Raw genomic sequence first — 72,089 nt, forward strand, 5'->3', positions numbered from 1 at the left:
TGCCTCTATCCCCCTGCAGTCCCCTGCGCCGCCAAAGACGTTCGACTTGTCAACCACGCTGATGTTGATGAGGTTCTAGAGGAGGAGTGGGCGTGGTGTGGCACAAAGAGGGATGGGTGCATCGGGCGGAGTGGGGTGGGCTCCCGATGCGTTGAAGCCGCGATGAGCTAAATGAGTGGGGATTTCTGTCAGTGGGGGTTATGTTGCTTGGTAGAGATGAAGGAGAGAGGATAGAGGGAAGCAGGCTAATTGCTGTTGAGCCCAATTCACTATGTAGGCTTAGGAAAGGGGCGCGTCCAGATGCACATGCCCGAACGCCCTAATCATAGAGTGAAAAAAACATGTGAATCAAGTGTAGACGTGGAGAAAGCAAACCTGAGTTTTAGAGAACCACAAAATATTCTCTTGGATTCTTTGGATACACCCATTCTCTGAGATTAGAAGGGATTGAGGGGTGGTGGAGGAGATTAGGAGAATGAATGATCCAAAAGAAACCCTTACAGATAGGATAATAATCACAAACGGATCATAAAAATGGAACACGAGTAATAACACAAGTATATGGGTGCACAGATAATCATATCATATCATCATATAAGGATCTTATATCATATACAACATGTTCGCTTATTGGTTTCAGCCAGGGCTTATCAGCTAGCCAACAGTGTTTTCCTTTCACAACAAACCAACACCAGCCAGACTTATCAGCCCAGAAACCAACAAGCTAACTAGCTCATAATAAGGATCTTATTTCTAAGCCAAAGATTCACTGTTTCCCTGTTCATCTGTAGTATTATCATCCTAGCCATCTACATCTCCCTACCTCTTCCCATCATATCCATCCACATCTACCTATGTCTGCCTGACTCCAGAGTCCAGAAACATCTCCGCCCCCACCCAATCGTTATCCTCCTATGGCACATGGATCTCACCTCCCCATCAGCGCCTCTGCTCTACCTTCAACCCCCGCTTGCTCACCTATCTCTTCCTCTTCCCGATCAGCGCCACGCCGCTACGCCTGCGCCCCTCTACCTCATCACCTCTCTTTCTCTCCCAGGCCGACGATGCTCTCTTCCTCTGCCCCGGTGGTAGCACGTGTGGATGAGGGCCTTCATCGGCCTACTCGGCCTCCTCTGTGGCTGGCCACCCGAGCCTCCCTCTCCGCTCCTGCGTGCTATGTCTCTTGGTCGAGGTGAGAATCTTTGTGCCTGCATGCATGCAGAAACTATAGACTGACGATGAAGTGTCAGCGTCGGTGGCCCCATGTGATGAGGACATGACCTCCATACATATGACCATGCTTGGAGAACCATATAGAGACCAAGGAGATCAGCGAGGGTGTCCAGGTCAAGAAGGAGGTCCGAGGCTAATTCGGTTTGAGTCTCCGAGGTGGAGGCCCAAAGCAACTCAAGTTCGAGTCTGTCTTGGCCTCTAGGACTAGTCTGCCTTAAACTGGTCACCTAGGACGCATCTGGACTCCGCTTTTGACGATCCACATTTGGTTGGAAAGCTAATTTGATAAGGAAGCCAATCCAAGTGGTTTCACATCAAAAGACCTTCAGAATCAATGGGAATCATTGAAATAATTCAGCGTCCAGAATCTACCAGGGTGCTGCAACACCGTCTTTTGGTCCGTTGGACGTCCGTTGGACCGTGTATCGTGTTTGGGCCCATTAGAGGCCGCGTCCAGGGGGGTGACGCCCAAGACTCTATAAATAGTAGCCATCGCTCTCCTTAGGGTTTAGGTTTTGTTTAGTTCTTGATTTCCTCGTGAAACAGACATCATTTTGCTGCAACTGTCGTCGCCAAGGCCGCTTGCTATGAACCAGGGCCCTAGTTCTTGATCTTGTTCACCTGTGGTGATTAGTCCTTTTGAATAAAGACTTGAACTCTTTCTCATTATCATAAGCCTCATATTTATTTGCAATTTCAGATTGCGTTTATCTTGTTCTTGCTTGTGTTCTCGATTCATTTGCAGGAAAGCCTTCTCGGCGAGGTCAATCGTGTTTGCATGGTTGATAACCAATGGAGCAGTGGTGTAACGGTTGCAGGGGTCCAAATCAGCCTTGGTTCAAAGCCTAGATCATGAACATCGAGTCTACACCAATCGACACTATCATACCTTTCGGAAGATCGGGCCTAGTCTACATCAAGTGGTATTAGAGCCCTTGTTGCCCGTTAGGTATAACTTTGTTTTCCCCTTTAGATTGTTACTATTTTTGCATTACCTAATTTGATAAGAAAGCCAATCCAAGTGGTTTCACATCAAAAGACCTTCAGAATCAACGGGAATCGTCGAAACAAGTCAACGTCCAAAATCTGCCAGGGTGCTGCGACACCGTCTTTTGGTCCGTTGGACCGTGTATCGTGTTTAGGCCCATTAGGGGGCGCATCCAGGGGGTGACGGCTAAGACTCTATAAATAGCAGCCATCGCTCTCCTTAGGGTTTGGGTTTTGTTTAGTTCTTGATTTCCTCGTGAAACAGACGTTGTTTTGCTGCAACTATTGCCGCCAAGGCCGCTTGCTGTGAACCAGGGCCCCAGCTCTTGATCTTGTTCGCCTGTGGAAATTAGTCCTTTCGAATAAAGACTTGAACTCTTTCTCATTATCATAAGCCTCATATTTATTTGCAATTTCAGATTGCGTTTATCTCATTCTTGCTTGTGTTCTCGATTCGCTTGCAGGAAATCATTCTCGGCGAGGTCAATCGTGTTCGCGTGGTTGATAACTAATGGAGCAGTGGTGTAATCGTTGCGGGGTCCAAATCAGTCTTTGTTCGAAGCCTAGATCATGAACATCAAGGCTCCACCAATCGATGCTATCATACCTTTCAGAAGATTGGGCCTAGTCTAGATCACCATGGCCGCTGGATCCAGCACCACTTCGCCGTTCTACCATCTCGCTCCTCGGTGTCTCTAGCCCATTGCCAACATGGTCCTTGGTGCCCCGGGCTCCAGCAACTATCGTTGGGTTAGTTCTGCTGTCCACCACCAAGTATACAGAGGTTAAATTTCCTTTCCTACTTCCATATACTGTTGTTTGCTTGTATTTGCAGGTGTGCCTGTTAATATGCACCGATTTTGTATCTAGTTTGTACCCTCGCCTTATGTGAAGCTATATATATTAGTGCTCTTGCTACCCATTCAGTTGATTATAGACTACAATAGGAGAAGGTACAGGTCTTCTTCAATCTATATTTTGGCACACTAATTTTCTTTCTATGTTTCGTCATGTAGATATGCTTATTTACTTGGATTTATTTTCACTACGATGTTGGTGTTAGTTATGAATTGGGCCCTTAGATCCGTGGCCTGATCAGGGGCACCCAACCGCTCCATGGTTGGTGGGCCTCTATCGCACAGCACCATAAAAGGGAGGTGGGGGCTGGGGCACACTACATGAGGTACCCTAGAGCCGCCAGGCGCCCCACCGACTATTCCCTAACGTGAACCGATCTAGAGAGAAGGTGCTGCCAGCGATGGGAAGCCACCACTAACCTCACTGTCACCTCTACATCGCCACCACCATGCCTACACTGCTACGACAATAGAGGCTATGTCGTTGTGGCACCATGGCCGCAATTGCCCTAGGGTGAGGTACATCAATAGTTCTCCATCTAAGAGCAGTTTATCCCTTGATCTATGATTCTAGAGGTACAATGATCCTATCAATGGTATCGGAGCTTAGCCATCTAGTGTGTTGATCACGTGTTGGGGTAGAAAAGAAGAATGATTTTAGAAAGAAGATGAATAGTGGGTTCGGATTGGGCTAGTTAGGGTTTGACCAAACCCTAAGACCTAACCCTAGAGAGAGAAGCAAGGATGGATGGGACATGGGCCTACATGAGGCTCACCTGCCGTTGTCACCACTGCCGGCGTTGTTCCGATGTCGTATGAGAAGAACCACCCAAGCCGCCGGCCGGGAGGTCACGCCACCGTGCAGCCTATGCCTTGGGCTTTGGGGTCAAGGGCACCGTAGCACAACCCTTCAACGATGGTGCGCTCACTCTCGAGTGAATGCGCACACCGACGAAGGGACACACGATGACACTGCCATCTCCTTCGGTTGCCGCGGGCAGCTGCTGCTCCACCATCGCTCTGTTGGGGCGCCCTTAGGATAGAAGAGAAGGGGAGCAAGAAAGAAGTAGAGGAGAGCTGCTGGATCTACTCCGGTGGAGCTTCTCCTCACCGGCGCCAACGGCCACCGTGGCTACCGCCGTTGTTGCCGCTCGGCTAGAGAGAGTCGAAAGGGGAATAATGACTAATTCGAGGGTTTAGGGAGGCAGGCCGGGGGTTGTTCTCCCTATCAGCATGCTCGACCATCCGATTGAAATGGACGGGTGATGATGACTGGGCTGGCTTACAGCCCAGGCGAAGCGGTGCGGGGCACGCATGTGTTGGCCGAATTCCTGACCCAGGCCTAGGTTGCGGCCTGGGCGTGGGGACAGCGCGGTGCACATGGCTGCTGGGCTAGGGTTTCGCGCTGGGCCATGACGGCATGCAGAGCCCAAATGCGTTTTTGGCCCAAAAGGCACAGTGACGTTTCTTCGTTTTGTTTTATTATTTTTAGAAGCAAATTTTTGAAGAATTTTAATCAAGTTTTGATGTTAAATCTCTATCAAAATTTGAACCAACGGGATAATTTTTCAGAGAGCAGATGAGTAAAGTGAAATGCTTCTGAAAAGTAGATAAAGAAAATTTTCATGTTTTCACCGCAAAGTTTAATCTTTATTATCTTCCAATTAAATTCGAACCAATGGAAGAATTTAATTTGAAGAGCAGTAATATTTAGTAAATTATGATTATGTTGATCTTCTAATTAAATTGGAACCAACGGGAAAATTTAATTAGAGGAGTAGTCGGTTTTTTTATTTAAGATTATGGTATTGTCATTTTCTAACCAACGTTGATGATGACAATATTATAACGAATTTAAGTTTGAAGTTTAAATCTCTGGAAAATTTTACACCAACATCGTGAATTTTTTAGAGAGTTGATAAGGACCTAGAAATGCTCCTAAACTAAAAGAATGTATTTCATTATTAAGTTTTCGCTGTAATGATGTTGATTATCTTCTAATTAAATTTGAACCAACGGGAGAATTTAATTTTGAAGAGTAGTTATATGGATTTCAAGTTAATTTATGAGTTTTTATGCATTAATTCTATTTTCTGCCCAATGGTGATGTAGAATTGATGTAGAAGCATATTGTATGTTTTATATTAACCGAGATCACTCGGCTACATGCCAACGGGCTGCAATGCTGGGGTATGTGAATGGAAAGGCTTGAGTCAAGTTAGTTCAGGACAGTTTTTTTGTTAGTTTACTAATTTTCTGATTAAATTGGAACCAATGGGAAGATTTAATTAGAAAATGAAGTATAAGTAAAGTTTTAATTGTCATGACTAAGTTTTCATATAGATCTATCCTGCATGGGGAGAAATTTTGATATAGTACTTATGTTAGTAAATCCTGCATGGCGGGAGAAGTTTTTTTGATGATTCACATGCTTTGTATCCCGCATAGCGAGAGAAGTTTGGGTAGCTCTTATGCTGTCCGAGCAATGACCGTGGCACAATAGAAATGCATTGTCATGGTCAATACTAACCAAACGATAAGAAAAGATGCAAGTGTGACTTGCAAAAGTACTGCTAATGAAAGACATCGTTGTGTTTTTAAAGTAAATTAGGAAAAGTGTACTCCTAAACGAATTAAGAAATAACTTTGTTTACATGACACAATTATGTGAATGAAGTAAGTTATAAGTGTCTCCTCATTCACAGGCTTTGTGAATAGTTATCAAAATTATGGTAGTAAAGTTCATGTCATATTTCGAAGGGGAGAATATTAAGATCAATTAAGAAAAAATACTCTTCATTAAGAGGGAGATAAAGATCCATTAAGAAAGATACTCTTCATTAAGAGTGAGATAAAGATTAATTAAGATGTATGCGACCATCGGAGGAGTACAACGGTCATATTAATGATACCCCTAAGTAGAGAAATAGCTAAATTCCTGGACCTTTTAAAGTTCCGACAGGAAGATAGCGTAGTCAGCATCAAAGATATTAAAGAGGTGCTTAAAGCGCCATATAAGGCTTTAACAGATTGAACCCAAATAAGAAATTGGAAGATACACTATCTTTAGAAAAGATGGAAAGATCTATGGGAGCATGGTATGTAGAGGTATGTAGAGACCTAAGACTTGAAGACTCAATACATGTTGATGTTGTATGACTTATGCAACACCTGTTGTTGGTCTTTCAAAAAAGATGAATAATGTAAACAAGGATCTTGTGATACAGGAGCCTGTAGAATCAATTGCCTCTTGGCAATGAAGAGCAACAATTAAAACATCCTCAATTTTCCTTGAAGGGAAAATCCACAAAATGAATTTTAATATGATAAAACCAAGAACCGATTCCATCATATTATCATATTTCAGTCGATGTCACAGTCATACATTATAAGATTACAAGAATACAAGATATTACATCACTGGGGAACACACCTATTATAGAGTTAATCTAGTGGAAGACTATCGAGTGAAGGCTCCTCCTTCACGGGCATCATTAGAGTTGGCGTAGTGTAGCGTAGATTCCATCTCTGAACCAAACTTGAGCGTAGGCATGAGACCTTCTAATCCTTCTAAGTCAGCATCTCTAAGAAGCAGGAAATCTGCACACCGCCAGATGTGTGCAGGCCATGGTCAGCACCGATGAACTTAGTGGAAAAGTTAAACAAGGGATCTGGCGATCCTAATATTTGGCTGTGGTTTGCATCCTTAGCGCATGAGAAGTAAATAATATTAGTAATATAATAGTAATATCCAATTTTTAACACATTCACCACCACACCATCCATATCCACCCATCAACCATCCATCCCAAGCCATCTCCACACCACCACACCACATCTCATCTCACACACTCAGGTTGATAGGCCAACTCCCTCTCAGCCTTGTCTCAACGGCCCATAGCCCCCAAGTCTCATGACCGGAAAATACCCCAACCCTGGAGGGAGGAAAGGACTCATCTCCTATCTAGTTTAAACGAAACCCAGGAAAGGTCCATAGCCGACAAGTCAGCATATGTATCGATCGATCAACCAAACACTATGCAGAGGTTTCACATACCCACAAGATTAGCCATCCTCAGAGCCATGTATCTCCTAGGCAGAATTCTGGTCGCTTGATAGCCTAGAATGATGCCACCCTACCTCTCAGCCCTGGAACATCCCAAGTCTAGTCTAGGATGGCTGATACTGTGAGTCATAGACAGAGCCAGGGCTCTCTGAATGTCAAGAGCCGGGTCCACAAGGCCTCCTAAAGTCTCGGAAGGGTGTGGGGGAACTGCGCACCCCATACCTCCTTGCACACGTTTGCCTAGCAGTAGTGGCATTGTTCTACCAAGTAGTCCAACCGTCCCGCACCATATAGGGCGAGTGGGATGTAAAGGATTCCCGGTGAGTCTGAGTACTAGTAAGTCCTTAGGGATTGACCAAGCCAGAATGTCTTCATTGGGGTTTCCATTTTATGTGCCACCACAACACCTCTATCCCGGGCTCCACCTCTCCGAGGTTCACACCCAAGGCCACCTCTAATTACCATTTACCCGCCATAGGTATTCCATATCCAAGTGCCCAAGTAGCACCACATGGCAAGACTCGCCCCAGGCTCGTCGTTATTCCAGCTCGATCGACACAACCCTCACTCTCCATGCACCCAAGACACACGCAGCACGCTCACACACCACCAAGTCTGGCTCCCATAGCCAAACCCTTCCTAGGGGGTTCACCACCAGCATCACATCCCTGATATAATGCGAAGTGGAGTTAATAATAAGTATAGTGGTGTAATATGCAAGCAAACAGGCAAGTAAGCATATATAAGCGAGCGAATGCGCAAAGCAGGGTGACGTGGTAGAGTGGGTTGCATCAGGGTAATAATGGCTCAGGTAGTAGCATGCATCAAAGTACTAGCAAAGGAATAATTATAAAGCGCTAGCAGTTCTAGATATTATGCAATGTCTAATAGGATTCTCTAAAAGAGGGTGCCGCCATGACACCTGCGATGTAGAGGTAGTAGTGGTACAATTCTCCATTCGTTGGTGTTCCGTTAGCGGGGTCACCTCCTCCTACGTTGACTCCATTTTGTAGTCCTTGTCGTCATCCACGTTCTCTTGGTCCAATCGTCAGCTACTTTGTGAAGCGACATGCAAGGCAAGAGAGCACTCAACACTCAAAAAGATGACGAGACATAGGAAAATCCAATAACCTAGTAAGATAATAAGAGATGCATGACTTTGCCCTCTTGGTAGTTGTCTGATTTCCTTGGGCCAAAGAATCACAAGTGGTGGTTTGCTAAGCACAAGCTTAAGTCATGGCCAAGCCAGTATGGCTTTACGATAAATGGTTTAAGCCAGAGCTTATCTAGAGCAAACACCATGGCTCACGATCTTTTGATCCAGTGTCATTGAATTGATGGGGATTGGAAGTCGGGCCCCAAGAAAGAAGAACGATGGGGTTTGGCTCTTATAGCCTTATCCCGCAAGTCACAATTGGACACGAGTAGCATACAAGAGCGATTAACACTATTGTGACTTGGCTCCAACGTACTTCGGCTCGCCCGCTATGGTAGAATGTGGTAGCGCAAAGAGATTGGACAGCAACAGGTCCTCTCGATCTACACGACATAATAATATCAGGAGCCGAGAAGAGAGTTACTCAACAAAACAAAAGAAGCGGGGGTTAGTAGGAACATCCATGTCATGTTCTCAGACACATCTTTGGGAAAGATGGTTTTAGACGGTTGATCGGGTCGACAAGCATGGGTCTGAGGTACGACATAGACCATAGCTTTGCTAACCCAAAGGGAATAGTCCAGTTTTGATCCAATCATCATGGGCAAGGACGGAATCAAATAGAGCAGGCTAACAATGCAACAAGAGCAAGAACAACAAGGGACAAGGTCTACTTCTTCCAACTTACATGCCACGACAAAAGACCGGGCATCGGAAGGAGCGACTTACTAAAGGATACAAGTGCGCAAACCACTCATAGGGTACCCGACCTAGGTGCACTAGCACTAAGTCATCTCTCAGATTCACAGCGGTGCGGTTGTCACCGCGAGAATCAAAGAAACACGATGGTCGAATGGGGTACAAACACACAAGGGCTTGGGCACGAAGAAGCAAATGAAAGAGAGAGGCATAGCTCCATGGTCATGGCGAGGCGGACTCATGGCCACAAGCTGTACCAACATGTGTTGGCATCCATCGTTCCACAATTGTTATCTCCCAGGTCATCTCCCACAGGCTAGGTCGCGAAAGGCTCGATTATGAGCAGGTGATATCCGCATCGATATCGATATCGAATCCATCACGACCATGTCCTAGGGCCAAAGGTAGGAGTTAACACTCATAGTATTATGAAGTCAACTAAAGAGCGAGGGGTCGAGTTACACTCGGCATCACAGCCATGGCAAGACGGATCCCACAATCATAGCGTCCGAACGAGGTATGATCCCTCAGCCGGCTCAAAAGCTCGGCACACAGGCAACAACACCACGATAACCAAACATGACCGAAAGATGCAACAACTCAACATGACTACGGAGTAGCACATTCCATAGCTGGGGGGAATGGGTAGACCTGCACAAGGGCATGGCGCAGATAGATATAAATAGATCAAGATCACGTATTGTAAGTGTACGAACGAGTATAAGAATGAGCAGGAAGGGGCTTTCATCGGTGTCGGGAAATGGCGTTCGACTAGGATTTGACTTCGCGGCAAAGATGTGGATGGCCAGGGGCGGTTGTAACCTGTCCCGAAGGGTGGTGGCTTCTTCTGGCCAGCTGAGGCCAGCTACGACCTACTGTGGCTAGCTGCGGCTGGCTACAAGTGGCTATGGTTGGCCAAAGGCTGGCTTTAGCTAGCCGGGCATGGCAGTGACTGGCTAAGATGTGCCTACTGCCGTCAAGCACAGCAAGGGTTAGTGAAGAAAGCGTCTGGCAAGACGGTGGGGCCTTCCTGCTGGTCTAAAGGAGAGGCAGGTCTCGGTCTCGTATTGTGCGGCGTAAATTGGGTAGGCAAGAACATGTCCATGGCATAGAGCTTGATTTTAGAAAAATGTGGGAACTAGTTTCCTATTTTTCTGAGGTCGTATGGATTTTCTATGAATTTCTGAAGTTAGATCATCTCTAAAAATGGATAAGGCTGAATTAATCCTAGGCTGACACGTGTCACACTATGACTGGTCCACGCAGCATGCTGACGCCAGCATGATGTCAGCATGACATCATTGTCTCGGTTCTGGTACTGACAGGTGGGGTCCTACTGGCGGTGTCACTGACATGTGGCCCTGGTCAATGGTCAACGTTGACCAGTCAATGGCCAATACAGGCCGGGCCTCGACTAGGCTGGTCGGGCCTAGATTTGGGCCAGGCTTGGCCCGCCACATGGCGTGCGCTGGTGCGGCCATGTTGTCTTACTAGGCCACTAATGGGCCATGATACACGGGTGCAGGTGAGGCACGGTTCATGGTGAACCCGCCTACGTTGGTCCATAGACCGCAGAGCCGGTCTATGATGGACTTGGTCCACTTACTCCTTCCTAGGGTTTGGTTCACATGCACGACGTGGTCGTGGTCGGAGCTCAGTGGAGCTGCTCGGGACATGGTCAGTGAGGTCATGGTCGGTGCTCGGTGGAGCTACTCGAGATGTGGTTGACGAGGTTGTGGTCGGTGCTCGGCGGAGCTACTCGGGATGTGGTTGATGAGGTCATGGTCGGTGCTCGGCAGAGCTACTCAGGACGTGGTTGACGAGGTCATGGTCAGTGCTCGGCAGAGCTACTCGGGACGTGGTCGACGAGGTCATGGTCGGCGAGGGGGAAAATCCCCTATTCTTCCTCGACGGGGCTCCCGCCAGTGGTGAGGTCACCGGCGAGCCTCTCGGGCAGTACTAGCATCTGATTAGGGTAGGCGATAGCTTCCCCAAGCCTCGGTGAGTGCAATGGTGGGGTCAGGGCGATGGCTAGGGCTTCCTAGGGCTCTGGCCATGGTGAACGGCGGTGTGGGTTTGTCGGTGTGCATGGATAGGGCTGCAGTGGTAGCGAGAGCCCAGTTGGAGGAGCGTGTGAGCTCCCCGGTGCTTCTATGAACATGGTGGGCGTGTTGACAGAGCTCCTAGTGCTCCCAGTGGCTCTAGCCACGGTGGTGGGGGCAAAACAAAGGCGGTGGTGCTCCAACGAGGTGTGGTGCGGCAACACAGGGCTCCGGTGGGCTTCTTCTTTGGCTCAGGTGAGCACGGTGTGTCTCTCGTCATGGCGGAACCAGTCGAGTGTCAACATTGCCTTTACCGCGACATTGAAGACACAGTGGTTTTGCCATGGTTGTGCTCTCAGCCATGGTGAGCGTGTCCGTGCATGTGCGCTCCTACTTCTATGTACAACATCATGGCTAGGGTCCTCCTTTTGGCTAATTGGCAGCGGCGCGTCTTGGGTCTCGGCAAGTGTGGCCATGGCGGTCTCCCTAGCTAACCAGTTGGGCTAGGCCGGAGCTCGAAGCTTCAGCAAGGTTTCAATCATGGCGGTGCACGTTCCATTTGGCTAGGGAGGTGGCCTCAGCAAGATGGCTCACCGCAGGGTTCATGGCGGTAGGATGGTGGTGCGGTGGTGAGGCGAGGCCATGACGAGGTGATGTAGTGCCGTGCCGAGTAGCTACGTTGCTGTAGCTGATCGGGGCGGCGCTCCTGGGTCTCGGCGAGGTCCTCCCCGCAGCGGCTTCCTTCTCTACCTTGCTTCTCCCTCCTCTCTCTCTCTCGGCTTGACGCTATGTGGTGCTATGCCACCAGTGGCGGTGGCAAATAGGCTGAGGGTTAGGGCTCATGGACGTTGGCTTTTATAGCCGAGCTCCAAGGGCTCTAATGGCGGACGGCGATCGGGCGGTGGTGATACGTGCGGCGCATCCGATGGCTCTCGTGCGGTAGCGTAAGCGTGGCGCAAGGGGAACAAGGTCATGTGATTTGCGTGACCCTGGGCCTGTGCCTGCCACGCTGGTCAGCCTCTGGTCGCACGGGGAGGATGCATTAGCGAGGGGAAGAAGACGCCATTGTACTAGGCGGCTGATAGAGGGGGCCCGTTTGTTAGCTTGTCCTGTTGCGGCGGCGTGCAGTGCATGATAGCTGACAAGCGGGGTTGGCTTGTCAGCGGCTATGCACGTGTGGGCGGCGATGCTGGGTCGGCTTCGTGGGCTACGTGCGTGAAAGGGTAGGCGAGGCTCAGTTGAGCTAGCTGGGCCGGTTCGGTTACTCGGGCCAGATGCCCCTTTTCTTTTCCTCTGTCTTCTTTTCCTTTTCTATTTCTTATTTCTATCCTACTCTATGCCATGGGTTTCTTACATTGGAATACATGTGTTGCCAACATGTATTCCTCCTAGTGTGGTCCTCTAGGGGTCACTTAAGGCTCTAGGGTCCATGCCAAGGGTTGACAACTCACGTGCATTGATTTGATAAAGATAGTTGGTTGACTATATAAATTAGGTCAAGGGGTTCAAAACTATAGAGAGGAATTGAGAGGGAGAGAGATAGAAGGATTCATGAGAGATTCCGAAAGGAGTCAAAAGGATTTGCTATGGACTTGTGCTCTCCAACAAAAACGAGACTCAAACACAGGACAACTCGAAAACTCTGGCAATCACCTACAAACCATCTACATGTATGCAACGTCTTGTTAGCGAGTTAGACCCGTGTTTGACCTAGCAATTACATGTTTCACTCAATTGCAAGAAATTTTTTGAAAGCTCGTATTTTTGGTTTCTAGAAAAATCTGGGTTGTTACAACAATAGCCTCATATGAAAGTGCCAGTAGCTGAGGCCCTAGAAGGTCTCAAAGAATTAGTAAACCAATTTTTCCAATGACTATGAAGTCTATGTTAGTAAAGAAATTCAAATGGAGGGTGATCCCACCTCATTTGAAGAAGCCATAAGAAGCATTTACTCGTTTAAATGGTAAGAAGCTATGAAAGTTAAAATGAATTTGATGAGTACCAACGATGTTTGGGACTTAAAAGTAATTCCTAATGAAACCAAAACAGTAGGCTGTTAATGGGTCTACAAGAAAAAATGTGACTCCAAAAAGAATGTAGAAAGATATAAAGCATGACTTGTGCTCATTATGCTTTAAGCAAAAGAATGAAAAGATTATAATGAGAGTTTTCTCTCTAGTCTTATGTTAGGATTCTTTTAGAATCATAATGGTGTTTAATGACACATTATGATTTAGAGTTATATCAGATGGATGTAAAGACGGCATTCCTCAACGAGGATTTATATGAAAATGATTACATGGCACAACCCAAAAGGTTTTGTCATGGAAGAAAAGAACATATAGGATGCCACCTGTGGAAATCCATTTATGGGTTAAAAGTAAGTCTCTAGATAATAGTATTTGAAGTTGATGAAACAATGAGAAAGTTTGGGTTTTAAGAAAAATGAGAAGGACAATAGCGTTTATGTGAAGTTCAAGAATGGAAAATTCTTTTTCCACATCCTGTGAATAGATAACATTCTACTCACTAGTAGTGATGTAAATCTATCATTGGAGAATAAGAAGTTTTGTTCTCAAGTTTCAATGTAAATGATCTTGGTGAAGCGTCATTGGTTCTAGGAATCAAAATTCACCAAGATAGAAGAAAATGGGGTATTAGGACTATTGCAAATGCATACTTAGAAAAATTTCTAAAGAGGTAAAGTATGCATACGAATAAACCTACGCCTGCTCCTATAGTCAAGGGTAATAGTTTTGGGAACTTTAAGTGTTCCAGGAACCGATATGAGATCGATCAAAAGAATATGGTTCCATATGCTTCAGCTATTGGAAGCTTGATGTGTGTACAAGTACAAGTAGGAACTTACCCTAACGTAGTTTATGTATCCAGGATATTTTGGTAGAAGTCCAGCTCAGATATAGATCACTGGAATTGAGTTGAGAATGTCTTGCATTTTTGCAAAGTATCATAGGCCTCATGCTGAGTAAGAAAGAATAAGAACTCTCAAATAGTTGAGGGTACAAAAGTTAAGTCTTGGAGAGATGTGTAGTAAAATCTACAGCAGTTGCTAACATTTGTAGTTGGAGTATTATTGTGAAAAAACTCTAAAGAAAGAGTTATGGTGTCATCAGTGATGCATACCATAGTATAGCTTGTCATGAGGCTTAAGGAATAGGCAAAAGGAGGTTAAGTGAATTTGTACCCGGATTTAACAATGGTAGGCAACAACAACAACCATTTAAAGTAAGTTAACTTCTAAGACCACACGTCAAGTGTGCTGCCAAACACATTGACACTAAAGTATTAAAGATACGAAGGCACACCGAATCGGTGGCCTCCCAAGGTGTCCACGTACATTCTGTTTATTTGGTGCGTTAGATAGAAATTTCAAGGCTCAGATGAAGCGTGTCACAACCGGTCTTTCTCCATGCATTCGGTAGAGGATAGATGAAGCAAGTGGATACATTCAATGAAGTAGGACTTCCCTAGTGATCGTATGTGGCACGCAAATGGACGGTGACACATAGCGGGGGACGATGGATTCTCGGCATGCATGGCTGGTGTCTAATTAGTACGGTGATTGGCATGCATGTGAATACACGTGCTAGGGCCTAGAAAGCATGGGTGGTCGGCACCATCCATTCAATGAATTCTTGGCATGCATTCAATGAACTGGGAGCATGCACACTATTTGACAGACTTCACACTTATCATGTTTCTCCCTCTCTCGTGTAAATGGTAGGCGGCAGCAGCTGCTTGCTCCTCTACTCCCTCCCTCACTCTCCCTCACTCAGTAGTGGTGCAGGAGCTGTGGCATGGGCAGGCGGGTCTGACGTAGCAGCCATCGGCACAGGAGGCCCCCAGCACGGGCGAGGCCTCGCTCACGCTGCCGGTGTGCGTCCTCACCTAGGGCGTGCCCCACGCGGAGGTGGCGCGGCGGTGAGGGGGTAGCGCGCAGCGGGTGTGGTGGTGCAGCGGCATGGCCGAGCACGTGGCGTGGCGGCATGGCGTCCTAGCATCATGGCCTCAGTAGTGGCGGGCTCCCACGCGGAGGCGGAGGCGGCGTTGCTGCTGCGGCATGCAGCGAGCAGCAGTTCTAGATGAATGCGACCTCCGTGCAACAATAATGGAAGCCATCCACCTTGCCTATGTGCTCGTCTTCCTCTTGCCCGTCATCTTCCTCCTCCGTCTTCGGCGTCGCGGGCCTCCTCCAACCAAGCGGCCAGCAACAACGATGGCCCACTGCCCGCACCCCCTAGCAGAAGCTAGTGTCGCACGCCTTCTTGTCCCGCTCGCTCCACCGGTTCACTGACGGCGTCCTCGACGTGCACCTACACCACCTCTTCCTACCGCTCCAAGATGACACCACCGCGAGGGATGACGGGGCCGTCAACCTATAGGACACGCTACGCCGGTTTGGGTTCCGCACCATCTGCCACATCATGTTCGGCATAGAGAGCCTAAGCAATGTGAAGCCAAGCAAGCAAGTGGCAGTAATGGCGGTGGCTCTGCAAGCCACGCCGCTCAAAACCCTAGCCATCTCCCACCGACACATCAGTGGTGAGCTTCCAGTGCTCCGCGGTGGCTAGGAGCTACAACATCATGCTCCTCCCTAGGGATGGCATCGGCCTAGAGGTGGTCGCCATCGCCAAGGCCGTGTTCTCCCTCGCCAGTGCCCTCGAAGGTAAACCCCCTCGTCACCCTCCAATGCTTGCCTTAGCTCCCTAAAACTCTGAGGTGCTAGCAGCTACCAGAATCATGACCCCCTTATTTGCTTCCTTCCGTCCACCACAGGCATCGAACTCTGGTTCTAGGAGAAGCTAGTGGGTGGCTCGGCGCTAGACGCCATTGGCATGCCACTCACCAATGAGACGCTCGACGCAGCCAAGGGTTCTGACGCCGTCCTCCTTGGCGCAATTGGAGGGTGAGCGGATTTGTTATTGTCATTTCAGGAGTAGACACAGAGCCCACAGTATTGGCACTGTAGCGAATTGCATCGCTTCAGTTGGAATTGCTCTCCCGCCTCTACGCTATGAGTACTTAGATGACATTTCATGGTTGTAGCTATAAGTGGGATAACAATGAGAAGCACCACAAGCCTAAGATCAAGCTGCTGTAGCTCCATGCCGAACTCACAGTTTTTGCCAATCTGTGACCAGCTGTAGTGTTGCCACAGGTATGAGCACATCAGCTCTTAGTTTTAGTACAAATTCTATAAGCACTACTATGCTCTGGGACTCACAGCTAGGTTACATAGTTACCTTATCAGTTTGAGTTGAATTCCATCTGATTGACTCTGAATGCGTTCAATGAATGGTAACATGTAGGTACTTCTTAATTGTACAGAGAAAAAATAAGGTCATGCAAGCATGAAACCACGATGGATATTCTGAGGCCATTTGTTTAATTGTTCATGGTTGCAATTATGAAACTGCACTACGATGCAAGTTTTAATTGAAACAACTATATTTCTAGCTAATGTTACTTGACTGTCCTTGTTATAGCTACATTTTTTTCTTTGACCTCATGATCTTCGTAGTTGGAAGACGCATTGACTCTAAAGAAAGAGGTAGCTGAAGGTGTTGACATCATGGTTCTCAGAGAGCTAACTAGAGGTAATTCTAACTAAATTATGATAAAACATGGACTGTGGTTTTTGTTTCAAGACCAATATAATATTTGATTGTTCATCCTAATGGAACTCGTGGCAGCAAAGAGTAATTCGTAATTTCACGTGCCAGGCATCTACTTTGGCAAACCTAGGGGTTTTGGAACAAATGATGGGGGGGATATTGGGTTCAACACAGAAGTTTATTCAGCTTCTGAGGTGACTCCGCCCCCCCCCCATTAGCTATTCTACCATCTCTCCCTTGACCAAAAAAAATATTATTTGAGATGCCATCCGATCTGCCATCCAAGCCTTAATCAGAACCAGTTAGTAATGCAGGATGTGGTTCGTAGGAGAATATCTATACTTGTATCCAGAACTCTTTATTTGATATTATTCAAATTAAGAATGCATTCATTTGCAAATTTTTGGTCCTTGATGATTGTGAAATTTTGTGTTTCATCCCCAGATTGATCGTATTGCATGTGTTGCATTTGAAGTTGCTCGCAAGAGAGGAGGGAAACTATGCTCGGTTGACAAAGCAAATGTGCTGGAGGTGCTATTTTTTATACTTGTCTTAAATGTATATCAAAACTTGTTTTGAAGTGATATTCTGTGTGAAATGTTACTTGACCCTGTCTTTGAATTGAAATTCCATCATTTGGTTACAAAATATAAAGAATTAGTGTTCCTATTTTTAGACTTTATTTACAGTTATTGATATGCAAATATTTTTTAGCATTATGCTGACACTAGAAAACCCTTGAAAGGTTAAATGTATATGGTTGTGGACCCTTTCTTCTTGCACATAGTTCATACAACCCTTTTGCTGCAATAATATTGTAGGCTTCCATGCTTTGGAGGAAAAGGGTGACTGCACTAGCTTCTGAATTCCCTGACATTGAGCTCTCACACATGTATGTTGATAATGCTGCTATGCAGCTTGTTAGGAATCCTAAGCAGGTTTGCTTCTCTTATTTCCCCTTTTATCTTGACTTAATTCATTGAACCCTGGCTAAGCATGAAGAAGATGCGTTGATCTTAATTTCCTTTATTGTCGTAGTTTGACACAATTCTCACAGACAATATATTTGGTGACTTATTATCTGACGAAGCATCAATGATTACGGGAAGCATTGGAATGCTTCCATCTGCCAGTGTTGGTGAATCGGTAATTGAATCCCTCCAATGCTTTGAAGTTCTCTCAGTTGTTTATAGATGCCATTATATTCTGCTAAATTTTTTAAAATGTAGCTGAAAGTGCTATTCTGTTTCTATGTAGGGACCTGGTCTTTTTTAACCTATTCATGGTTCTGCCCCTGATATTGCTGGACAGGTTGAGATGACTTCTATTTTGAAAAATTATCTGACACTAGATGGGTTTAAATTATGTTTGTCTGAAATTTGCTTCCCCTCCTGTTATGTGTTGAGTGCAGGACAAGGCCAGCTACAATTTTTAGTGCAATGATGCTATTGCGATATGGCCTAGGAGAAGAAAATGATGTGAAGAGAATTGAAGCTGCAGTTATAGAAACACTGAACCATGGGTTCTGAACTGGGGACATCTATTCTCCTAGAACAGTAAGATATATTTCTTGCAGAACCATTTTATCAATGAATTATGGGGGTGTTTGGTTTGAGGAATCACCTCATCCTTAGTTGAGACGATCCATCATAAGTTCATCCTATGAATTTTGGTGGAATGAATCCAACCTTTATGCTTTTGCATTGCTTAGTTATTTTAATGAAGTTTTATTCCTACCTTCTCTATAAAAAATGGAGAACTTGTTAGCTTTATATTGTAAATGTTTCATGTCAAGTACTTGGTCCTCACCTAGAGAAGGTATGAAGATCCGCATTAAACAAATCATTCAGGTTGTGCAATAGTGTTTTGTTTTGGGTTCATAGTGCTTCAGGCATATTAACTCTTTCGTGTCTCTGTGGAATAAAGTGAGAGCTAGTTTGCAAAGGCATGAATAATTTTGGTTGATCTCATTCTGAGAGGCTTATGTTCTCAATTGGCAGACATTGGTTGGATGCAAGCAAATGGGGGAAGAAGTCTTGAAGACAGCAGAGTCACTAAAGGAAGTGGCTGCTTTAAACTGATGCATGCTGGTACTTAATTTATAACCCTATAGGATGAGATAGTTGAAGGAATTTACATTTTATTAGAAGTTGAGCCTGGTGGAAGGGAGCATTGCGTCTGGTTTATTGTTACTGTTGAATTGGAACTTTAGTGGCAAAACCGATAGCCACTTTTCATTTCTGTTGTTTGTTGGTCTCCCTGTAATTTAATTTTGTATAAGGAAGGATAAGCATATGTTCGTTCAATAAAATGGGATAGTTTATGCCAGTTGAATAAAAGATGGAGTTTTGTTTCAAACTAAATATCTTTGTGGCTATGCTTGCCTTCGATTTGTATGGGATACCCGTACATATACTGATCATTAGACATGACTGACCTCATTAGGCCATGTCATAGATTATCTGAAAAGTGGACCAATAATCTTGTTGGAGCTCATTATCTGTTATGCTGTTTGATACACATAACCAAAATTCTTGATGACTACACCAAAGTGACAACAACAGCAGCAGGGCAGAGCAAACTGAAGTAAACACCAACCAGGGGGAAAATTCTACATCATCTAATGAAGCTGATACAATTGCTGGACTGGCAGTCTGGAAGAGGTGATTCAGGCAGGGCAGGCAACGTCACCAGTAGTCCTTGCAGGAGCACGCGCCATGTTCAAACCTATGGAACCTGTTGGCGTCTCTGACTACCAGCACCCTCCTCACGACGGCCGATAGCCCCTTGAAGAACTCATGGCGGTCCCCGCACACCCGCAGGTTCTTGTACACCCTGATCGGCTCCCCGTGCCCACCATCCACGCCATTGCGCAGCAGCCACAGGCCGACGGCGAGCCTCTCACTATATGTTCTATTTAGTTGTGCGTTAGATAGAAATTTCATGACTCAAATGAAGCGTGTCACAATCAGTCTTCCTCCATGCATTCGGCAGTGGATGGATGAAGTAAGTGGACGCATTCAATGAAGTAGATGAAAAATTGAATAACCATACATGCAAGGACAATATAAACTGTAGGTGTACTTTGTATGCAACAAGTTACTATGGTAGGGGGCTTTACATCACTATGCTTTCACGTGTCCTTTACATAAAAAAAAGTTACTATGACAGGAGGAATTTACATCACATGTGTCTTCTCCCTTTACATTAATGAATTTACTATCAATAGATACTAGGTAGTCAATTTCCATGCATGCACGGGTGCCTTCCTAAGCTATCTAGAAATTCACTCAATAAATATGAAAGCACTAGATATCTTCACCTATGCAGGGTGCGTCGAAAGCAGGTGAACACATTTAATGCCTCACATCCATGCTACCATCAGATAAAAAACAAGTCAGGCAGGTGGGCACATTTAATACCTATCCTCTTTACCATCAGATAAAAACAATTCACCGACCATGCAGGAACATTTGTACTTACACATGCATCCATGCATCTAAAAGACGGCTTGGGTTGTGTGCACGTTGCTACCGAGGTAGTCGGTGGTTGAGGTTGGTCGCCATTAATACGGCTACCATACTTGCATCTGCACCTTGGTGGCCTCTGGCAGTCCCATGATACCCTAAGCAATGCTGAGCATAGGACCAGAAAAGAAGTTAGACATGCATTAATGAGTATATTTATTCCCACATCAGAGGGGCTTCGGTTCCCAGCTTGGCTTTGTAGGTTATACGAGATCTATAGCACCAATTTGGATGTTACTACTGATGATCTAGAGGACAACCCAGAGAAGGGAAGCAGCTGCCATCAAAGTTCAGAAAAACCAACGTAGGCATCAGGCAAGAAGATCCTACAAGCTCCACTATGCTTCTGTTCTTGTAGTGCAAACTGCATTGCGAGCAATGGCAGCACGAAAGGAGTTCAGATTTAAGAAGCAATCTACGGGAGCAGTTATAATTCAGGTGGTTTTGGGCTATTTTGATGAGTACGATGGCACCAGTGTAGAATCTTACGTCTAGTCTTTTTAGGATAAAAAAGAATTTTGCTCTAAAATACCATATATATATGTATACGTGCTAAATTTTTTCTAAAGATGTTGGATATGGTCGAGAGTACCCAATAATAGCTGTATGTATATGCACCCCTAGCTTTGTTAGTCAAACATTTGTATATTTTAAACCATTGATCTCCATCAAAATTATATAGATTCATGCCACTATTTATTTGGTGACTCTAGAAATTAATTTTATTATTATACAGCGGAGGCAATATATTTTTAAATTCACTATGAGAAATGATTTCATAATATATAATTTATAAATTGTGAAATAAAAAAATATTTAATGATGGTAAAGGATCATAATATTTGACTTAGAACAAAGCTAATGTAATGTGTCAAATAAATAATAGAAGTACCCTTGTGTCAGGAGTGAAGGTGTAACACCTCTGGTGTTACGAGCTCACTAAGCACTGAGATTATGACCAGAGAGATAGATCTATTAATATAGTGAGTTAGTTATATAAATGCCTATATGTGTTAATGAAAAAAAACATAACGTGAAGAGTAGAATAAGTAGTTCTAAACATTGGCAAGGAAGCAATTTTTATAAACAAAATAAAATATAACTTGTACTTAGTAATTGAATAAAATTTGGAGCGCAAGTTTAATAGATGAAAATACAACTTTTGTTTTGGTAAATAAAAGTCATTCGATAGTATTTTGATAGATCATGTTTGTCCATTGTAGTGCACGTATTGCTTGCAGATACTCCATCCATAGGTGTCACGTGTGTCGTATGGTGCACGACTGACTCGTTCCTGTTCTAGAGTTAATGCTAAACTGTGGCTTTGTGCTTCGCGTCGCCTGTGGTTCATGCCTACCGTGACCCGCATATCCCCGTACTCTTTTCTATGCTCTTGTCGAAACCTTGTCATGCAGCCGTATTAGCCAATAATGGCCTCGGACATCGCTCGCCTCGAACGCACAAAAATTTAGTCGATTCATTTATAGTGATCTTGTGCTGGAACCTTGGTGGACCGCGCTAGGACTACTGACCGCTCTGCCTTTATAAGCAGGGTCTGGCTTAGCCATTGGTACCACCACTCTATGCACTTTAGCTCGCTTAGCTTTTCCTTTTGAGCTAGCTTTTCGCTCAATCCTTCCTTACAACCATCGCCAGTGATGGCAGGAGCCTTGGTTAGTAGTTACTGTCTGAACACTGAGGGTTTTCCCAAGATCCTGTATGCCACCCTACAAAAGCTTGGAGTCAAAGATTGTCCCAAGTATGAGGGCCATGACTATGAAAAGCATGGCACTGAGCGGTGTGAAGTTACTGTCTACATTGGAAAGAGTGAAGAGTTCCCCGACGTCACTGAAGCCTAGAATGTGACCGCAACCAGGTTTTGCTTTGTCGACACCTACCAGGTTGTGGCTCGCAAAGCCTTGTGTTACCTTTGCCAGATCTATGAAGAGCCCATTGCCCGTACCCCCATGAGGTTCTTTCCACCTTTGGAAAAGAATCGATGGGCATGGAGGGCTCACATGGAGGCTTTGCAAGGGCGGGATGTGCAAGAAGATAGTCCTACCACGGTGCACTTGACCATGTACCTACTTGCTCTGGATGAGTAGTATGACCGGCAAGCCTCGGAGCTGAGGAAGTGCCTTCGGTGGGCCGAGGAAGCCGAGATCTTCTCCAGGATGCTCTAGGTGCAGCTTGCCAAAGCGCATGCTAGTGCAGCAACCGCTGAGAGTTGGGAGACTGCCATGTTGGAAGCTCTGAAGGAGGCTAAAGATCGACATACCTATCAGTTGGGAGAGGCCTACCTTGTCACCAGGGCCAAGGGAGGACACTGTCTGTTGAACAGTAGGATCCCTTGATCGTGGAGGGGATCCCTATCCACCCACCAGAAAAAAAGAAGAACCGGTGTTGCAGTACCGCCAGCACCTCCACCCTCAGAAGTGTTAGAAGTAGAACCCTTGATTTCTCTCACTCAGCCATTATCAAGAGAGGAGGTAGATCCATAGCCAGGGCGGTAGAAGAATCCACCGAGGCTAGGAATGAAGATGCGTGGTCCAAAGTAGATTAGTTGCCTTGGGATGACGTACCCATAGTTAGTAGTGTCTTTCGTCGCTGTCCATCGATATTGTAATCTTTCCATTTGAAAGCTCTAGTTTAGTTTTGGATAATTGATGAAACCTTAAGTGCTAACCTAGTTTATCAAAGTGATCATGAGATAGGTAGCACTACTCCAAGTGATGAAGCAATGATGATGATCATGACAATGGTGATGGCATGGTTATGATCAAAGGCTTGAACCTGGAAAAGAAGAAAGAGAAAAACAAAGGGCTCAAGGTAAAGGTATAAAATGTAGGAGCCATTTTGTTTTAGTGATCAAGACACTTAATGAGTGTGATCACATTTAGGATAGATAGCCATACTATTAAGAGGAGTGAAGCTCATATCAAAATACGGTTATCAAAGTGCCACTAGATGCTCTAATTCATTGCATATGCATTTAGGATCTAGTGGAGTGCTAACACCCTTGAAAATATTTGTGAAAATATTCTAACACATGTGCACAAGGTGATACACTTGGTGGCTGGCACATTTGAGCAAGGGTGAAGGAGATAGAGATGATAGAGGGTTAGTCTTGCTGTTTTACAACTGACCGGACGCTGGTCTCAGGGGGACCGACGCGTCCGATCAGGCGTGGCAGTGATACACTAGTGTCGGTCATGTGACTAGATGTTGGGCCTCTGACTGACCAAACGCTGGAAGGCAGTGTCCAGTCAGAGGTGATGTAGCTGCACAGTAATCAGGGTGACTGACTGGACACTGGCTGAGTCCGGTCAAGTGCCACCAGATGAGTCCGGTCGAAGAAAACTGGTTTTGGAACCTTACTGTAAACGACCGTACGCTGGGGGTTCAGCGTCCGGTCACTTGTGCTAGAGCGTCTGGTCAACAATCAACCATTGAGATCAGATGACTCCTGTTGAATGAAGGATGATACGTGGCTGCCATCAGGTGACCGAACGCTGAGCCCAATGTCCGGTCAGTAGAACCAGAGCGTCCGGTCTCCCCGATCAGTACCTAGTGAATGGGGTACAATGACTCTATTTCGTGGGGGCTTCTATTTAAGCCCCATGACTGGCTCAAGCTCACTCTCTTGCACATTTTCATTGATATAACAACCTTGTGAGCTTAGCCAAAGCCCTCCCACTCATCTCCATCATTGACCCATCATCTTTGTGAGATTGGGAGAGAATCCAAGTGCATTGCTTGAGTGATTGCATCTAGAGGCACTTGGTATTCATGTTTTGCTACGGATTTTGCTTGTTGCTCTTGGTGGTTGCCACCACCTAGATGGCTTAGTGCAGCGGTGGAGGATTGGCATGAGTTGGTGATAGTTCGTGGCCATCTCCGATGATTGTGAGGGGATTTGTACCTTCCCCGGTGGAGCGCTGAAAGGTAACTCTAGTGGATTGCTCATGTCATTGAGTTACCTCACTTGTGTGTAGGTTCTTGTGGTGTCCAATCGTGTGGACGAGGTTTGTGCAACACCTCTTAGCCGCCGAACCACCAAGTGTTGGTCGATACAACGGGGATGTAGCATGTTGGCAAGCACGTGAACCTCAGGAGAAAATCAGTTGTCTTTTGCCATTTGGCACTCTCTCGGTGATTGATTTCATCTTCATCTTATGATTGGTTCATCCCTCTACATGGCAGTATAATCACCCTACTCACCCTTTTATATTCTTGCAAACTAGTTGTGGCAAGCTCTTTAGTGTAATTAGATTTGAGAGCTTGATTTGTTATTTAAGTTCATCTAGTGGAGCTCTTTAGTGTAGTAAGTTTGAGAGCTCTTAGTGAGTAGTTCCATACCAAGTTGTGTGTCTAGTAATCATTACAACTAGAATTGTTGGATAGGTGGCTTGCAATCCTTGTAGAGCTAGAGCAAGTTTGCATTTCGCTATTTGTCATACTAATCAAATTGCTCTAGTTGATTTGTAGAATTTTAAATAGGCTATTCACCCCCCTCTAGCCATATTAGAACCTTTCAAGTGGTATCGGAGCCATGGTCACCGTTTGATTGAAGGCTTAACAACCTCAGTGTCAAATTATGGCTCAAGTTGTGTTCAACCATGTGGGGGGCAAACCACCATTCTTTGATGGCACATGCTATGATTATTGGAAGAGAAAAATAAGGATGTATCTTGGTTCAATCAATGATCAAGTATGGGAAGTGACCGAGAATGACTATGCTATCATCGATCCTGATGATCCCACCAACCAAGATAAGATCAACAAGCAATGCAATACAATGGCTCTCAACACCATATACAATGCCATTGATTCCAAGGTGTTTGAGCAAATCAAGGATTGTGAAAGAGCAAATGAGGTGTGGAAAAGATTGGAAGAAACATATGAGGGCACACCAGTGGTGAAGAGTGCCAAATTGTATATCCTCAAGGACAAGTTGACAAGTTTCAAGATGAAGGATGATGAGAGCATTCTAGAGATGTTCCATCATTTGCAAGTGATTGTCAATGATTTGAAGGCATTGGGAGAGAAGATCAAGGACGATGATGTCTCTCATCGGTTCTTGATGTGCCTACCTCCAAGATTTGAGATGTTGAGATTGCTCATCATAAGAGGAGGATTGAAGGAGGTTACCCCCAACCAAGTACTAGGTGATGTCATGACACAAGAGACATACCATGTGGAAAGGGAGGGGGATGACAAGGATGAGAAGAAGGAAGAAGAGGACAAGAAGAAGAAGAGTATAGCATTCAAGGTTAGCTCATCATCATCCAAGAACAAGGGCAAGTCCAAGAAAGAATCAAGTGATGATGATGATCTTAGTGACATTGATGATGAAGCCATGGCCCTATTTGTGCGCAAGATGGGTAAATTCATGAAGAAGAAGGGCTATGGTGCAAGAAAGAGAAGAGATCACACAAAGAGCAAAGAGTATGTGAGAAGATGCTACAATTGCAAGAGCCCCGATCATGTTATAGCAAATTGTCCCTACAATAGTGATAATGATGAAGATGAGAAGAAGAAGCACAAGAAAGATAAAAATGAAAAGAAGGAGAAGAAGGAGAAGAGAATGACCTTTCAAAAGAAGAAGAAAGGTGGAGGCTATGTAGTCACTTGGGATAGCGATGGTTCCTTGGATGGTGATAGCTCTAGTGATGATGACAAGAAATCCATCAAGAGAGCACTAGCAAGTATCACCATCAACAAGAAGCTCTCCATCTTCGACACTCCATGGACATGCCTCATGGCAAAGCCTTCCAAGGTAAAATATGATGAGAGTGATGATGATGAATGTGAAAGTGACTCTTGTAGGAATGAAAATGATGATGATGAAGATGAAGAGTACACCAAGGAGGAGCTCTTGGACATGTGTGAGCAAGTGCACGCTTGCAATGAGATAAAGAGAAAGGAGTGCAAAGAATTGCACAAGAAAGTAAAACTTCTTGAGCAATCCTTTGATGAGCTCAATGCTACTCGTGAGAGGCTAATGGAAGCCCATGAGAAGCTTGGCAAGGCTCACTCTAAGCTTGAAAAGGCTCACTCCTCTCTCATTGAGCAATGCAAAGTGGAGGAAGCCAAGAAGGAGCAAGTGATCATATCATGTGATGTGGGACTAACATGTGATCTTATTGATGAATCTATTTTTGTTGCTCCCACTAGCACGTCTTGTAGCACTACCACTTCTACTTCACCTTTGAGTGATGGTCTCACTTGTGAAACCTCACTAATGGTGGAAAATAAGACCCTCAAGAAAGAGGTGAATGAGCTCACTCATGCCTTAGGCAATGCCTATGGTGGAGAAGCCCGCTTGCTAAAGTGTTTGGGTAGCCAAAGGTTCTCTCTCAACAAAGAGGGATTAGGCTATACCCCAAGAAAGGCAAGGCGGCCTTTGTCACTCCCAAAGCTAGCTTTGTAAAGGGCAATGGTCGGTTTTGTAATAGATGCAAGCAAGTTGGGCATATAGAGCAAAATTGCAAACTAACAAGAACAAGCTACCTAATGTATCCTCAATCAAGTTTGATTCTTGTTACATGCTTTATAAGGGTGCCAACGGTGTGAATGCTAAGTTCATTGGTACACCAATTGTGGGCCCAAAGAAGAAGGTCATTTAGGTACCAAAGACCTTGGTAACTAACCTTCAAGGACCCAAGCAAGTTTGGGTACCTAAAAAAGAATTGATCTTCTTTTGTAGGTCAATTATAAAGCTAGAGGAAGGCAATGGGTGCTTGATAGTGGGTGTACTCAACACATGACCGGTGATCCAAGAATGTTCAATTCAATCAATGAAAACAAGAGCAATGGGATTGATAGTATCACATTTGGTGACAATGGCAAAGGCAAGGTCAAAGGGCTTGGTAAGATTGCAATATCCAATGACTTGAGCATTTCCAATGTGCTACTAGTAGAGAGCTTGAACTTCAACCTATTGTCGGTAGCTCAATTGTGTGATCTTGGTTTCAAGTGCAAATTTGGTGTGGATGATGTAGAGATCATAAGTGTAGATGGCTCTAACTTGATATTCAAAGGATTTAGATATGAGAATCTATACTTAGTTGATTTCAATGCTAGAGAAGCTCAATTTACAACATGTTTGATCACTAAGTCTAGCATGGGTTGGTTATGGCATAGAAGGCTTGGTCATGTTGGAATAAAACAATTGAACAAGTTGATTAAGCATGACTTAGTTAGAGGCTTAAAAGATGTCACATTTGAGAAGGATAAGCTATGTAGTGCATGTCAAGCCAGAAAGCAAGTTGGTAACACACATCCTAAGAAGAGCATGATGAGCACATCTAAGGCATTTGAGTTAATGCACATGGACTTGTTTGGACCAACCACATACACAAGCATTGGTGGAAACAAATATGGATTTGTGATTGTGGATGATTTCACTAGATACACATGGGTCTTCTTTTTTGTTGACAAGAGTGATGTGTTTGCAACATTCAAATCTTTTGTCAAAGGCATTCACAATGAGTTTGAAACAACCATCAAGAAAGTAAGAAGTGACAATGGTAGTGAGTTCAAGAACACAAGAATTGATGAATTATGCGATGAATTTGGAATTAGACATCAATTCTCAGCCAAGTATACTCCTCAATCAAATGGCTTAGTTGAAAGGAAGAATAGAACCTTGATTGACATGGCAAGATCAATGTTGAGTGAGTACAATGTGAGTCATTCATTTTGGGCCAAAGCAATCAACACGGCTTGTTACTATAGCAACCGACTCTATTGTCACCCCATGATGGAGAAGACACCTTATGAGCTATTGAATGGAAGAAAGCCAAACATAGCATACTTTCGGGTATTTGGTTGTAAATGCTACATATTGAAGAAAGGCACTAGATTGAGTAAGTTTGAAAAGAAATGTGATGAAGGTTTCTTGCTTGGTTACTCCACTACTAGCAAGGCTTATATAGTTTGGAATTTGGCTAGTGGTACTCTTGAGGAGGTTCATGATGTGGAGTTTGATGAAACAAATGGTTCCCAAGAGGAAGATGAGAATCTAGATGGTGTAAGAGGCACTCAATTGGTCAATGCAATGAAGAACATGGACATTGGTGATATAAGGCCTAGAGAGGTGATTGATGTTGAAGATGACAAGAATCAAGTGCTCTCTAACTCAAATGTGCAAGCTAGTGGTTCTCATGATCAAATCCAAGCAAGCACTAGTGATGGCAATGTGCAAGATCAATAAATGGCTAGTGCATGGTATCAATCAAATGCAAACAATCAAGTGCAAGTGCTTCAACCAATCAATGTTGCAAGAGATCATCCATTGGACACTATTATTGGTGATATTTCAAGAGGTGTGCAAACTAGATCAAGATTGGCTTCATTTTGTGAGCACTTCTCATTTGTGTCATCCATTGAACCTAAGAAGATAGATGAAGCTTTGAAGGATGTTGATTAGGTCAATGCTATGCATGAAGAGCTAAACAACTTCATAAGAAACCAAGTATAGGAGTTAGTTGAGAGGCCAAAGGATCATAATGTGATTGGAACCAAGTGGGTCTTTTAGAACAAGCAAGATCAAGATGGGATAGTAATAAGGAACAAAGCAAGATTAGTGGCTCAAGGTTACACTCAAGTTGAAGGTCTTGATTTTGGAGAAACATATGCCCCGGTTGCAAGATTGGAAGCAATTAGGATCTTGTTAGCCTATGCTTGTGCCCACAACATCAAGTTGTACCAAATGGATGTGAAGAGTGTATTTCTCAATGGGTACATCAATGAGCTAGTGTATGTTGAGCAACCTCCCAGTTTTGAAGATGAAAGGAAACCCAACCATGTTTACAAGTTAAGAAAGGCTTTGTATGGATTGAAACAAGCACCAAGAGCATGGTATGAGAGGTTGAGGGATTTCCTACTCTCTAGGGGATTCAAGATGGGAAAGGTTGACACCACTCTCTTCACCAAGAAGCTTGGAAATGACTTGTTTGTAATACAAATCTATGTTGATGATATCATATTTAGGTCAACAAATCAAGATTTTTGTGAGGAGTTTGGCAAGATGATGGCAAGTGAATTTGAGATGTCCATGATTGGAGAACTTAGCTACTTCCTTGGTCTTCAAATCAAGCAAATGAAGAATGGCACATTTGTGAGTCAAGGCAAGTATATCAAGGACATGCTCAAGAAGTTTAGAATGGATGATAGTAAAGCTATTAGTACACCAATGGGGACAAGTGGAAGCTTGGATAGTGATGCAAGTGGCAACATGGTGGATCAAAAGATGTATTGGTCTATGATTGGAAGCCTACTCTATGTGACCGCATTAAGGCCGGATGTGATGTTTAGTGTATGCATGTGTGCTAGATTTTAAGCCTCACCAAGAGAAAGTCATTTGAAGGCAACTAAGAGGATATTGAGATACTTGAAGCATACACAACATGTTGGATTATGGTATCCCAAAGGAGCGAGATTTGAGTTGATTGGATATTCGGACTCCGATTATGCGGGATGCAAGGTTGAGAGAAAAAGCACATCGGGTACATGTCAACTATTGGGAAGATCACTTGTATCTTGGTTATCAAAGAAGCAAAATAGTGTATCACTTTCAACCACCGAAGCAGAGTACATTTCGGCTGGTAGTTGTTGTGCTCAATTACTTTGGATGAAGGCTACTTTAAGTGATTTTGGAATTAGGATCAAGCAAGTGCCATTACTATGTGACAATGAGAGTGCCATTAAACTCACAAACAACCTGGTTCAATACACAAGAACAAAGCATATAGATGTCCATCATCACTTTATAAGAGATCACCAACAAAAAGGGGACATTTGCATAGAGAGTGTGGGAACTAAAGATCAACTTACCGACATATTCACCAAGCCACTTGATGAAAAGAGATTTTGCAAGCTAAGGAATGAATTGAACATACTTGACTTCTCCAATATGTGATTGATGCACCCCCAAATTTATATGACATGCCTCTCCTTCGAGCAATACAAGGTATAAATTGATTGGCATGACATTCATCCTTGCTAAGGACATGATTAGTGCATCTAGACATATTTCACATTTGAATAGGTTCATTCTTGAAAATCAAATGAATTTGATGCTTGTATGGTACCACTATTGCTTGTATGCTTGAAATGATCTAGTGGTAGCATATGACATGTTTGTGGGCTTATAAACCTAGTGTTTGATCTATAAAATGAGCTATAAGTGTTTAACTCAACATGGTACAAGATAACCCTTATTTGGAGGTGTGAAGAAGCTTGTCCTTGGATCAAACCGAGTTAAATATCTTTTGCAAGTAATCTAGATTGAACCAAATTGAAAAATGATCCTCATTTCACATGGTTTCACCCCAACCTATCTATACTTTAAGCCTTTGTGGTCATTGATGACAAAGGGGGAGAGAAACAAAGATAAGTGATAGGGGGAGAAATAGTGTAGAGAGATAAGATATGACAAAGGAAGGGGATCAGTTATAATTATAAAATCTTGAGCACACAAATAGGGGGAGCAAGCTTATGAACTTGTATGGTGCATTTGAATGTGCATCTCATATGTTTTGCTTGCATGGCACAAGTTTTAAATTTCAATATCCATGCTTGTGTGGTGTATGCTGGTTATAGGTTTGAATGATAAAATGAAAGACTAGCATGCATAGGATATCTAATGATTTCATTTCCAAGTATTTACAAGTGGTATCTAGCTATCAAGTGGTATCTAGCTAAAGTAACTAGACTTCTGTTCATCATACGGAAACTAGACCCTTACTTGTAATATTGATCTCATGGGGTATTCTAGTTTTTATGTATGTCTAGTTACTAATGGTGCTAAGGATGGTATAATGGCGCACTCCGATTGGTATCATGCTTCAAAGGTCCATCTCTTATACCTTAGCATCATTTGGTAAAAATTGTCTCCTATATTTCCTATCTAAGCATATGTGCAAAGCTACAATCCAAACTCTTAGTACATATGTAGGGGGAGCAATTGCTACCATATGGAGTTCATGAAACTTGTCCATATCCTTTACACATGGTAAATATGCTTGGGCAAGCAACATAAACTCAATTGAATCTTATTTCATATCTTTGTATAAGGGTTGTCATCAACTACCAAAAATGGGGAGATTGAAAACTCTAGTTTGGTTTTGGATAATTGATGAAACCTTAAGTGCTAACCTAGTTTATCAAAGTGATCATGAGATAGGTAGCACTACTCCAAGTGATGAAGCAATGACGATGATCATGACAATGGTGATGGCATGGTTATGATCAAAGGCTTGAACCTGGAAAAGAAGAAAGAGAAAAACAAAAGGCTCAAGACAAAGGTATAAAATGTAGGAGCCATTTTGTTTTAGTGATCAAGACACTTAATGAGTGTGATCACATTTAGGATAGATAGCCGTACTATTAAGAGGAGTGAAGCTCGTATCAAAATACGGTTATCAAAGTGCCACTAGATGCTCTAATTCATTGCATATGCATTTATGATCTAGTGGAGTGCTAACACCCTTGAAAATATTTGTGAAAATATTCTAACACATGTGCACAAGGTGATACACTTGGTGGCTGGCACATTTGAGCAAGGGTGAAGGAGATAGAGATGATAGAGGGTCAGTCTTGCTGTTTTACAACTGACCAGACGTTGGTCTCAGGGGGACCGACGCGTCCGGTCAGGCGTGGCAGTGATACACTAGCGTCGGTCATGTGACCAGACGCTGGGCCTCTGACTGATCGGACGCTAGAAGACAGTGTCTGGTCAGAGGTGACGTAGCTACACAGTAATTAGGGTGACTGACCGGACGCTGGCTGAGTCCAATCAAGTGCCACCGAACGAGTCTGGTCGAAGAAAACTGGTTTTGGAACCTTACTGTAAACGACCGGACGCTAGGGGTTCAGCATTCGGTCACTTGTGCTGGAGTGTTCAGTCAACTATCAACCGTTGAGATCAGACGAGTCCTATTGAACACAGGATGACACGTGGCTGCCATCGGGCGACCAGACACTAAGCCCTGCGTCCGATCAGTAGAACCGGAGCGTCCGGTCTCCTCGATCAGTACCCAGTGAAGGGGTACAACGACTCTATTTCATGGGGGCTTCTATTTAAGCCCCATGACCAGCTCAAGCTCACTCTCTTGCACATTTTCATTGACATAACAACCTTGTGAGCTTAGCCAAAGCCCTCCCACTCATCTCCATCATTGATCCATCATCTTTGTGAGATTGGGAGAGAATCCAAGTGCATTGCTTGAGTGATTGCATCTAGAGGCACTTGGTATTCATGTTTTGCTACGGATTTCGCTTGTTGCTCTTGGTGGTTGCCACCACCTAGATAGCTTGGTGCAGCGGTGGAGGATTGGCATGAGTTGGTGATTGTTCGTGGCCATCTCCGGTGATTGTGAGGGGATTTGTACCTTCCCCGGCGGAGCGCCAAAAGGTAACTCTAGTGGATTGCTCGTGTCATTGAGTTACCTCACTTATGTGTAGGTTCTTGCAGGGTCCAATCATGTGGATGAGGTTTGTGCAACACCTCTTAGCCGCTGAACCACCAAGTGTTGGTCGACACAATGGGGACGTAGCGTGTTGGCAAGCACGTGAACCTCGGGAGAAAATCGGTTGTCTCTTGCCATTTGGCACTCTCTCGGTGATTGATTTCATCTTCATCTTGTGATTGGTTCATCCCTCTACATGGCGATATAATCATCCTACTCACTCTTTTATATTCTTGCAGACTAGTTGTGGCAAGCTCTTTAGTGTAATTAGATTTGAGAGCTTGATTTGTTATTTAAGTTCATCTAGTGGAGCTCTTTAGTGTAGTAAGTTTGAGAGCTCTTAGTGAGTAGTTCCATACCAAGTTGTGTGTCTAGTAATCATTGCAACTAAAATTGTTGGATAGGTGGCTTGCAATCCTCGTAGAGCTAGAGCAAGTTTGCATTTCGCTATTTGTCTTACTAATCAAATTGCTCTAGTTGATTTATAGAATTTTAAATAGGCTATTCACCCCCCTCTAGCCATATTAGGACCTTTCACCGTTGTATTTTGTCCGTAGTTGTTGAGGTAGTCCGATCTTAGGAAAAGTGAATGATGTGTCGAGAATGGGAGAGTAAGTGCCTATATGTTGTACCAGCACAAGGACGTTCAGAATATGCATTTTATTTATTTCGTTGTGTTATTACATCCATCTACCTTAAGTCTCGTTAGATGTGCTTACGTTTTTCGTGGGTGATGTTAAGTGGGTTATAAGAGAAATTACCATTCAAATGCCAGCAGATCAGCCATGATTGGATAACATAGGACACTGTATCAACTAATTATAGATGTCCCAGCAGAACACTTGAATCTCTTTAAATTAGATCTGTTGTTGGATTTGAAGTTTGTGTCCCTTGTTACGAAAGGAACCCTTGTTGTTTCAATCTTCCCTTGCAATACTCCTCTGATTCTGTGGTCTATGACCCCACCGTCTTCATTGCATGTAAGTTGGTAGTAGTTGCCTGGTTAATAGCTTATGAAGCCACGACGAAATCGAGGGCCCCTATGGAACAGCTACCACATGGTGACGTTGCTCGATACGCACTGGTATCGAGATTGTTGACCAAATACCTTTACCAAGTTATACCGCCATACCACTTTTGATACAAATATTCAGGTGCTTGAACGGGAAATCCACAACAGGTTGATGAAATAGTGTTCTCTCAAAGTAAACAAGAGGAGGTGGTTTCGGAGAAAGCATGTATGTTGCGATCTCACTTCATACAAAAATTGGCACATATTGTGGACAAGGAAGGGAACAAAAGAAGAACACCTAGGAAAAGTTAGCCTTAGGTAGTAGGGAGTGCTTAGAAAAGCCTGAGTGGATGTCAAGTCCCAAGCACTATGCCCAGTTCGACCACGCTACGCACACCGGGTCGCTATCACCGCGTGCCCCACGGACACCGTCGGTGTCGGACCCATTAGCACCCTATCCTCGCATGGTCGCGACATCGTGCCACACTCATCGTCCTCATGCACTGTGTGCTTCTCCTTTTCTCGGCCTCTGGTCCGCTCTTGATCCTCGCCCTTGTCCCTGTACCGGACCCCCTCCCTTCTTTCTTCTTTTAGGGACACAGCCACCTGCACACGTCCCTCGTTGAGCGAACCCTCTCTCTCCTCTCCTTTATTCCCCTCCTCCACTCGCTTGCGCAGGGAGAGCGCCATGGCTGACTTTATCCCCATGGCGTGAACCGGTAGTGTATACCATCCATGCCATCTCCACTTCCGGTGCGGTGTGCCCCATCTCCGTTCGCCACTATAAGATGCCCTTGGTCCTTGCTCTTCTTCTTCATCCCCATCTCTCTCAAATCCAAAGCAGAGCTATGAGATCCAGTCGTCATTGTGAAACCAGGTTCGTCTCATAGAGGTGATGGTGTAATATGAGAAGAAGGGATTTGGTTTTCGAAGAAGTTCAAGTCTATCGTTGGTTAGTTTGGTCTTAGGGTTCACGATGTTTGACTTCTCAGTCTCCTGTTTCTGGATCTGTTGGTCATACGCCATGTTTTGGATAATCATTATTTTGTTGTTTCTCCATTGCCCTCGTCTATCCTGACTTCTGGAGTAAGCCTTGGTTGTACTAGGTTGCTCTTAACCATGTAACTTTAAATTCCGGTGTAAAATAGTGTTCGACATCGTGTAATTCTAGATTTACGAAATGTGTTGTAGTTTCGCCTAAGAGGAGTGGATCCTAATTCACTCTTTTGTAAACCCTCGCGTTAGGAGACGTACTTGTGTTGTAGTTTTTGCTCTTTCCACCTATAATATAATCCTAGCCAATGTTGTGCTTTGAATCTAAGTGTGTTAGTTGCCTGAGCCCAACTCCATCAAATACTTCTTTCCACTAACATGTCATTGATTTGCTAGCCTAGAATAGGCACCATGTAATGACAACCAACCTCCATGTAATGACAACCAACCTCTATTGTAATGAAAAAAGCCATGTTATCTTTTCTTCCCATATTTTTCTCATTTAATATACCAAATAGACCAACCTTTCGTAGCAACGCGATGATAAAACATATTAGACATATGAGCCATATTTTCTAAGATTTTTTCTATACCAAGCACATTACCCGTAGTGAAGCGTGGGCAGCAATGGCTAGTATGTTGTAAAGGAGAAAATTCAGAATCATTTTGAAAGCATTGAGCACATAAGTACCGAATAAGTACTTGCGGATCCGCTTACCAAAGGCTAACCACCCAGTGCGTTCAGAGAACACACAATCGACAAGGGTTTATGGGAAAGCCTATGATTTTTGGATACTAAGGGCCTAGTTGAGTATCTATTTCGAAACAGAGAGGTGCGTTGTAGCTGCTTAATCTAATGGCAACAGACCGTGATGATGAGGCACGCTCTATGCACTGATCTATGATGGAATCGAAACAAGATAAAGTAAGTAAGTTAAGTTTAAGGAATAAGGTGAGATAAGGGGGAGAATGTTAGTTATGATCTCCACCAATTGGCCCTGGGCCCTTGGATCCGCGCCCTGATCGGGGGCGCCCAACCGCTCCATGGTTGGTGGCCCCCCATCGCACAACACCATAAAAGGGAGGTGGGGGCCGGGGCACACTACACGAGGTTCCCCTGAGCTGCCAGGCGCCCCACCAACTATTCCCTAACGCGAACCGATCCAGAGAGAAGGTGCTGCCAGCGACGGGAAGCCGCCACTGACCTCACCGTCGCCTCTGCATCGCCACTACCGCGCCTACGCTGCTACGACAACAGAGGCTACATCGTTGCGGCACCACGTCCACAATTACCCTAGGGCGAGGTACATCAACAATTCCCCATCTAAGAGCAGTTTATCCTCTGATCTACGATTCTATAGGTACAATGATCCTATCAGTTGGATCCATGCTTTAGGTTATGAGCAAGTTTATTTACCATTTTATACTGAAGTGTTCAGAGGACGAACTGAGCAAAATAGATAGTCCACAATGGTCGAGTCTCAAGGACTTGCTGTTTATGCCAACAAGGTACATCATTTCGTTTGGATTCTATACGTAGGCCCACATTTAAGCAATGGTGTCTTCTTGTCTGATGGAACCTTTGTCATTTCTATCAGTCATTGTAATTATTGTTTGCAAAATTGCATACTGGGGTTCTCTAGCTTGATATCTTCGCAGTTCGGTGCATTTGTATGATAGCCAACCTCCCTAAATTTATATGATCGATTTCACGAAAGAAAATAGTGACAACAGTAAAATGTGAGTTATTCTATTTGTCGTTCCTAACTGTAAACCTAGAACTTAAAGAACCACGTTATATCCTGCTGAGTGAAATTATTAATTTGCAGTAGCCTCAATTTGTTTGTGACTCCAGGTTACTCTACCTTACTGCACAACCTCAATGAACTTATTAATCGGCGTAGGCGCTTCAACGGAGTAGTGATTTACATCATGTGGAATCTGTGGAAGGAGAGAAATAGGAAAATCTTCGAAAACACGTTCAAGCCGGCGCAGCAAGTCACCTCCTTGACTAAAGAAGACATGGTGCAACGACAAAGGGCTATGAATTTTTCTGTGTAGCCAAACTAGCAGTGGGGTGGGTGCTTTATCTGTTTGGTCCTATGACCAGTGCGTTTGGCACCTAGGGTGCTGATGTACATAAACCTATTTTTCCTACTTTTCCTTCAAAAAAAATTCCAGGTTACTCAACTTTTTTCTAAAACCTGCACTACATATACGTACCTTCAGATTACTCCACCTCCAGTGGTCTTAGCGTTCATAATGAACTTTTTGTTGCCCACTTATCTGTAGCGATTCACTATGTGTAATGACCGATTTTTCATCCATATATCCATCTTCTGTATGTTATTATTTGAATCATGGTATTTTCGGCCAATTTTTACATGAATCCTTCAGCAGTTGTACCACATGGCTTGCTTCTTTCAGACTTTGCTCTACTGCACCTGCTGCTTCACCGTGACCTCATAAACGTACATTCCACCGTACTTTGTTTTATCATATATCTGAATGTTTCATTATTAACACAAAGATAGTTGCTTCATGGCCAGGATTCTAAGATGTGAGTTGCCTTACAAGCATTGCAGGGGTGAGGAGAGCAAAGGAGCATTGCAAGCAATCATTCAATGACGGTTTTGCTTCCAAATTTATGGTTACCGGACTTTAATTGTATTGGATAGAGGCCATGTTCAATAGCTATTCAACGTGCTGACTTATATAAATGCTTCGTTCCTTTTCACCAATGACACTTTGTAACCTTCAAAGGCTTTCAATACTGAATTGTATGATAATTGTACACAATTGTTGAGAGAACCGGCATCCCGCAGCGAAGTGTGGGGCACCATCTAGTATTTGTGAATTTCCATACATTCACTGTTTCATAGTAAATAAATAAATCATATATGTAGAGTGCTGATAGTCAGGTCACTATTTCTCAAACACTTGCTATACATTCCTTTTGCCCTAGTCTCTTTCTGAATTTCATAAAAAACTGTTTGCACAGTGTACGTAGCTCTGATGCTAGTCACTTGGTTGCACGCCGTTTATATATGTTTCATATGCTACAGAGTTTGCAAAATGGACAGTCGTAGACTTCAGGAATCGATGATATCGCACTCAGTTCTCGACCAGAGACGTCAAGAACGCCAGCCCTGCGATTAGGATCATGATGTTGAGGAAGTAGTTGGACTGCATGGGCTTGTCCGGGCTGCCTCCGAACCCCTCGTACTCTGCACTGATCTTTTGCTTCATCGACTCTGACAGCTCCCTCTGTGAGTTCACCCGCAACATGCTCCATCAGTTTACCATCGAGCTGCCCTCTAGTAGATTGTAAGAGTAAGCCATCCTTTTCAAACTGCTGCTCCATCCCAGTCACCATTCATGTACTGTTGCATGCCTCTAGCTTGCTTACATGTTTGGCTTCTGAAGGTCATTGTGAATTTGTCCAGTTTTCCCTTGCCAATTTAGTCTGCGCATTTTCTGCAGAAACATATTCTTTTATGCTACAGCATCATGATTCTTCAGGTATACTACGTTTCCAAATTCTTTTATGCTACAACATCTTGATTCTATAGGTATAATCGGTTTCACGAAAGAAAATAAATAGTGACAACAGTACAATGTGAGTTATTCTATTTGTCGTTCCTAACTGTAAACCTAGAACTTAATGAACCACATTATATCCTGCTGAGTGAAATTATTAATTTGCAGTAGCCTCAATTTGTTTGTGACTCCAGGTTACTCTACCTTACTGCACAACCTCAATGAACTTATTAATCGGCGCAGGCGCTTCAACGGAGTAGTGATTTACATCATGTGGAATCTATGGAAGGAGAGAAATAGGAGAATCTTCAAAAACACGTTCAAGCCAGCGCAGCAAGTCACCTCCTTGACCAAAGAAGACATAGTGCAAAGACAAAGGGCTATGAATTTTTCTGTGTAGCCAAACTAGCAGTGGGGTGGGTGCTTTATCTGTTTGGTCCTATGACCAGTGCGTTTGGCACCTTGGGTGCCGTTGTACATAAACCGCTTTTTCCTACTTTTCCTTCTAACAAAAATTCTAGGTTACTCAACTTTTTCCTAAAACCTGCACTACATATACGTACCTTCAGATTACTCCACCTCTAGTGGTCTTAGCGTTCATAATGAACTTTTTGTTGCCCACTTATCTGTAGCGATTCACTGTGTGTAATGACCGATTTTTCATCCATATATCCATCTTCTGTATGTTATTATTTCAATCATTGTATTTTTAGCCAATTTTTACGTGAATCCTTCAGCAGTTGTACCACATGGCTTGCATCTTTTAGACTTTGCTCTACTGCACCTGCTTCTTCACCGTGACCTCATAAACGTACATTCCACCGTACTGTGTTTTATCATATATCTGAATGTTTCATTATTAACACAAAGATAGTTGCTTAATGGCCAGGATTCTAAGATGTGAGTTGCCTTACAAGCATTGCAGGGGTGAGGAGAGCAAAGGAGCATTGCAAGCAATCATTCAATGACGGTTTTGCTTCCAAATTTATGGTTACCGGACTTTAATTATATTGGATAGAGGCCATGTTCAATAGCTATTCAACGTGCTGACTTATATAAATGCTTTGTTCCTTTTCACCAATGCCACTTTGTAACCTTCAAAGGCTTTCAATACTGAATTGTATGATAATTGTACACAATTGTTGAGAGAACCGGCATCCCCCAGCGAAGCGTGGGGCACCATCTAGTATTTGTGAATATCCATACATTCACTGTTTCATAGTAAATAAATAAATCTTAAATGTAGAGTGCTGATAGTCATGTCACTATTTCTCGAACACTTGCTATACATTCCTTTTGGCCTAGTCTCTTTCCGAATTTCGTGAAAAACTGTTTACACAGTGTACGTAGCTCTGATGCTAGTCACTTGGTTGCACGCCGTTTATATATGTTTCATATGCTACAGAGTTTGCAAAATGGACAGTCGTAGACTTCAGGAATCGATGATATCACACTCAATTCTCGACCAGAGACTTCAAGAACGCCAGCCCTGCGATTAGGATCTTGATGTTGAGGAAGTAGTTGGACTGCATGGGCTTGTCCGGGCTGCCTCCAAACCCCTCGTACTCTGCCCTGATCTTTTGCTTCATCGACTCTGACAGCTCCCTCTGTGAGTTCACCCGCAACATGCTCCATCAGTTTACCATCGAGCTGCCCTCTAGTAGATTGTAAGAGTAAGCCATCCTTTTGAAACTGCTGCTCCATCCCAGTCACCATTCATGTACTGTTGCATGCCTCTAGCTTGCTTACATGTTTGGCTTCTGAAGGTCATTGTGAATTTGTCCAGTTTTCCCTTGCCAATTTATTCTGTGCATTTTCTGCAGAAACAGATTCTTTTATGCTACAGCATCATGATTCTGCAGGTATACTACGTTTCCAAATTCTTTTATGCTACAACATCTTAATTCTGAAGGTATAATCGGTTTCACGAAAGAAAATAAATAGTGACAACAGTACAATGTGAGTTATTCTATTTGTCGTTCCTAACTGTAAACCTAGAACTTAATGAACCACGTTATATCCTGCTGAGTGAAATTATTAATTTGCAGTAGCCTCAATTTGTTTGTGACTCCAGGTTACTCTACCTTACGGCACAACCTCAATGAACTTATTAATCGGCGCAGGCGTTTCAACGGAGTAGTGATTTACATCATGTGGAATCTGTGGAAGGAGAGAAATAGGAGAATCTTCGAAAACACGTTCAAGCCGGCGCAGCAGGTCACCTCCTTGACAAAAGAAGACATAGTGCAAAGACAAAGGGCTATGAATTTTTCTGTGTAGCCAAACTAGCAGTGGCGCGGGTGCTTTATCTGTTTGGTCCTATGACCAGTGCGTTTGGCACCTTGGGTGCCGTTGTACATAAACCATTTTTTCCTACTTTTCCTTCAAAAAAAATTCCAGGTTACTCAACTTTTTTTCTAAAACCTGCACTACATATACGTACCTTCAGATTACCCCACCTCCAGTGGTCTTAGCGTTCATAGTGAACTTTTTGTTGCCCACTTATCTGTAGCGATTCACTATGGGTAATGACCGATTTTTCATCCATATATCCATCTTCTGTATGTTATTATTTGAATCATGGTATTTTTAGCCAATTTTTACGTGAATCCTTCAGCAGTTGTACCACATGGCTTGCTTCTTTCAGACTTTGCTCTACTGCACCTGCTGCTTCACCGTGACCTCATAAACGTACATTCCACCGTACTGTGTTTTATCATATATCTGAATGTTTCATTATTAACACAAAGATAGTTGCTTAATGGCCAGGATTCTAAGATGTGAGTTGCCTTACAAGCATTGCAGGGGTGAGGAGAGCAAAGGAGCATTGCAAGCAATCATTCAATGACGGTTTTGCTTCCAAATTTATGGTTACGGGACTTTAATTGTATTGGATAGAGGCCATGTTCAATAGCTATTCAACGTGCTGACTTATATAAATGCTTCGTTCCTTTTCACCAATGACACTTTGTAACCTTCAATGGCTTTCAATACTGAATTGTATGATAATTGTACACAATTGTTGAGAGAACCGGCATCCCGCAGCGAAGCGCGGGGCACCATCTAGTATTTGTGAATATCCATACATTCACTGTTTCATTGTAAATAAATAAATCATATATGTAGAGTGATGATAGTGAGGTCCCTATTTCTCGAATACTTGCTATACATTCCTTTTGCTCTAGTGTCTTTCCGAATTTCGTGAAAACTGTTTACACAGTGTACGTAGCTCTGATGCTAGTCACTTGGTTGCACGCCGTTTATATATGTTTCATATGCTACAGAGTTTGCAAAATGGACAGTCGTAGACTTCAGGAATCGATGATATCGCACTCAGTTCCCGACCAGAGACGTCAAGAACGCCAAACCTGCGATCAGGATCATGATGTTGAGGAAGTAGTTGGACTGCATGGGCTTGTCCGGGCTACCTCCGAACCCCTCGTACTCTGCCCTGATCTTTTGCTTCATCGACTCTGACAGCTCCCTCTGTGAGTTCACCCGCAACATGCTCCATCAGTTTACCGTCGACCTGCCCTCTAGTAGATTGTAAGAGTTTAATGGAGGGAGCAAGTAAGTGCTTTTACCTTCCCATACGAGTATTTGGCAGCGACGAAGGGCTCCGGCTGTGGAGCTGCGCCGTTGTTGTCATCGGATGTCGCTGTTGCTACTGCCACTGCTACCGGTTCTGGTGTAGGTTCTGCTGCTGGTTCTGGTTCTGGTTCTGGAGCCTCTGGTGGTGGTGCTGCTGTTACTGATGGTTCCAGTGTTAGTGCAGTACCCCATGGTTCCAGTGTTAGTGCAGTACCCCATTTCCATGGGGTACCGGTTGAAATTCGTTTCAACAAATCCGTCCATAACTTTTTAAGAAAAAATAAAAAGTTTTGAACTTGAAAGTTTTTCCAAGAGATGCCTGCTAAAAATTGTTTCAATCTCTCACCAAAAGAGATAGCTTCTTCCGTCTTTTCGTCTGCAGGTGCAGCGCTAATGTCATCATCCAGTGAGAATCCCTGCATGGCAATCACATCACATGCATGAAGTTAGACTGTAACCACATACACATAAAGTTTCTGCAAGAACTGGGAACAAAAAGGAAAAGTTGACCCAAGCAGCTTTAACAAAAATCAATCATACGTTTCTATGGAATGGTTCAAGATCAAGACAGACTAATAATTTACTGCCAGTTACCACTTGTCCTATACATCTCAAACTCCCAATATCAGACTAAATTCTGGTCTTTCTGTACCGGTACATTAATGTTTCTTTCATCTCATATGACCGAACATGATCTAGTGAATGCGACAAGGAAGCAAAGAGCATGCACATTACAGGAAATAAATAAGTCATTCAGATGGAAGACCTCAAGAATAGATATTGACATATTGTCCTAGTGTGTTTACTCATTTACTAAAGTTGTGACTGGCTGTAGAAGGTCAAAATGGAAGGATTGTAACACACTAACACTAACCTCAGGAGGATCAAACTTTGCACCAAGATCGCTCAGCTTAGCATGAGCTTCAGCATAGTCTTTAAAAAACGCTTCCTGGTCCTCTGCGTACTTTTCCGCGTATACCTGAATGTGCCATAGATTCTCAGTGAATGCAAGAACGATCTTCAAAAAGATCAGAAGTCGCAAGCTGAGCTCAAGCACTACCTTGAATGATGGGTCCTCAAATAATGCAGCATCTGTGGGCAAAACTAGAAGATCCTGTTCCTTCTGCTCTTCCGAGGGAAGCTGGCTCAAAAACTTCATGTCCTGAAGCGTTGTTAACAGCTTAAATCATCAGAGATTCTCGTCAATAATATGATCTATAAACACGACAAAAAGAAAGCACACCTTGAAGTAACTGTTATCAAACTTCAACCACTCAACTGTCCATGATTGCCCTCCAGGCTCACCAGGCCCATCCTTCTGCAAAATGCAATGACAGGAACACCTCAGTACTGGTTAGTTGAAACTAACCATTTTCACAACCTGCCTGGTAATGAAATTTGCAAAGAAGATAGTCTGGGTATGAGAAGTGAGAAGAACAGAAGTTTCATTTGTCAATTAAAAAAACATCAAGAGGTGGAGAATAGTACAATACCAAGAATACTGGCTATCAGGTAAGTTTTTGCATCTTGATTATGTTCTGTCACTAAACATAGCAAAAGGAGACAGACTATAGAAGTTATCAAGTCTTATCAAGTAACTCCACTGTAAGGCAAAGAACCCCAGGAATTCTAAGTCACAACATGATAGCAAAGTGTGTATTCTGTACTCAAAATACAGAATAATGGATAGCGTATGGTTCGAGCATGCCCAAAAACTCCATATTATTGAAAATAGCCTATTGTTTCTTATTTAAACTGAAGCAAATAGAACATAAAAACATACGGTATATTTTGTTTCTGGTTTTCCCCAGCCACTCCGGTCAGGCCTTGCTCTTCCAAGTGTATGTGCTCCAGATAGTGCAACAATTTCCTGCACAAATGCCCCGGAAGTTCAATGACATAGCTCAAGAAAATACAGATAGACAGTTAAGTAAGTTTCAAAACCCGCCACACCTTGTCATCAAGGCCCATTCTATAGAATACCTCCCTAAGGTGTTCAGCCGGATCACGTGGGCCAGCGTCTGCAGAACATGTGCATTAGCAACAATTTAGTTTGATACCTCTCATAAGTCACATTTCAAGCATTGAACAAAACCAAAAATGATACATTGGTGTGGAATGAAGAACCCATTGGAAACACTGACCAGGAAGCCTCCCTTCAGGTGGACACTGCTCAGCTGCTGTGACATCAACCCGCCCATATTTCATTGGAATTTTCGGGCCACCAGCTTCCTGTATTATGCGATTGACCAAACATATTACTACATAGACTTGACTGATCAAATGACCAAGTGAGATACTTAAGCAGAGAAAGGACAATGACCTCAATTGCCGTAGCACTTGCTAACTGGAACAAATCTGCGTAAGTGATACCTGGGTATTTGTCCTTGATAGGTTGGATAAGCTTCAATGCATTAATCAGACCTGTGAAAATCAAGTCAAAATCAGCAAGTTACTACTGACCTAGAACGTATAAGAAATTTAGACTGTCAAGAAAATAGAAAATACCAGCATTGGCTCCATGACTCAACTCAGCATCGAACCTTAAGCTTCCATCAGCTCCACCTCGCTGTGGCCACTCCTCAATATTCTTGTCATAGGTACCAGAATCATGCCACCCCAGACGGACCTGAACAGAGTTGAAAGCATTCACTTATTGACACAACACAATATGACTACACGGACATGGTAAACTTGCTTCTGCGTATAATTGCAGAAGCACTGGTACATATAGTGACTAAACAATTCCGTGCAATGCTGCACGGAACTAATTTCCACTAATCAGCCCAGTAAAATGCAAGGGAAACAAACACAATGTCATATAGTAGCGCTGATTTGGATACATCAAGAAAAGCAAGTCACTACGTAGAACAGAGGCAGAAAAATGTGGAAATTGGGTAGCTCCTTCAATGTACATGTTTGCCGTAGCAACCGTATCCAACCAATTAAAGCTTGTGCTGACGTCCAACTTTGTGCCTTTATTGCAGATTTGTGTTGGATGTTTTCTTAAGCAGAGACTTGTGGGTACCATGTAATATATCATAGGAACATCGGTCAGTGTCCTCCCTTGGCGCATTTCATCATTGCTTCATTCAAGTTTTGGTACTAGATATCTAGATCCCATTCCCATGTGGTCTGACGGTATTCTGCAGTTACAGCATTGTTTGTCATCAACCCTCTTTGCCCCCTGATCATCAGAAACCATAAGGGAATGTTCCTTTATTTTCCTTGCGAACAACCTAACCATCAACTACCGAGATGGACATCTCTGATGTAATCAAAACCCATGCTACATCAAATGGCATGTGCAATAACCACACTGCCCATCACAAGCAGGAGTGCAGGACAAGCGGATTGAAACAAAAGCGACATCGCCACTCATTCTATCTAAACTCAAGGACACCCAAGTAAAGTTGAACAAATCTAGCGAAGTTCAAATATACAGGTTCGCTCTTCGCTGTGATTGTCCGGAACGATTGGAAGCCGTAGAAGGATGTCGTATTAAAAAAAAATATAGCCTCGAGACTCGAAAGCAAGGAGGACGCTATGTTGTTGTGTACCAGGATGGGATGGCAGTATGTGGTCTTAAGGAGCTCCTTGATGTCCTCCCGCGCGCCCTTGAGCTGCGCCGCGTCCGACGCCGCCATGCACCGGACCACCCGCACGCCACGCCCGCGCCCGGCCGCCTTCTGCACGCAAGCAACCCCACCACCACTACAGGGTGAGTCAGAGGCAGAGCAGCTCGATTCGATCTGATGTAAGCGAGAATGTAGGCGACAAACTCATGTCGACCGGCGCGCGCGCGCAAATTAAAAGCGAACCTGCGAGAGGAGGGGCTGGCGGGAGCGTAGGCGCAGCCCCGTGCGGGAGGAGCATGGGGAGGGGAAAGAGGCGGCGGCCGCGGCAGCGACCGTTGCGCGGCGGGCGGACGGGGATGGGGACGGCGAGGCGGCGGGGAGGAGGGAGGCGGCGAGGCGCTCCGCCATGGCGCCGCGCGCGAGAGCTTTGGAAATTTGGAAGGAACCGAGGGAGGAAGAGGGAGATGATTGCTGCGCGCCTACGTGGCTGGTCCACGGGGAGTCTGAGCGCGCCTTCGCCTCGCCATCGAGGGGCTTCTCGGCGGCGGCTGGTCGGTGACAGGGTGAGGCCGTGCGCGTGTGTGGCGCGGCGAGGCTGGAGTCTAATCTTGCGCGGCCAATGGCCGGACGACGCGTGTTCTGGTGGACCGCGACCGCGACGGAAGACAACGGTCTCTGCTGTCCTGAAAGAGAGACTGTCCTTTCGAGTGGCATTTCAGTAAAATTTTGTGGATGTTAAGCCTAACTTTTTAAGGAATTCTGGAGAACTAAAAGCAGCATTGCTTTTGTTGGCTGCATTTCTAAGGTACAGTGACCATGCTCCAGGTGCGTTTGGTTTAGTGGCCTAAGCCTGAGCAGTTTTAGCCTGCTTTAGTTGTCGTTTGGTTTAGTGGTATATTTAGCCCGACTATAATTTAAGCCTGAGCAGCCTTAGCCTGCTTTAGTTGTTTGGTTGTTTGTGTTATCTAAGCCTAACTAGCAAACGGTGTGTTTGGTTGCCTGTTTTGCTTTACATAGAATTGCCTCTTCTTCAAGTCGGTAAATATACCTTCTTCGAGGAATTTTGTCGAACAGGTGATGGGCGAGCAACACCTCGGCAAGCACCCATAGCATATGGAGCTCTTCCAGGCCACACCCGCCTCCTCTGGCACCGTGCGAGCTCACTGCAGTTGACGCGAAGAGCACGGTAGCAGACGATGAGCTCATCTACTTGCAGTTGACGTCGTCCGTCCGTATTTCATCTGCTTGCAGTTGACGCAACCTAACTGCAGTCACAGCGCTGTCCTTGGCAAGCACGGCAGCAGATGGAGTGTTGTCGGCTCGTCCTCTGCGGTGGAGGGTGCCTCGTCATTAGGAGTGGCGGCCGCGGGCGACCCTGCCGCTGCGAGCGAGGAGGAGCGGCGGCGCGCGAGCGAGGAGTGGCAGTGCGTGAGCGAGCGAGGAGGTCGAGGAGTGGCGTGTCAGCGTGGACGAATAGCAGGAGTGGTGGCCCCGCTCCCTGCGCCGGTGACCGGTTGGGCGAGCGAGAACAAGCGGCGCTAGCGACCAGGAGGTGAAGCGAATCCATTTCCAACGCTGGCCAAGCCTGGCCCCAGAAAAACAGCCGCTGCTGGCGTTTTTTGTGAGCCAGGCCCATGGCGTACGGTGGCCTCCTAGAGCCAGGGCAAAGCCCACCTATAGCCAACCAAACAAGTCCATCTTGACTTCAGGGAACCAGGCCAGGGGTTAGACACCCAACTAAACACACCCTACAAAGGCAAGCATACACTGACCTCTCGTCTACATCTACCCTAGACTTACAAAATCGAGCTTTCGAGGCTACACCAAATGGAAGCTCAAGCTTTTTAGGTTTAGGGCAACTCTAAGAAAGAGCTATTTCTGGCTTTGAATTTAATTTAAACTTTTGGAGTCCTAGCAAACAAAAAAGGATTTTTGGAGTCCTAGCAAACAAAAAAGGACTTTTGGAGTCCTAGCAAACAAAAAAGGACTTTTGGAGGTACAAAATAGCTAATGGTTCATCCGGTCGAATTTGGTCAATAAAGAAAGTTAGTGGACGCCGCTCGCCAACAGGCCTCCCACATCAATTCCCAATTGAAAGCATCTAGGCCCTAGTTGGGTTTCGGTGATTAATGACAATACGAGATTACTATGACTAACGTGTGCTTTATAGAGACAATTAAGTTAGGTCATGGTAATGGCAATTGATTGGGCAATCATGGTTGTCATGCCCCTACGATGGAAATCATTTTAGTTTTCAAAGGATGGACGACAAGGTTAAGGATGGACTAGTTCTAAGTGTTGTTTGGTGTTGAAGAGACACTTAGAGTAGTTTAGGACTTTGTTTTTCCTTTAGCCATACTATTAAGGGGGGTATGAACTAGTAGCTTGACCTAGGTGAGTCTAGTGGGTTAGGTGTGGTGCACACTTGTCAAATCTAGCACTAGGTAGCTCAGGAGTAGCCCTAAGATCAATTGGAGCAAACTTCATTCACATATGATTTCAAGTTGGAAGTGAATGGAGGGTCAAATGATTGATAGGACGCTGGTCTGGTTGTGATCGAACGCTGAAAGTCGAGTTCGGTCAGTTCATTTGATCAACTAGAGCCATCTGGTTACGACCGAACACTGAGTGAAAAGTGACCGGACGTTGGGTGCCAGAGTCTGGTCAACTCCAGAGAGGTTCCAGAGAGGGAGTTTCTTGATCAGACGCATCCGGTCAGTGATGACCGGACGCTGGTCAGGATCTAGTTACTGACAAGATGTTGAATAGCGAAGTGACCGGACTCTAGGTGCCAGCGTCTGGTCGACATCAGTAAGGTTCCAGAGAGCAGTTTTCATGACTGGACACGTCTGGCTAGTGCTGACCGGACGCAGGTCAGAGTCCAGTCACAACTTAACAGCTCTGTGGCGGGGATAACTGACTGGAGCGTCCGGTCACCTTGACCGAAGCGTCCGGTCACCCCGTAGAGTGCTGACTCAACCTCCTAACGGTTCGTTTTGAATGAGAGGGTATAAATACTTTCTCTATTCATCCAAGGGAGGTCTCTTGACTATTTGTTCAGCTAAGAAACACCCTTGAGAGTGCTAAGGAGAGCAAGAGCCTAGTGAGGTGATTGGGATTTGAGAATCTAAGATTAAGGCCTCATTAGTGCAAGGAGAGTAGCAAGTGTGCATCCACCCTTCTCATTAGGCTTGTTGTGGTCAAGTGAGAGTTCGTGCTTGTTACTCTTGGTGATCACCATCACCTAGACAGCTTAGTGGTGATTGGGAGCTTGGTGATCATCCAGCGGAGCTTGTGGATAACTCAACTCAAGTTGTGAGCTATTATGGGCAATTCACTGCGATGGAGTGTCAAAGAATTAGCCCATAGAGAGCACTTGATCCTTGCGCGGATCAATGGGGAGCTACACCCTTGCGTGGGTGCTCCAAAGAGGACTTGTGGGGAGTGGCGACTCTCTGATACCTCGACAAAACATCACCATGTTCCTTCTGCTCTCTTTACTTTAAGCATTTACATTTGAGCAATTCAATTCTTGTCTTTACATTCTTAGAATTATCATGCTAGAGTAGGATTGGAACCTAGGGTGTAAAACTTTTGTGCGGTAGAACATTAAGAACACTTTCTAGGCACAAGGGTGAAGTGGGCTAAGTGTAGGGTTTAATTTTAGAATTAGCCTAATTCACCCCCCACTCTTGGGCATCTTGATCCTTTCAATTGGTGTCAAAGCCTCATGCTTACGAATTTAGGCTTAACCACCTAGAGAAAGATGTCCCACGGGGATGGACCTTCTCCTATCTTTGAGGGAGATGATTTTCCTTATTGGAAAATCTGCATCAAGGCTTACTTAGAAGCTCTAGATGTTGGAATTCTTAGAGCTACCTCTCAAGGTTTCCTAAAACCTAAGGATCCCACACACCTTCAAGGCAATGAAGTCAATTATGAGAAATGGAATGCAAAGGCTAGAAACACCATCTTTAGAGGCCTTTGCAAAGATGTGTTTAACCATGTGTGGAACCACAAGGATGCCCATGCTCTAAGGTCGGACATTTGTGCACTCCATGAGGAAACAAAGAGTGAGCGTGAGGAACGCTATCATCTCATCATGAAAAAGCTTAATTCTTTTGAGATGCTTCCTAAAGAAAGTGCTAAAGAGATGTAATCACGCTTAAATGTTCTTCTAGAGGAAGTCAATGGGCTTAGACTCACACAAATGCAACCATCCGATATTGTAAGAAAGATCTTGAGTGTCCTCCCCATTGAAAAATATGGGCATATTGTGACCATGCTTCATCAAGGTGATCTTTCCACCGCTACACCAACACAAATATTGGGAAAGATCAATGCACATGAAATGTATATGCATATCACACCACAAGATGACTCTTCCTCCACCAAGAAGAAAGACTTGGCATTCAAGGCTAACCAAGAGAGCAAGGGCAAAGCAAGAGTTGAATATGAGAGCTCAAGTGATGATGAAATTGATGATGCAAGTCTTGCTCTCATGGTGAGAAGAACCACCAAAATGCTTAAGAAGCTCAATAAGAACGGTGTCAAATTTGATGGCAAGAAGAAGAAGTTCTTCACTAGTGTTGATGCAAAAGTGGATCTGCAAACACAAAGGGCTAATACCCGAATCGGTATCCAAGGCGTGCCAGTCGATTTGACCTGTTAATCGACAAGGATGAAGATACGAGCACTTTGGTCCTAACAACAGCGATACGCCCAAAAGTCACGGCCAAGAGGTACTCACGCGGAACTCGAGGATCGCCGAAGGTCGCACTGAAGCGATGCAGCTCGCCGAATCAATGAGAACTCGTAAAGAGAAAATAATGCAAATTGACGAAGTCGCCAAAAAGTAAGTAGATGCAAATAGGAGTAAAAATTGGTTTTGATATTAATTGATATCCCTATTTACATTGCCCCTCACTCCATATTTATACCCTGATCTAAAGAGACACAACCAAACACAACTAGGACACCAAGCCCATATCTAGGGAAACACGTGACTCTTACATGAATCATACTCTAACAAATATAGAAAAGGAAATCAACTCCTATCTATTTCCCTGTCCGCCTTAATTACGATGGAAATCTCACTGTCCTTCTTCCCATCGGCATACCCCCTGTTTCATCGGCAATAGTCTTCAAGTCTTCCCTCATCAGCATACTCCTTGTTTCATCGGCAGTAGTCCTCAAATCTCCCTTCATCGGCATACTCCCTGTTTCATCGGCAGTAGTCTTCAAGCCTCCCTTCATCGGCATCACTAGCTATCGGCAACCATCTTTACAAGCTGGCTTTCATCGGCTATCAAAGTATACAGTAACTTTCCCCTTGCCGATTAGTCCACTCCGAACATTTTAACACGTGCAAAAAACGGTGTCAACACATGCCCCCCAATTTTGGAGTATAAAACCATTAATGCTCCGAAATTTACTCCAGATTACCGTAACTTATTCTCCAAGCCAAAACCTGATCTGTTATCAAATCCAATCAAATCTAATCCTGATCCACGCACTTCAGTAAATATCACACAATCGCCAACCACTCTTGCCTTGATTATGGTTAAGATACCAAAACAATAACCCATCGGCAAGATCTTAACATGATAATGCTGTCATTTTCAGAATTAAAATATCCTGTACCGATATCTCTTCCAAGTCATGATTACTTGCCATCAACCCATCTGTATAATCCCCTGATCATCGTGCAAATAGTTACCATATCCATCTGAACCACTTCGACCTATATGCGCGCGGCATAGAGATAAGTCCAAAATACCCCTACTCCAAGCGGCTTATAAATAGATTCCTCCGGAACACTTGTCTTCTACCCTCAGACTCCAATCTTTGACATTTTCTCTTTTCGGCGGTGACTCCGACGAACCACTGCATGACCTCAACCAACAAGAACCCTTCTCCAGCGTTACCTCAAGTCTCCGGCTCGTGCCTTCATCTTCTTCAAGATAATGGCAGTCAACTTCGACGTCCCCGCGGTTCGCTCCTCTTTCATTACCTTTACTTTGATTCCCCTAGTTTTTGCAAATCCATACAATTGGTGATTTTTCCTTTCTTTTGTTCTCCGGATCCTTCAAACTTAGGAACTACGCAACAAATTAGTTATTCCAACCGACCAGCCGCATGTCCAATGCCTAGGACCAATGGGCAACCTAGATCCAACCGATCTGATTAATGCAGAGGTTAACAGAATCCCCTTTAGAGCCCAAAATTTCTCTCTGAATTTATGGAAAGACACATTCCGATCTTGGCCCAAAACCACCAAAGGGTGGAAAGATTGGTACTTGAGGGTTAATAGATCGATGCAAGTATATTCTGGTCAGACACAACAAACACTTTTATGTTTGGACATGGCCTAGCTACTCCTACACTTGCCGATGTCCACATGCTCACTGGCTTGGATATTTCAACTGCCGATGAAGGCTCCATTTATGGTAGAAAATCTGAATATAGGGTGAATACCCGCAACATCGGCGGTTGGACGGGATACATTCAAGAATACCAGAAGACTGGGACACTTAACCAGAGGGAACATGCCACATTCTTGAATATGTGGTTAGAAAATTTTATTTTCTGTGGTCGATCAGTAGGACCAACCAACGCCTTCCTCCCCGCAGCTAAACTTTTGGCTAATGGCGTAAGGTTTCCTCTTGGCCGATACCTTCTGAGCTCCACTTATCATCTTCTTCATCAAGTGTCTCAGAAACTTCTGCTTGGCGAACCCATCGGCAACCTAGGAGGCCCGTGGTGGTTTATCAACATGTGGCTGAATGCCCATATGCACAAACGCTTGCAATGGGACTTTTTTGCCCAATAATTCCCACGAGAAATTGCTGAAGACCATGTGCTTGGGGATGATGAATCGGCAACACGCTCACCCCTTAATTTTGGTGAAGCCATAATTGTCCTTCCCGGAACAGAGGCCAATGAAGACCAGATCGGCAGATTCTTCCAAAACTTCTACAATGGTCTTTCTCATGATCATAGGGCCTGGGTACCTTATATTGACGAGGACAACAGATTTCCCCTTCTTTTCAACTTTGCCGATGACACCCTAAATCAGGATAAGGAACTCATGATGGCCATCATTACTCCTAGGGCAATTCCAGTGAATACATTTGGTAGCGGGAAAAACACCAACATTTCATATGAATTTTACAACCCATCGGCAGTATACCGTCAATTAGCTTTTGGGCAACTACCAATCAAACTTTGCTTTGCCGATGTGATCAAACCCAGGGAAACAATCACCTATGAAACAGATTGGAACAAGGTGGTACAACTCTCCCCCGATGCCGATATCACAGATGTTGATATATCCACCTGGATGCCAGTATCCTTCATCACCGAGTCATACAAGCAATGGTGGCGAGAGTGGAAGGAACAACTGTTTGCAACTTCTGCTCACACATATCGGCACATGATCGACCCTGAATATGCCATCCCTGACGACGCAGTAAGTTTCTTTTAACTCCTTTTTGCTTTTTCTCTACATATATCAGTAACTGACTCTCTTATGACAGGTTAACAACCCAGCACCATCGGTGAGCAAAAGTGGGAAACCCTTCGATCTTTAGCCTATTTCCCTGATATCACCGATCGGCTACAACGCCCCCACCTTAACTACTTTGACCCACCAGAAGATCCGTACCAAGACCATCACCTCTAAGTCCAGATTGGCTACAGCTAGGGCCACTCCATCGGCTGCTGCTACAACCTTGGTCAAGGCATTCAAGGTAACAACCTTGTTTATTTCTACTTATACTGATTACAAACTGTATTAACATTAATCACCAGGGGGTAAGAGCTGCCACTGGATCGTCATCAGCAATTCCTCCGATATCAAGCACCACTTCTTTTGATAAACCTTTAGAGGTATTCTCTTGACTTCTCATTTTATCCGTTAAATATCATACCTTACACTTGTTTTGCAGCAACAATTGGGTACATCGGCAAGCGTACCAGACGTCCAAGCTTCACAACCAACAAGTGCCGATGCCCCCCAGCCAATTATTGCCGATGCCCAAGCAAAGCGCAAAGCTTTAACAGATGCCGAGGCACAGCCAAAACGACAAAGGTCCATGCCGATCCCTACATCTGCCCCAATGTCACCGGTCATCATACCTCAAGAGCCAACCACTGATGAAGTCACAGAGGACATCCCATCGGCAAGCTCAGCCGATCCCTCACACGACACACTCTAGGTTGTTTCTTCCAGTCAAGCACAGGAAATTGCCTTAAAATAGGTAAACCGATTAACCTAGCTGATTTACAATATTCATACTTATCCTTAACCGACCTCCTTTTCTTTTTCTCAGGAATAAGACTCCCCAAACAGCCTATTCTCCTTTGCTATTGACATCTCTGACGATGATGGAGAGGAAACAAGTTCTTCCCTTGTACTGGGAACAATATCGGCAGAAACTAAGTCCAGGTTGGAAGCTCTCCTGAACTTGCTACAGCAGGATACCGCCCAACTTGTAGATGACTCGGACCCCACAAAGGCAATTTTCAAAACAATCCGTGGCCAGGTCCCTGCCGATATTGAAGAAGTACTCTTCCCAGCAGCCCATTTAGAGAGTCGCCAACTACAATATCAACGGGCTGCCCAACGTATTGCCGATAGAGCAGCTCAGGCTCAACTCAAGGAAGAGATGCTACAACTAAAACAAATTGCCGATGAGAAGCACAAGGGCATCGGCAACTTGCAGACTTCGGGTGCTGAACTTAAGCAGAAAATCTTAGATTTATCAGCAAGTAAATGGCTCTATTGGCTAAATTGAAGGAAATTGAGGCAGCTTTAACTCATGCTCAACAAGAAGAAAGCCAGCTACCCAATGCCATCAAAACCCTTCAGCAAGAAAGAGATATCCAGGCTCGCAAAGCTTTGGCCATGAAGAAAAAACTCAAGCCCGTGGAGGGTACTGCCGATGACGATATCAAAGAAATGGAGGAAGCCAAGCAGATTCGCCTGCGTGCGATATTAGCTATCCAATCCTTGTTGAACTTGTAATCTTGTTTATTGTATCGGCACTTTATGAGACATTGACATCCTTGCATAATTCTAGCCGATAGGACTGTTATCGGCACTTATACTTTTATGCATCCATCCAGATACTAGGGTAATATTTCTTTAAATATTTTCCATTTAATGCTCTAGGAAACACAACCCCTTTGAGGGTTTTTAGAATATATGCGTTACCAGGAACAAACTGATTTATCCGATATGGACTTTCCCAATTAGGAGACCACTTTCCAAACTTTGAACTTTTAGTCCCAATCGGTAAAACCAGTTTCCAGACCAGATCTCCATCGGCAAACTCCTTTATCTTCACCTTCTTGTCATACCATCTGGCTACTCTTTTCTTATTTTCTTCGATGCTAACTAAAGCCCTTAACCGATGACCCGCCACATCTTCCAACTCATCCTTCATAAGAGTATTATAATCATCGGCTGTCAGCTGATCTTGAGAATGTATTCGCCTAGAGCCAACTTTAATTTCCCAAGGCAATACTGCATCATGTCCATATACTAACTGATAAGACGTTACTTTGGTTGCACCATGATATGACATCCGATATGACCACAAGGCTTCATTTAATACTGTATGCCACCTCCTAGGATTTTCTTCAATTTTGCGCTTAATGAGTTTGATGATCCCTTTGTTAGAAGCCTCAGCTTGACCATTAGCTTGAGCATAATATGGAGAAGAATTTAAAACTTTAATTCCCATACCTACAGCAAACTCATCAAATTCTCCTGATGTAAACATAGTGCCCTGATCGGTAGTGATAGTCTGAGGAATACCAAATCGGTAAACAATATACTCTTTCACAAAATCAATCATATTAACCGATGTCACCTTTTTCAAAGGAATTGCCTCAACCCATTTTGTGAAATAATCAGTAGCAACCAGAATAAATTTATGTCCCTTACTCGATAGCGGATAAATCTGACCAATGAGATCAATAGCCCATCCCCGGAACGGCCACGGTTTGATTATAGGATTCATAGCCGATGCAAGCACTCTTTGAATATTACCAAACTTTTGACATCCCTGACATCCTTTAAAATATCTAAAACAATCTTCAAGAATAGTCGGCCAATAGTATCCATTCCTTCTGATCATCCACTTCATCTTGAAAGCTGATTGATGTGCACCACACACTCCTTCATGAATTTCACCCATCAAAGTTTTCGATTCATCACTGCCAACACATTTGAGTAAAACTCCATCTATAGTTCGATAATATAATTCATCATCAAGGAGCACATACTTAGTAGCTTGGAACCTTATATGTCTCTCAACCTTTCTATGTGGATCCTTTAAATAATCGACAACCTCCTTTCTCCAGTCATCGGTATCAACTGCCGACGTTAGCACTTCCTGAATAGGCTGATATCCTGAAGCATGCTGAGCTAGTCGATTAGCTTCCTCATTATGCAACCGAGAGATATGTTCAAGACGAAAATCTCTAAATCCTTTCAACAACTGCAAACATCTTTCATAATACGAAATCAAAGCTTCACTTCGGCATTCATAAATTCCAGCCAATTGATTTATAACTAGCATAGAATCACCAAAGATTTCAATAGCATCGGCACGTATCTCCTTCAATAATTCTAACCCTTTGATCAAGGCTTGGTATTCAGCCTGATTGTTTGTCGATGTAGCAACAATCGGCAATGAAAACTCATATTTCCTTCCTTGAGGTGAAATCAACACAATGCCGATACCTGCTCCTTCACCGCATGTGGAACCATCGAAGAAAAGTGTCCAAGGGGCAATCTCCAGAGAGTCCACTGTATTACAATGCTGAGTAACGAAATCAGTCATAACTTGCCCCTTAACTGCCTTGGTCGATTCGTAACGTAGTTCAAATTCTGATAATGCTAAAATCCACTTGCCGATTCTACCACTTAATATTGGCATTGACAGCATGTACTTGACTACGTCGTCTTTGCATATAACCGTACATTCGGCAGATAATAAATAATGTCTCAATTTGACACAAGAAAAGTATAAACATAGACATAATTTTTCGACGGCCGAATACCTTGTCTCAGCATCCACTAACCTTCTGCTCAGATAATAAATAACACGTTCTTTCCCTTCGAATTCTTGAATAAGAGCTGAACCAATAACAGTATCATCAGCTGACAAATACAACCTGAAAGGCTTCCCGTGTTGAGGTGGAACTAGCACTGGAGGATTTGTTAAATATTTCTTAATTTCACCAAGGGCTAACTGCTGCTCAGCTCCCCATACAAATTCCTGATCGGCTTTCAATTTAAGTATTGGACTGAAAGCCTTGATCTTACCCGACAGATTAGATATGAATCTTCTAATGAAATTAATCTTACCGATCAAAGATTGCAATTCAGTCTTATTGGCAGGAGCAACCACCTTGTTAATTGCATCAATAGACTTCCTACTGATTTCGATGCCCCACTGATGCATCATAAAACCTAAGAATTGACCTGCCGATACGCCAAATGCACATTTATTAGGATTCATCTTCAATCCATGCTTCCTTGTACACTCCAGTATCTTTCGCAGATCGGCTAGATGTTTTGTGATATCTCCAGACTTAATCACCACATCATCAATGTAGATCTCCACTAATGTGCCGATGTATTCATGAAAAATAAAGTTCATAGCTCTCTGATAAGTAGCACCGGCATTTTTCAAGCCAAACGTCATGACTACCCACTCAAACAACCCTACATGACCTGGACATCTAAAAGCAGTCTTGGGAATATCTTCTTCAGCCATGAATATTTGATTGTAGCCTGCATTACCATCCATAAAGCTGATAATCTGATGTCCGGCTGCAGCATCAATCAATAAATCAGCAATCGGCATTGGATAGCCATCCATCGGTGTGGTTTTGTTGAGATTCCTGAAATCAATACAAACACGAAGTTTTCCATTTTTCTTATAAACAGGAACCACATTAGAGATTCACTCTGCATATCGACACTGCCGAATAAACTTTGCCTCAATTAATTTAGTTATTTCGGCCTTAATATCAGGAAGTATATTAGGGTTGCATCGGCGCGCTGGCTGCTGATGTGGCCGAAATCCAGATTTGATAGGTAACCGATGTTCAACTACCGATCGGTCTAATCCAGGCATCTCAGTATAATCCCAAGCAAAACAATCTTTATACTCCTTTAACACATCAATTATTTGCTGCTTACACTTGGAATCTAACTTAGCACTAATAAAAGTAGGTCTTGGCCTATCGCCATTACCGATATCTACTTCTACTAAATCATCTGCCGATGTGAACCCTTGACCTAATTTTCCATCATCGGCAAACCTATCCATTAAAATTCTTCTTCAGAACCGACTGCTTGGATCGGTGGAATTTCATAATCAGCAACTCTAAGGAACTCTTTTTCCCAAACTTCTCCTGATATGCATTTAGTTCGCTCATAAGTATCTGATTCTGCCGATGCGATGATATAAGAAGAATCACCAGGGACAACCTCAATCTTATCCCCAATCCACTGTACAAGACATTGATGCATTGTAGAAGGAACACAACAATTAGCATGAATCCAATCCCTCCCTAGAAGCAGATTATATGCACCCTTGCCGTTAATAACAAAGAACATCGTCGGTAAGGTTTTACTGCCGATGGTCAATTCAACGCATACTGCCCCTTTAGCCGGCGACACATTGCCTTCAAAATCTTTCAGCATCATATCAGTTTTGGTCAAGTCTTGATTTCCCTTACCAAGTTTCTGATACATCACATAAGGCATAATATTAATCGCAGCCCCTCCATCAATAAGTACCTTAGACACAGGCTGCCCATCAACTCTGCCCTTCACAAACAAAGCCTTAAGATGCTGTCTCTCGTCATCAGTAGGTTTCTCAAAAACAGCCATCATTAGATCTAGTGTCAACTGAGCTACTTGATCAGAGAGAACAACTTCTTCCTCATTATCAGATAGTGCCAAAAATTCCATCGGCAACATGAATACCATATTAACATCTGCCGATGGACCCTTATTTTTGTGTTTTACCTGCCACTGCTGATGACCGGACTTCTCATTGGAGGAATTTTCCTCTTGGTATAAATCCCCCTGACGCTCACGTTGCATCCTCCTTCTCTGTGTTTTTGTTAGACCCTCCGGGCACCATCGAGGAAACTTGGTTTTCCAAACCGGCTGATAACTGGTCCTAGTCGATTCCACACGGCGTATATTAGGGTCCCTGTAGAATATTTCCTCATCGGGAACTCTTGCATTTGCCATTTCCTCAAGCTCCTCTTGATTCCTCGGAAAACATCCAGCGTGTTTACCAAGCCTTTCATGTACACTAAGTCTGCCCCCCCAGCCGATCATGTACTGATGCTCTGCTTCTAATCGGCTCATTGATAAATAAACCCCGATTGCCAGGTTGAAATCTTCTTTCTGACCGATTGACCCCATAATAACCATTGCACTCAGGGCAATTTTCAACAGTTGGCAATTTAATACCTTCCTCCCAGCAATGGATAAAAAACGGGCACCTCCAATGATCTTTATGCCGATGCCACTCTTCCCGACGTCTTTCTTCTTGCTGTTGTCGATATCAATCATTACGCTGACGCCAACCCTCCTGCTGCCTTCAATGAGTAATCACAATGCCAGGTCGAGGAGGTTTTTTGGAACTACTGCTTTCTCCCAGCAACCCCTTACTTCTTGCATCATCGGTAGTTATCCGATGTTGGGGATCCACTGATGCATTTTTCTTAGCAACCTCGGACGTCAATACCTTGGTCTTCCCTTTGGCCTCCAACGTATTTGCTGGAAAGGGGTGTTGATCAATTTTCATCGGCCTTTGGGCATTAGAAGTACCAAACTTAATTCTCCCAGATTCAATAGCCGATTGTAACTATTGCCTGAACACCTTGCACTCATTTGTACTGTGTGAAGTTGCATTGTGCCATTTGCAGTACAAGATCTTCTTCAACTCTTCTGCTGATGGGATCACATGATTAGGTGACAGCTTAATTTGGCCCTCTTGAAGCAGAAGATCAAATATTTTGTCAGCCTTGGTGATATCAAAGGTAAACTTTTCTGGCTCTTTTTGACCAAAGGGACAAGATATCGCCTTTTTTATTCTTAACCCACTCAGCTAAGCTGATAACTGGTTCTTCATCAGAATCAGAATTTCCTACTTCTTCAACAAATGATACCTTTTTACTCCAATTCTTTTTAGGTTCAAAAACCCTAGTATCTTGATCGGCGATCCTTTGCACAAGATGACTGAGGCTTTCAAATTCCTGAGAAGCATATCTGTCTTTAAGATGTGGTAATAACCCTTGGAAAGCCAGATCGGCAAGCTGCCGATCATCCAGCACCAGACTGTAGCACTTATTTTTTACATCTCGTAGTCTTTGCACAAAGCTCTCTACCGATTCATCATTGCGCTGTCTCAATTTTACTAAATCGGTAAGCTTCTTTTCATGGATTCCAGCAAAGAAATACTTATGAAATTGTTTTTCTAGATCAGCCCAGGTAATAATAGAATTTGGTGGTAATGAAATGAACCACGTAAATGCCGATCCAGACAAAGATGATGAAAATAATCGAACTCTTAATTCATCTCTGCTAGCTGCCTCTCCACATTGAATAATGAAGCGATTGACGTGTTCCATTGTTGATGTATCATCTTGCCCGGAGAATTTAGTGAAATCTAGTACCTTGTACCGATTTGGGAGAGGAATTAAATCATATGCAGGAGGATATGGAGTCCGATAAGAATAAGTATTGACCTTGGGCTTTATCCCAAACTGATCCTTCATAATTTCTGCTATCCTATCGGCCCAAAAAGCATCAGCTTCCTACTGACGAACTGGCTGAATTTCTACAGGAGGTACCTGCTGATATCCTTCCACATATCTTTGTGGCCCACGATCTCCAGCAATCGGCATATTTGCCGTTACTTGTGGTCCATTAACCTGTTGGAAAGGATTCATCGGCTGAGCTACCGATGCTTGATTCTGAACACCAGCTTGCATATAACCTTGTTGAATCCCTGCAATCTGTTGATTTCGTTGAACTGTGTGTTAAACAGGTAACTGTCCTAACCAACCATTATTAGAACCCATCGGTACAAAACTCACCGATGGCTGGTAATTTGCTGACATTGTTGGATAATTATAACTAGCTTGAGGCATAAACTGAACCCCAGTTTGACTCATAACAGGGGCTTTCTGCTGTATCGTCAGTAAGCTTGCCGATGGATTTGAACTGGGCGTTTGAACCAAAGGCATCTGGAAACCCCCTGGAGTTGGTTGCACAGTAGTTGTTGTGGCATATTGAGGCACTTGGGCCATCGGCGAAACAGCCAATGGTACAGGAGCTTTTCCTACTTCGTCAAACACTTGAGGTAATCTAGGATTGAAAGCAGATGACCCCGGAGGCATACCATATCCCCACCAATTAGTAGGAATCTGGCTATTCTGAGACACAGGGCCTGACATAGCTGATGCCGATAGATCTGTACTAAGCTGAATTCGTCCTCCTGGTAGTATCGGATCTGATCGTATCGGTGTAGATTGAATATTAGGTAAGCCTACCGATACTGGAGAAGAAGTAACTTCTGTACCCACAACGGCCGAGGGAGCTGATGGAGTATTGACAGATGTCGGCTCTGGTTGGTGATAGGCAGGCCCAACATAATGCGGTGACGCTTGTCCTTCTTTGAGAGTTCGAACCACAGCATTATGAACAGTATTGGACAACACATTGGAATGATTAATCAAAGCATGATTTACTGCAGAATTAACCATCTCTTGAAGTTTACCAGGGTTGGAGTCAAAGGTAACCTGCCGAGGCAACGACAAATCTTGCTTCTGGATAACTTGTCCACTCTTGTTCAAGCTAAACGATTTCAGACAAAGCTACCTGTATTCTTCTACGGCCTTTTCCATAGCTTGCCTCTGTTCTTCCTTAAGATCTTCTTCTGATACCGCGATAATGTTCCCCGCATCGATCTCGGAATTGAACATATTGATCGGATTGATTGGTCCCATCGGGCGTGCCAAAAGATGTGTTGATGCAAAAGTGGATCTGCAAACACAAAGGGCTAATACCCGAATCAGTATCCAAGGCGTGCCAGTCGATTTGACCTGTTAATCGACAAGGATGAAGATACGAGCACTTTGGTCCTGACAACAGCGATACGCCCAGAAGTCATGGCCAAGAGGTACTCATGCGGAACTCGAGGATCGCCGAAGGTCGCACTGAAGTGATGCAGCTCGCCGAATCAATGAGAACTCATAAAGAGAAAATAATGCAAATTGACGAAGTCGCCGAAAAGTAAGTAGATGCAAATAGGAGTAAAAATTGGTTTTGATATTAATTGATATCCCTATTTACATTGCCCCTCACTCCATATTTATACCCTGATCTAAAGAGACACAACCAAACACAACTAGGACACCAAGCCCATATCTAGGGAAACACGTGACTCTTACATGAATCATACTCTAACAAATATAGAAAAGGAAATCAACTCCTATCTATTTCCCTATCTGCCTTAATTACAATGGAAATCTCACTGTCCTTCTTCCCATCGGCATACCCCCTGTTTCATCGGCAATAGTCTTCAAGTCTTCCCTCATCAGCATACTCCTTGTTTCATCGGCAGTAGTCCTCAAATCTCCCTTCATCGGCATACTCCCTGTTTCATCGGCAGTAGTCTTCAAGCCTCCCTTCATCAGCATCACCAGCTATCGGCAACCATCTTTACAAGCTGGCTTTCATTGGCTATCAAAGTATACAGTAACTTTCCCCTTGCCGATTAGTCCACTCTGAACATTTTAACACGTGCAAAAAATGGTGTCAACAACTAGCAATAGAAGGAAGCCAATCTCGGAGATGGATTGCTATAATTGTGGAGAACTTGGTCATCTAGCACATCAATGCCCCAAGCCAAAGAAAGACAAATACAAGAAGAAGTACAAGGGCAAGAAAGATGACTCAAGTAATGAAGATGATGATGAGAAGAAGAAAAACAAGCCATACAAGAAGAAGGATGGCAAGAAGGACTTCCACAAGAAAAAGAAAAATGGCAAGGCATACATCATCGGTGATTGGCTCACGGATATTGATTCATCAAGTTGCTCATCCGGTGATGATAGTGAGAATGAGAAGGTGGTCGCTATTGTGATTGACTCTTCATTATCTTCACCGACACCACCACCATCATTCTCTACACACCTATGCCTTATGGCCAAGGGTGAATGAAAGGTACAAAGTGATGATGAGAGTAGTGGTAATGATCATGCTAGTGATGATGATAGTGATAGTGATGATGAATTTGAATCACTTTCTTATGATGATCTTGTCAAATTGCTAAATCAATACACTAAGATCATTAGAAAGACTAGAGCTAAGAATGAAAAGCTAGAATTTAAGAATGACGCACTTTTAGCTAAATGTGACATAGCAGAAAAGGCTAGTGTTGAGCTTAGAGAAGCAAATGAAGCTATGTCATCCAAACTCAAGGAGCTAAAATCTTCTAAGAAAGAGCTTAAAGAAAAGCATGATAAACTTGAGGGGATACATAATGAGCTCATCACTAGCTACAATATGCTAAAAGAAGAGTATACCAACCTCAAGGTTAATCATGATAATCTTGTTGTCTCTCATGAGTTTTTATCTAATAAACCACATGATGCTACTAACCATATTGTTAAGATTGATATAGCTACATCATGTGATGATTTGATTATTGAGAGCATTGAGCAAGGTTCTAGTAGCAAAGGCAAATAAGTGGTTGAGTTCGATAACTATGATGAGTATGTCAAGATCAAGGATGAGAATGAGAAGCTCAAGAAAGATCTTGAAAAACTATCAACCACCAACACCATTGTGATAGAGAACCTTGACCATGATAGTGATCTAGCTCTTGAGAATGAGAAGCTTAAGGAAGAGAACAAGAGACTCAAGAAGGAGAAAAATCATGATGAGCTCAAAGAAGAGAACAAGAAGCTCAAGTTAGAAAAAGAACATCTCAAGACCAGGTTGAGCAAATTCACAAGAGGTCAACATCTTCAAAGTGAGCTACTCATGAACACCATCATGAAGATGGATAGAAGTGGCATTGGGTACTTGGCACATCAAGAGAAGAAGGCTCAAGCTCAACACCAACAACAACACAAGTCAAAGCCAAAGCCAAAGAGGTGTTTTGAGTGTGGACAAGAAGGTTACTTTGCCCATGAGTGTCAAACTCCACCACCACAACCCTTGCCCAAGCATGCTAGACCTTTTGCTTTCAATGCTCATTACATGCTTAGAAAGGATTCTAGTGGAAAAATGAAAGTCATGTTCTTAGGACCTCCCAACAAGAATAGGCCTAAGAAAATTTGTGTTGCAAAGTCACTTATTGAGAAAGTGAAGGGCCCTCAACAAGTTTGGGTCCCTAAACAAGCTTGATCTCTTGTGTGTAGGTGAACTACAAGACCAGTGGAAGTCATTGGGTAATTGATAGTGGTTGCACTCAACATATGACCGGTGATCCTTGTATATTCACCTCACTAGATGAAGAGGTTGATGGTCAAGAAAGAATTACATTTGATGATAATTCAAAGGGCAAAGTTAAAGGATTGGGCAAAGTGGCAATATCAAATGATCATTCAATCTTAAATGTGCTATATGTTGCTTCATTGAGTTTCAACTTGCTATCTATTGGACAATTGTGTGATCTTGGCTTTCAATGCTTGTTTATCGAGAAGGAAGTGGTTGTATCTAAGAAAGATGATGATCAAGTTATATTCAAGGGATTTAGATACAACAACCTATATCTAGTGGATTTCACCTCCGAAGATGCTAACTTGAAGACATGCCTATTCACCAAAATATCTCTTGGGTGGCTATGGCATAGAAGACTTGCTCATGTTGGGATGAGCTCACTCAAAAAGCTTATGAAGAATGAATTGTTGAGAGGGTTGAAGGATGTGAAATTTGAGAAGGACAAGCTTTGTAGTGCATGTCAAGCCGGCAAACAAGCTGCAAACACTCATCCTACAAAAGCTTTCATGTCAACAACAAAGTGCTAGAGCTCCTTCACATGGACTTATTTGGACCAACAACTTACAAAAGTTTGGGAGGAAATCTTTATTGTCTTGTGATTGTTGATGACTACTCTAGATATACATGGGTGTTCTTCCTTCATGACAAGACCAAAGTTGCATCATGTTTCAAGAAGTTTGCCAAAAGAGCACAAAATGAGTTTGAAGTGAAGCTCAAGAAGATAAGAAGTGATAATGGAAAAGAGTTTGACAACACAAACATTGAAGCTTATTATGATGAAGTTGGGATCACGCATGAAGTCTCCGCAACATATACTCCTCAACAAAATAGTGTAGTTGAGAGAAAGAACCGGACACTTATCATACTTGCAAGAACAATGCTTGATGAGTACAACACACCCGAAGTTCTATGGGTGGAAGCTATCAACACTGCATGTTATGCATCCAACTGCCTGAAAGCATCTAGGCCCCTAGTTGGGTTTCGGTGATTAATGACAATACAAGATTACTATGACTAACGTGTGTTTTGCACAGGCAATTAAGTTAGGTCATGGTAATAAAGATCGATTGGGCAATCAAAGTTGTCATGCCCCCTCGATGGAAATCATTTCGGTTTTCAAAGGATGGACGACAAGGTTAAGGATGACTAGTTCTAAGTGTCGATTGGAGTTGGAGAGACACTTAGAGTAGTTTAGGACTTGTTTTTCCTTTGGCCGTACTATTAAGGGGGGTATGGACGGGTAGCTTAACCTAGTTGAGTCTAGTGTGTTAGGTGTGGTGCACACTTGTTAAAACTAGCTCTAGGTAGCTCCTACGAAGCCCTTTGATCCCATGGAGCAAACTTCATTCATAAATGATCGAGAGTTGGAAGTGAATGGAGGGTCAAATACTAACCGGACGCTGGCTCCAGTACGACCGAACGTTGGCCGTAGGGTCCGATCAGTTCATTTGACCAAGGAGAACAAGTCTGGTGTGACCGGATGCTGGAAGGTCATTGTAACCGGACACTGAGGGCTAGCGTCCGATTGACTCTAGTAAGGGTCCAGACTTGAGAAAGTGTGACCAGACGTGTCCGGTCAATACTGACCGGACCCTGAATATCCAGCATCCGGTCGAGTACAGTAAGCATCCAAGAGCGACCGGACACGTCCGGTCATTACTGACCAGACCCTGACAGCGTCCGGTCATCACTTAAAAACTGTTGCGTGGGTTGATCTGACCGGAGCATCTGGTCAGCATGACCGGAGCGTCCGGTCACCCCGCAGAAGCTCATAATGGTTCGTTTTTCAGGCTGTCTTATAAATAGAAGCTCCACTCATGTGTGGAGTCACTTTTGCTCATTCCAACAGCTGAGAAACATGTTTGTGAGTGCCAAGAAGAGCAAGGTCCTAGTGAGGTGTTTATGATTTGAGAATCCAAGAGTGAAACCTCATTAGTGAATCAAGAGTAGACAAGTGTGCATCCATCTTCTCATTACTCTTCGCGTGGTCAAGTGAGAGTTTGTGCTTGTTACTCTTGGTGATCGCCATCACCTAGACGGCTTGGTGGTGATTGAGAGCTTGGTGTTCACCCGGCGGAGCTTGTGGGTGACCCAACTCAAGTTGTGAGCGGCTTGGATGATTCGCCACGACGGAGTGTCGAAGAATCAACCTGTAGAGAGCACTTGATCCTTGCGCAGATCAAGGGGGAGCTACACCCTCGTGTGGGTGCTCCAACGAGGACTAGTGGGGAGTGGTGACTCTCCGATACCTCGGCAAAACATCACCATGTTCCTCTCTCCATTTACTTTGAGCATTTACTTTAAGTATTTACTTTGAGCAATTCAATACTTGTCTTTACATTCATAGAATTGCCATGCTAGAGTAAGTTTGGAACATAGGTTGTAAGTCTTTTATGCATTAATTTGATAGAAACACTTTTCTAGGCACAAGGGGTTAATTGGGCTATCCGTAGGATTTGATTATTGCAAGAAAATTTAGAATTAGCCCAATTCACCCCCCTCTTGGGCATCTTGATCCTTTCAATTGGTATCGGAGCCACGTGCTCATGTTTTTAAGCTTAACCGCTTAGAGTAAGATGTCTCACGGGGATGGACCTCCTCCTATCTTCAAGGGGGATGATTTTCCATATTAGAAAATTCGCATGGAGGCATACCTAGAAGCTCTAGACATTGGAATACTTAGAGCCGCCTCTCAAGGGTTCCCAACACCTAAGAATCCCGCACAACTTCAAGGCGATGAAGTGAACCATAAAAAATGGAATGCAAAGGCTCACAACACCATCTTTAGAGGTCTTTGCAAAGATGTGTTCAACCACGTAAGGAACCACAAAGACGCCCATGCACTATGGTCGAATGTTTGTGCGCTCCATGAGGGAACTAAGAGTGAGCATGAGGAACACTATCATCTTGTGATTAAAAAGCTAAATTCATTTGAGATGCTTCCCAAAGAATGTGCTAATGAGATGTATTCATGTTTGAATGTTCTTGTAGAGGAAGTCAATGGGCTTGGACTTACTCAAATGTCGCCATCCGACGTTGTGAGAAAGATCTTGAGTGTCCTCCCCATTGACAAATATGGCCATATTGTGACCGTGCTACACCAAGGTAATCTTTCCACCGCTACACCAACACAAATCTTGGGAAAGATCAATGCTCATGAGATGTACATGCACATCACCCCACAAGATGGCTCATCCTCTACAAAGAAGAAAGAGAAGGACTTAGCATTCAAAGAGAGTCAAGATAAGGGCAAAGCAAAACTTGAGTAAGAGAGCTCAAGTGATGAAGAAGATGATGAAGAAAGTCTTGCTCTCATGGTGAAGAAGACCGCCAAGATGCTAAAGAAGCTAAACAAGAGTGGCATCAAGTTTGATGGTAAGAAGAAGAAGTTCTTCACTAGCTCAAGAAGAAAGCCAATCTCCGAGATGGATTGTTACAATTGTGGCAAACTTGGCCATCTAGCTCATCAATGTACAAAGCCCAAGAAAGACAAGTTCAAGAACAAGAACAAGGACAAGAAAGATGACTCAAGTAATGAAGATGAAGATGAGAAGAAAAAGAACAAGCCATACAAGAAGAGAGATGGCAAAAAGAGGGACTTCTACAAGCAGAAGAAGAGTGGAAAGACCTACATTGTTGGTGATTGGCTCACGAACATTGATTCATCAAGTGGATCATCCGATGATGATAGTGATAATGAGAAGGTGGTCGCCATTGCTATTGATCTTGCATCTTCACTGCCGCCATCGCCATCATCCTCTACACACCTATGCCTTATGGCCAAGGGTGATCGCAAGGTGAACTACAAGACCGGTGGAAGTCATTGGGTTATTGATAGTGGTTGCACTCAACATATGACCAGTGATCCTCGTATGTTCACCTCACTAGATGAAGAGGTAGATGGACAAGAGAAAATAACATTTGGAGATAACTCAAAGGGCAAGGTTAAAGGATTGGGCAAAGTGGCAATATCAAATGATCATTCCATCTCTAATGTGCTCTATGTTGCTTCATTGAGCTTCAACTTGCTATCCGTTGGACAATTGTGTGATCTTGGCTTCGAATGCTTGTTCACCGAGAAGGAGGTCGTTGTATCCAAGGTAGATGACAATCAAGTGATATTCAATGGATTTAGATACAACAACCTATATCTAGTGGACTTCACCTCCAAAGATGCAAATTTGAAGACTTGCCTATTCACCAAAACAACACTTGGGTGGCTATGGCATAGAAGACTTGCTCATGTTGGGATGAGTTCACTCAAGAAGCTTATGAAGAATGACTTGGTGAGAGGGTTGAAGGATGTGAAGTTTGAGAAGGACAAGCTTTGTAGTGCATGTCAAGCCGGCAAGCAAGTTGTAAATACTCATCCAACCAAAGCTTTCATGTCAACCACAAGAGTGCTAGAGCTCCTACACATGGATTTATTTGGACCGACAATATACAAGAGTTTGGGAGAGAATCTCTATTGTCTTGTGATTGTTGATGACTATTCAAGGTATACATGGGTATTCTTTCTTCATGATAAATCTAAAGTTGCATCTTGTTTCAAGAAGTTTGCCAAGAGAGCTCAAAATGAATTTGAAGTGAAGCTCAAGAAGATAAGAAGTGACAATGGCAAAGAATTTGACAACACAAACATTGAAGCCTATTGTGATGAAGTTGGGATTAAGCATGAAGTCTCCGCAACTTATACTCCTCAACAAAATGGTGTAGTTGAGAGGAAGAACCGAACTTTGATCACTCTTGCAAGGACAATGCTAGATGAGTACAACACCTCCGAAGCTCTATGGGCGGAAGCAATCAACACCGCATGCTATGCATCAAACCACCTATTCCTTTAAAAGTTCCTTGACAAGACACCTTATGAGTTGCTCAATGGAAAGAAGCCGGACATCTCCTTCTTTATGGTGTTTGGTTGCAAATGCTACATCTATAAGAAGCGGCAACACCTAGGGAAGTTCCAAAGACATTATGATATTGGTTTTCTTGTTGGTTACTCATCAAAGTCCAAAGCATATAGAGTATTTAATCATGCCACCGGCTTGGTTGAAGAAGCATATGATGTGGAATTTGATGAATCTAACGGCTCCCAAGGAGCACATGAGAATCTTGATGATGTAGGTGATGAACCATTGAGGGAGGCTATGAAGAACATTCCGGTGGGAGACATCAAGCCTAAAGATGGTGTACAAGTCATTGATCAACCTTCTTCATCAAGCATGCCACAAGATGATGAAAAAGATGGGAGAGTAGAAAATGAAGATACTCATGTCTCCCATGATCAAATGGTGGTACAAGCACAAGATGTTGATGCTCCACAACCTCCTCCTCAAGTGGTCAATAGAAGAAATACACCTCTACTACAAGATCATCCACAAGATCTCATCATAGGGAGTCCATCAAAGGGAGTGATGACTAGATCTCAAAAACTTGCTTCATTTATTGCTTATCACTCTTTTGTCTCTTGCTATGAGCCTACCAAGATAGAAGAAGCGCTCAAAGATCTGGATTGGATCAATGCTATGCATGAAGAGTTGAACAACTTCACTCGCAATGAAGTTTGGACTCTTGAAGAGCGACCAAAAGGTGTAAGAGTCATTGGAACAAAGTGGGCGTTTCACAACAAGCAAGATGATCAAGGTGTTGTTGTGAGGAACAAGGCAAGACTAGTTGCAAAGGGGTTCTCTCAAGTGAAAGGCTTGGATTTTGGAGAGACCTTTGCACCAGTTGCAAGATTAGAAGCCATTCGTATCCTACTTGCATATGCATCACATCATGAAATGAAACTATATCAAATGGATGTGAAAAGTGCATTTTTAAATGGCTTTATTAATGAACTAGTCTATGTTGATCAACCTCCCGGGTTTGAAGACCCTAGATATCCTAGTCATGTTTATAGGTTGTCCAAAGCACTATATGGGCTTAAGCAAGCCCCAAGAGCTTGGTATGAGCGCCTTCAGGACTTCCTTATTGAGAAGGGCTTCACCATTGGGAAGGTCGACACTACACTATTCACCAAGAAGCTTGATGGGCAAATCTTCATTTGTCAAGTATATGTTGATGATATCATCTTTGGATCATCAAATGAAGACTCATGCAAAGAATTTGGTGAATTGATGTCAAAGGAGTTCGAGATGTCCATGATTGGTGAGCTTACATTCTTTCTTGGTTTTCAAGTCAAGCAAATGAAAGAAGGCATCTTCATCTCTCAAGAGAAATACACTAAAGATCTTCTCAAGAGATTCAAGATGGATGAATGTAAGCCAATCAAGACCCCAATGCCTACTAATGGACATCTCGACCTAGATGAGGGAGGTAACCCGGTTGATCAAACTCTCTACCATTCTATGATTGGTAGCTTGTTATATTTGACCGCATCTAGGCCCGACATCATGTTTAGTGTGTGTATGTGTGCTAGATTTCAAGCTAGTACTAAGGAAACGCATTTAATTGCCGTAAAAAGAATCCTTAGGTATCTTAAGCACACCCCAAGCATTGGCCTTTGGTATCCCAAAGGAGCTATTTTTGAATTAGTTGGCTATTCCGATTCGGATTATGTCGGTTGCAAAATTGATAGAAAGAGCACATCCAAAGGGTGCCACTTGCTTGGTAGATCACTTGTGTCTTGGTCCTCCAAGAAACAAAATAGTGTGGCTTTGTCCACCGCCGAAGCAGAATACATTGCCGCAGGTGCTTGTTGTGCACAAATACTATACATGAAACAAACCTTGCTAGACTACGGTGTAGTTCTAGAAAAGGTACCTCTTTTGTGCGACAATGAAAGTGCGGTAAAACTTGCAAATAATCCGGTTCAACACTCTCGCACCAAGTACATAGACATCCGCCATCACTTTCTAAGAGATCATGTTGCTAAAAATGATATATCACTAGAAGGTGTAAGATCCGAAGATCAATTAGCGGATATCTTCACTAAACTGCTAGATGAGGCTACATTTTGTAGATTGCAGAATGAGCTCAATGTGCTTGACTTTAGCAACTTCACAAAAAATTGAGCTTGTGTTGTCTCGTGCATTCATTGTAATATACAACATGCTTAATTTTTGGAAATGCATATAGGGCTTGTCTAACATGGTTAAGATAACCGCCGAAAAGCATGTGAAGAAGCTTAACCTTGGATCAAACTTGACAAGCAACTAGTTTTACTTACAAAGTATTGCATATGCATGAATGTTGTTTTGTCATTTTGTTTCATTTGCCCTCTTATTGCCTATTTTCTTAAGAAGAATTATAGCCTAAGGCAAAATATTTTGAAAAATATGAGGGTTTGAGAGAGGTCACTCATATCAGTCCCAATCGGTGTTTATTTGGATCTTATTCATGTTGGGACTTGATTGGGAACAGGCAGCTCGAAGGAACATCGAAGATTTGCTGGAAAAGAGTGACCGGATGCTGCACCGGACTCTGATGTCTAGCGTCCGGTCAGTTCACAGGAGGTGAACAACTGCTGTTGGAGTGACTGGACCCTGCACCTCAGCGTCTGGTTAGGAGGACCTTCAGCGTCCGGTCGATCGAAGGAAGAATAGGCTGTACTGACCAGACCCTGCCTGCGTCCGGTCATGGACCACCGGACATGTCCGGTCCCGATTCCAAAGGATTTGGACCTCTCTAGAATCGACCAGACACTAGGTGGTAGCGTCCGGTCGCTACCACCAGAGCGTCCGGTCAGTGGATCTCGCGTGGCTTCAGGACTCTTTTTTTTGTTTCCTTCTCTGTCGCGTCAGGGGATCTATTTATTTTGGCCGTACCACGCCTATTTCCCCATGACCTAGCCCAAGCTACCATTGCCGCTGCCTCCTGCGCCTCCACAGCTCACCACCGCACAGCCCGCGCCGAGCACCTACCTCCACTGCTAGCCGCCACGCAGCAAGCTCCACCCAAGCCTCCCTACGCGCCACCGTGCCACCGCAGCACCGCGCCCTCCGCGCCGCCACACTGCCCTATCCGTGCCCCTGCTCCACCTCTTGCCAGAGTTGTCATGCCCTAGCCCGAGTAGAGCGCCGCCTCTCCAGGTCACCGCCAGGCAGTGCCTTCCTCACCGTCGTTTTCTTCGGTAAGGACGTGCCTTTGAACCCGCATTAAGCTGCCCGTGACCTAGATTGAGTTCATCTAGCATTGA

The 72,089-nt window shown here is 43.8% G+C and overlaps 1 protein-coding gene and 1 pseudogene across 3 annotated transcripts; one reads left to right on the forward strand and one right to left on the reverse strand.

Moving 5' to 3' along the window:
- Nucleotides 1-15,539: 15,539 nt before the first annotated feature.
- Nucleotides 15,540-18,757, forward strand: LOC136473946 (3-isopropylmalate dehydrogenase 2, chloroplastic-like; annotated as a pseudogene).
- Nucleotides 18,758-41,291: 22,534 nt separating this feature from the next.
- On the reverse strand, nt 41,292-45,967 carry LOC136477506 (probable L-ascorbate peroxidase 8, chloroplastic). Of its 3 annotated transcripts, none has more exons than XM_066475693.1 (13): nt 45,637-45,965; nt 45,376-45,504; nt 44,324-44,444; nt 44,139-44,239; nt 43,960-44,047; nt 43,769-43,836; nt 43,599-43,685; nt 43,059-43,133; nt 42,876-42,977; nt 42,690-42,794; nt 42,162-42,231; nt 41,809-41,969; nt 41,292-41,710 (listed from the first exon to the last, which is right to left on the reverse strand). In XM_066475693.1, exons 1-13 carry the CDS (start codon nt 45,799-45,801, stop codon nt 41,558-41,560), a joined length of 1,425 nt encoding a protein of 474 aa, XP_066331790.1. In that variant the 5' UTR covers nt 45,802-45,965; the 3' UTR covers nt 41,292-41,557. The 3 variants fall into 3 exon arrangements, with proteins under 3 accessions (XP_066331790.1, XP_066331789.1, XP_066331788.1); XM_066475692.1 differs by having other exon boundaries at nt 41,809-41,975; XM_066475691.1 differs by having other exon boundaries at nt 41,809-42,231; nt 45,637-45,967.
- Nucleotides 45,968-72,089: the final 26,122 nt, after the last annotated feature.

Source organism: Miscanthus floridulus, chromosome 8 (genome assembly GCF_019320115.1).
Source record: "Miscanthus floridulus cultivar M001 chromosome 8, ASM1932011v1, whole genome shotgun sequence".
Classification (NCBI taxonomy): Eukaryota; Viridiplantae; Streptophyta; class Magnoliopsida; order Poales; family Poaceae; genus Miscanthus; species Miscanthus floridulus.

What these genes read in the sequence shown, in the direction of transcription:
- LOC136477506 (XM_066475691.1), bottom strand. Translation starts at nt 45,801, where the DNA reads ATGGCGGAGCGCCTCGCCGCCTCCCTCCTCCCCGCCGCCTCGCCGTCC. An exon ending in CATACTGCCATCCCATCCTG is followed by an intron (nt 44,445 to 45,375) that starts GTACACAACAAC and finishes AACTCTGTTCAG; the next exon opens with GTCCGTCTGGGGTGGCATGA. An exon ending in GAGTCATGGAGCCAATGCTG is followed by an intron (nt 44,240 to 44,323) that starts GTATTTTCTATT and finishes TGATTTTCACAG; the next exon opens with GTCTGATTAATGCATTGAAG.